The sequence below is a fragment of the Tursiops truncatus genome, chromosome 18 (genome assembly GCF_011762595.2).
Source record: "Tursiops truncatus isolate mTurTru1 chromosome 18, mTurTru1.mat.Y, whole genome shotgun sequence".
Taxonomy (NCBI): Eukaryota; Metazoa; Chordata; class Mammalia; order Artiodactyla; family Delphinidae; genus Tursiops; species Tursiops truncatus.
The window spans coordinates 70,906,765-70,978,853 of NC_047051.1; the positions used below are offsets into that span (position 1 = coordinate 70,906,765).

Genomic DNA, 72,089 nt, shown 5'->3' on the forward strand with positions numbered 1-72,089 from the left:
AAACCACATGTAAAAATAGTACAAGGCACTCTGACAACATACACCAGGGAGTAAGGAGAAGTGAACAGAAATGATCAGGTTTCAGAGACATTTGGGGGAAAAAAAATGAAAAGTTTGGTGCCTGACTAATTATGGCGTGTGATGGATAGGAGGGCATTGTGGATGATTTTAAATTTATTTCTTACATGAGTAACTGTGTAATAATGTTGTTTAGTAAAATAGGACACCCTTGAAGTGCCTTTGGTGTATGGGTCTAGAACTTCGAGGTGAGCTCTGGATAGAAATTTACATTTGGACTTGGTGGCCATCCAGAAGTGAGTAGTAGCATTAGTGTGCATGAAAACAGTGGGAAAGAATGTAGGACAGGCCTGCAAACTGAGATGTTTGTGGTTAATATAAACTCTTGAAGGGGCCAAGAAATAAAATTAGACACTTTAAAGTTTGCATAGAGACCGGTCTTGTTACATTGGTTTTTTTTTTTGTTTTTTGTTTTTTTTGCAGTATACGGGCCCCTCACTGTTGTGGCCTCTCCTGTTGCGGAGCACAGGCTCCGGACGCACAGGCTCAGTGGCCATGGCTCACGGGCCCAGCCGCTCCGCGGCATGTGGGATCTTCCCGGACCGGGGCACGAACCTGTGTCTCCTGCATAGGCAGGCGGACTCTCAACCACTGCGCCACCAGGGAAGCCCATTACATTGGTTTTTAAAACACAGTGGGCCTAAGCTACACTGAATGTATCTGTGGACTTTATATAGCCTGGAGAAGAACCTTTTTGTGAACTATGCTTAGAAAAGAGTTTAAAACTCAACCTTGATGAATTTGGGCAATAGGTAAATGGCGGAATATATTTTATTCCAAATACTGAAAATTTTATACTGATTAAAAATCACTTTAAAATACATTCAAACATATAATTTAGATAACTTCTCAAGATAGTCGGCCAGCAGTTAGGCTTAATAATGTCAGGTGGCTACTGGTATTTCTTCTGTCTTACCTGGAAATGTATAAAATACTAACCAGTATCTCAAACCACAAGGCAGGCAGTTGATTTTTTGTGTGTATAATTTTCTACCACCTCTGCAGCTACTTTTTGCCTTTGCTCTTCAATTTCTCAAACTACATTTTAAGATATGAAAATAGACTTGGTGTGTGCTTATGCATTATTGAAGCACCCAATCACTTAAATGTAAAACTGATTGTTTGCTATTGAGCAAATGAAACATTTAGATGGTAAATTTATCTAATATTTTGATGCCGTCTAAATATAACCATAACCCTAGAGAGGTGTATAGACTTAGAGCGTAGCTATCCGTGTATGGAAATGTGACTGAAAATTCTATGTGTGAGAAGGAATTTCAAATCCACATGGCATGACGCTTAAGCGAGTAAGTTTGGTAGTCTCATGGACCTGGCTTAAAATTTTCTACCATTTTTCAATTCCATAGGTAAATTGAGCCTCACTGGCCTTCATGCTCTACAGCTACAAAATGGGGAAAATACTATTTACCTAAGAAAGACTGGCGTAATTGAGTGAAAAAACTTGTACAAATGCCTGTCATACTCTGGTACTTGGTAGAGACAGAACTTATCTTGTTTACCTAGTTTTCTTAGTGTAAAACAATAGGATAAGGTGTCAATAGATTTTGTGGAAACTGTGAAACGTTGAATGTTTAAGCCAGGATAAATCCTCCTGCATTGAGACTGGAAAAAAAAATTTTTTTTAAATACTTGCATTGGCAGAACCTAACCTAGTAAAATGATGGCAGTGAATATAAAATGGAAACATAATTACACATAAGTTATAAAGAATCCAAGTGTGTTAGACAAGACAGACCATTAGAACAATTGATGCTCCCCGGTGGGTTTCAGTCTTTTAAGCTGTTCTATCAATATTGACATATACAATAGGCAGGGACAGATCAAGTTTTATGAGAGCTGAAACTTTTATAATTTTATATTTTTTTATGATTTGCAAAGGCCTCCTATAGAAATGAATAAAATTTATAAATCCAAAATTAGGTAAGAAATTGAGTGTTTAAATTGAGAAAAAACTGGCAAATATCACAAACATAAAATCTAGAAAGAAAAAAAAAGCAAGCTATCTTGATTAATTAACTGCCTGACACATTTGTATATTTCTTTCAGTTACTGGTTTGATTAATATTTCTCAAAAAATACACAAAAGTAAACTGAAATTAAGGCATACACAAGATCAATTCAAACACATTTTAAATCTCTGCTGTGTACATTGAGTTACATTATTATGTAATCAAATTAGTCTCATCTTACACTGATCTCTTGATTAATACGTGTAGGTGCTCTGTTACCATTGTACTTGTTTCTTCATTCTATTTGCTGAATTGGTAGAAATTTTGAGCGCTATTTTGTATGGCACGGCCAGTTTTCATCAGGAAAAATGCATCAGATACACTAAGACATAATTTGGTAGGTTGGAACATATAGAACCTGTAACTGCCCACACAGGTACTCCAGAGCTTTGCAGTGCCCCGTAGATACAGGAATGCGCATCAATTCTATCCCAAGCAATTCCCATCAAAAAAGAAATAAAATCTATGTTCCCTGTATGGTTACTATGATATGTGTGTGTATATAAATATATATTATATATATATACATACACATATATATGCATAAACATACACACACAGACACACACACACATATTTGTGTGTATCCCTAGCAGGAGGTGTTGAATTTCCATTTTGATTAAGTGTCAAAGAAAAATGAATCTTCCTCTCTCAATTCGCATTTACAGTGAAAGCAAAACTAGTCCTCGCCTATCCCATGCCTTTTGTGGCCACTACACTTCTCTCATCAGGGCTGATGTGAGGGCTTTGATGTCAAGGTTATGGTACCTGTTTATCATGCGACACGACTTCTGGCCCTGTATCAGAATCTTCAGACTGGACAGGTCAGCATGAAGGACAGTGGATGTTTTCCTGAAAGTCCTTCCTGTTCTGTGGGTGGGCCCGCAAAACCTTACCATGGGAGTGATGACAAAGGATAAAATAAACCTGAATCACCAAATCCAAATGAAAATAATTCCCAAGACAACTTACCTAATCACAAGAGCATCTTAATGGTCAACTAAAATAAGGAGTGTTGTAACAGAGGGAAAATCGGGGCAGAAAGAGACAGTGATCTTCAAGAATCATAGTCAAAATAATTTAATTTTTCAAATTTTAAAAATACATAAAACCATGTGAACACTTTACTAACTCCCTTCCCAGGACTTTGAGGTAGTTCATTATAAATCTGCCCATGTAAAGAAGCCATTGTCCTGACATACATGACTGTGGGTTACCAGTCCTTTAGCGTTTCCCTTTACCACTCAATTTGAAATGTACAACCATCATATCTGTTATAGAGAAAGATGTCTGAAGTAGAATCCACTTTGAGGATGGGTTCCAGCCAGAGGTCCTCAAGCCTGCTAGTTATTCCCTTTAACACTATCAGCAATGCCCTCAAGAAAGTCCAAAATTTGTACCTGAGCCCAAATTAGGTAATCACAGAAAGTTAAGTAACATGGATCACAAGATCATATAATATTATAGAAACTTAGAGCTCACTGCTTTCCAAGGCCGGGTTTTCAGACAAGCAGCTTAGGGCCAATGACACCTAGTGGTTTTGTCTCTCCGTTATCTCCTAGAAGAATTAGGTACATACACCTCACCTTTTTGACTACTAAGTTGTTTTTTTTTTTTTTTTTGCTGTACGCGGGCCTCTCACTGTTGTGGCCTCTCCCGTTGCGGAGCACAGGCTCCGGACGCGCAGGCTCAGCGGCCATGGCCCACGGGCCCAGCCGCTCCACGGCATGTGGGATCTTCCCGGACCGGGGCATGAACCCGTGTCCCCTGCATCGGCAGGCAGACCCTCAACCACTGCGCCACCAGGGAAGCCCTACTACTAAGTTTTTAAATTGCTTTGACAAGACTCTCCTGTATATTCAACACTATACTCACTACACATTGAGAAAGGAAATAATAATACGTACAATATTTTATGTAGTACATATAGGACATTAATATTTTATGTAGTATAGGCTTTTTTCTACACTGCAATTTTACATTATCTAATAGGCAATATATGTTCTACTAAATCAGTTGATTTTTCTTAATGTATAATGGTTTTGAAATAAATAGTTTGGAACTAATGTACCTTCAAGTGTATGCATTTTCTGCAAACTCCAAATGGGAGAGCAATGGCTTTAATTTATGTCAAACAATCTGTTTGGGAAGCAGATTTTATATTAAATCTGGGTTTAATCAATATTCAATACTTCATGTTGTATTTTTCACAACACAAAGTAAAATTATTTTTGAAAAGAGCCAGAGGGTATTTGAATTGAATCATCTCCCTTTCCTTACTGTCAGTTATTTGTACAGTCTTCAAAAATTTTTCGTAGAGTTTGCTTTTTTTTTTTTAATTAATCATTATGTTTTGTGGTAAGGCTACTTAGAGATCATAGGGTATTACATATAACTTGTTTGATCTTTGGCTGCAGAAAATTTTATTATGTACAAAAGCAAATTAAATAATGAAAGATAGTGTTGGAATAATATAACTAAATGAAACTCTTGGTTCCCATATTTTAAAAAATTTAACTACATTATTTTTCAGCCAAAATCACGTGGGCAGTTACCTCAGTTCTGTGGATCAATTTTATGTCTTGAGATACACAATAAGAAGATTGTCATCTTTTCAAACCTTTGTTGAAGAACACAAACTGTATAGCAGAAATGGTGGTTTCCAATATTCTGAATGTGGCTGAAGCTACAAGCATCCTTAATAAAAATGATGATTTCCACTAGAAAGCAAAATCTTGGAAATCACTAATAAAAATTTAAGGTGGACTTATAGGTTAAACTGATTCATAAATTATATTTTTAAACACCAAAGACATATAATTTTTCTAAATTTTATATTATTAGTGTACTTTTTCTCAAATCTGTTTTTCCAATAGATGAATTCTACTTGCAAATAAATTAAAATAATTCAGTAAAATAATAGTTAATTTTACTGAGAATTTTAAAGACCATTCTACCCTGAATGTAGCCTTTCTTTGCCACTTCCAGTGTGTTTACTTTTTGATGCTTCTTAGATGCTAGAACAATTTAAGGACAATTGGTATCACCTTTACGAGAGACAGGAAGTATCTGATTTGTTTTCTAATCTTTCTGACAAAGTGGCATGCGGTTGTTCAAAATCAAAGAATATTCAGTAGAGTATGAGTTATATTATAGTTAAACTTCAAAATAGCATATTTAGCTTTCATTAATTAATTAACAACAAATCTCTTGTTTATTTTAAAATATTTTCCTAAAACTTCTGGAATGAGAATGTGGGGTTAGATTTCACCTCAACAACCCATTGATGATCTAGGCCCATATGGGTCAAATTACGTAAAATGTTGCCATTATTGAAAAAAAAGTAGTTATTTGATTTTGAATGGTTTAGTTTTTTAGTTTGAAGCCATTGTTTTCCTGTTGATGTTGGATGTCCAAGTTGGATGCTGATAGAATGATTGCCCTATTTGACTTTAGAAAATGTGGTCAATGGAATAAAACTATGACACTTGTCTAAACAAAGCAACTGTCAACTCACATCACAGACTCCTTCTAAATAAAGGACTCAAGTACATTAAATTTGTTTTTCTTTAATGAAACTAAGCCTTTTCACTGTCATTACTCATTCCTTCTAAAAACAGTGGAAAATGCAATACGTTACTCAACTGAGACCATTTGTCTTGAGGTGCATATTTTATTGATGTAAATAAATGAGATTTTGGCCCACTCAACTACCAATGTTTTGATTTTATAGAAATTCTGTATATATATCGAAAGTTGTCATTTTTGAAATTACTCCATCCCCTTCCCAGAAACTCTAGTTATGATGTGCAGGAGGCTTAGGGTAAGACTGTTTGAAAATTATTATCAAAAAAGCTTGCTATGTGAGAAATACATGTTGATTAAGATTCTTGACTCCTATGTATAATAGATCTACATAATCAAGAACCATAATATTATAATATCCCAGCTGTTTGCCAGCCTCCATGTATTAAACACATTGTTCAATTTACTGCTATTGCTTTTTGTTCAATTCTCTTTTCCTTTGTGACTATTTCCAGGTTAGAGTCCAGCCTTCTCAATACAATTATATAATTATTGCTGATAAACAGTGTTTCTGACTTATGGCATTTCCACTAGCAGCTACAATTAATTGGATCTTTATGATAGAATCATGTGTTCAAAAATTTCCCTGCCTGCAGTTCAAGGCTTTTGACATTTAAACTTCCAAAATATTGCGCACTATTGAAATCTTCCATCTCTTGGTATAGAGAGCGAATAAGCCACGTACTAAACTTTTTGCAGAGGGTTTCTTTATTGCAATGGCCTGTCTGCCTTGGAGATGCAATGGGCTGCTTCTCTTTGGTGGCAAAGAAATCACATGTCTAGAGTACGGCACAACCCTTAAATGAATGCATAGGTTTAGAGGGAAAACTTCGTGGCAGAATGAGTGTCTTTGAGTGTTAAAAACTTCTCTCTTCTTAAATACTTGGTGGATACTTTCCCATAGGTGTGATATTGATATAAGTCTTCTGTAAACTATCCTGCATATAATTTATCTCTCCAGTGAAAAAGCCAATGAAGTAGTCCATCAGTCAGTTCATAAAAAAAAAAAAAAGACTAAGTAGAATTTTGCTTCTTATAGTTAAAACAAATTGCCAGACAACTTTTAGTTAAAGCAAAGTTCCCCTTAAAATACTTGACATTACTAAAGCTAAAAAAATTAAAATAGACTTTTATAATATCTCATTAGAAAAAATACTGTTCTTTTCTTTGAAACTTAAAGTGACATTTTCCTTCTTTTGATTTTCTGGTATAACAATTTAGTAAAGTTAATGCACATGAAAATTAGATTTCCTTTGCCATTGCCTTTAAGTGGTGAGGCATTATTATGTCACCAACATAAATTCTATTTTTAAGGTTATTGATTTAATGGAATACTATAGATGTTCATTCTTTTATTCAGGAAAATAAATTAGCTTCTATTAGGTATTCATTAGTACAAATTGCACAGGACTGAAAACAGAGTAGTTAATCATATGAGAGAAAACTCATAAAAAATATTGATTTAATATTTGCTTCTGAGAAAAGAAAAATCATGCCAGTTTGAAATGAGCAATCTTAAATAAAAATATCAGGAGAAAATGAGAACTTAGAATCATCAATTCCTCTTATTATTTGCCACTTACATGAACAAAATAAGGACTATACTATAGCATTTATTCAATGTGTATAAATATACAACCCATCCACCTTTTCTCTGCATCATGAAATTGTTATATGCAAATCAAGATTTACATTCACACTTGCAAAACATGCTCTTTCCATTATGAAATGAGATAATCCTTACTTAGGACAGAAATTGAATTTTAACCTTTTGAAGTTATTGTATTTCTACCAAGGGTTGATTTTCCTACGTGGTTATTAACTTCATTTCTCTGAATATGACAAGATACTTGAAATAAAGGAAAATAAGTGAAGGATTAAATTTCAAAATTAACGTTTTAGTGCTCAAATGTATCATATTTTAAATTAACTTTAGCCTAATTGATTTAGAAGAATCATAAATGTTCCTGTAGAATCTCTCTATTGAAAGACAGTATTAATACACACATGTAATAGTTTGCCATTTTATTTCAGCCTTCAAATTTGTGTTTATTAAAAATAGATTGCATTTGGAATATGCGGTTTAATATTTTTGTCCACTCATGTATAATACTGGGTAGTGTTATTAAAGGTAAGAAGAATTACGTTGATTCACAAAATTAAATAAAATTTCTGAGTTTTAATTTAAATTTAAAGTAACTGTAATATGTCCATATCTTCTTCCAGAAGGATAATTATGTAATTATTTTGTTTTAATTGAGCTAAGTTTTGTGAAGAGTAAGGGTAGAGTAGAAAACGGAACATATTTATGAATGAAGGTTAGTTGAGTAATTTTCTTGTCATTGAAGCTTCTTGTTTCGAGAATGGATGCATGTAATCTGTAAATCTTTATTTTAGTGCAGTCACCTGGCACTTAGTTTGGCCCATATTTCTATAATAAAGTTTGCAATACTTATATTCCTGTCATGTTGATTATCATGTGGTATTTCTTTCACAAATGTATAAAAATTCACCATTTAAAGAATTTTAACAGGCAAGAATTGGGCAGGATGTTGTAGTTACTGTTTAAATATTGCTTATTTATTCAAGCAGATTGAAGTAATAATTAGATATGGCCATGGTATAAGACAAGATGTTTCTCAGTTGCTTTTTTAGGAAAATAGGAAATCACCGCTAATCCTAAACAGCTGTATAAAATACATGCAACATACAGGTGATTCCTGATGTTTTTCAGTTTTGTAAAAAACTATAAAGTTTATAGCTAAATTAAAGTCTGCATGGAAAAATAAGTGGAAAATATGTATAACTTGTAGTACTGTATTTTTTCTCTTAAGTCATGGTGAAAAATGATGATTTCATAAAGAGAAATTCTTAATAGCTAGAATATGATGATATTCCCAAAGCAAGGCATTTTAATGTAGCTAATTTGATATTGCCTCTCAGGAGTGGGCACACTTTTTTCTATAAAGTGGCGGATAGTAAACATTTTTGGCTTTGAGAGCCTTGGGGTCTCCATCAAATTAGTCAACAGTGTCATAATGCGAAAGCAGGCAATATGTAATCAAGTGAAGGTGGCTGTGTACCAGTAAAACTAATTTGTGGGCACTGAGATTTGAATTCTATATGATTTCACATGTCAGGAAATAGAATTCTTTTCTCAATTTTCCAACCTCTTAAATAGGTAAAAATCATTCTTAGCTCGCTGCTCATACAAAAACAAGGGTGAGCCCTAGATTGCTGACTTCTAAGGTAAACATTTTGATAGAGCAGGGCCAGAACTTATGCACCAACTTGTAACAGCACAGAGTCCCATGACCCTCTACTTTACCCTATACCTTTGCTTTAGGACAAAGGATAAGTTGTTCCTCAGTGATGGGATGGGACACGAATCTGAGATCACTGATGGGGTGACAGGTAGGCACTCAGTACCTCAAGTCTGAAGTAAAGATGTCTATGGCATGCATTACTTGGTAATAATTAACCAACATGGAAAATTTATCCTTATTATGTTTCAAAACAGCTGCTCTTCAGAATTGCATTGTCAAAATGGTCTTGTCAAATTAGGATCTGTTCATACACATTACTTATTTATTCAGCCCCTGTGCAGGAAAGTTGAAATCAAATATTTAAAAGCAACTCCATTAGGGCTTTAACAGTAGGGCTATCATTCCTTCATCTAACTCACCAGATATTGGCATACTTTTCAAATAGCCTGCTCGTCTGATGGGCTGTGGTGGATGGCAAAATCGGGTCTGGGGAAACTTGCCTTAGGAGTTGCTGAGGATGACAAGGGGAACTCTCCCCCTTAACAAAATCGTTTCACTTTCGTTAGTGGTCCATTTGGTTTTCCAACAAGAATCATTTAAAGAATTGGTACGCTTTGCTGGTATAGATTTTTGAAAATCAGTGCGCTAGAGCTTTAGCACCTTTGTTAGAACAACGTTTCAACTGAAATGAACAAACTCAAACTTCATTATTGTTTACTCGTCAACCGAAATCTTCTCTCACCTACATGACAAGGTCATCCAGAATCTACTATCATTTTGCTTTCCAAAATTTCCCAATATCCTCCCATATTGGGCTGTACTCCTCATATGTATCTGAAAACCTGAATTTTGTATGACCTTCTGTCTATGTGAATTTCCACCTATTTTAAACTCTCTTCTCATTTTTTCTACCCAATCTCAAAAAGCCAGCTTTTGTTTCCGGACTGGTATAATTTGGTTATATTTCCTAATTGTTACTTGTATAATTATTTTATTTTCCACAGATACAATTAAATTTTTGAGTGTAATTTTTTTCACTTATTATTTTTAAAAAGTATGTTCTAGATAGTTTTGAATAAAAGCCTGTATTCGATGAATATTTTCTTACGATTGCATATCATTTTTGTCATTAGAAAAATGTTGAATGTTATTAAATATGTCAAAGAAACTTCTAGAAAAGCTGGCACAACCCTCAGTGATGCTTATATATGCTGTTATATAGAATCTCTTAATTTAAGGTAACCTCTGTATTATTATTATTATTAGTTTATATCTGGTCTTTCAAAACTAGCAAAAGCAAACCAACCAAAATATTTACTTTTCTTTTGAGTTTCACAAACTTTAGGGGAAGTAGGTTATTGCAACAAGCTATTTAAATTATTTCAGAACACCAAAGACAATATTTGATTTCTTCATGAAGTGCTGTATTAGTGTATTTAGATCTCAACATCTAAAAAGTGTGACATCTCCATTTTTTTTTCTTCTTCTTGGTATAGAGTAGTAAAAACTTCATGGAGAAAATAATGTCAAGCCCATTTGCAGTAAGAACAATGAAATGAAAGCCTGGAGAGCAGTGGTATTCTGGATATCAGCAAGAGATACCAGTTACCCTTGAGTCATTCCAAAGGGCACAATTAATTCTCGAGTTCTGTGTGCTGTTTACATTACTTATTCAATAACATCATGGCTTGAGATTTATCTAATTAGTTTACATCCGTTTCATCAATGAGAGTTGCTTAGTATGCAACAAAATGTGTGAGCTGTCTGAAGCAGAGGGTCACTTTGCCAGGCCAGATCTGGAAGTTGGAACCTGAGAGAGCTCCTCTATGACATTTCTCCTCACCAACATCCACTGTACCAGCTTCCTGTGCTCCATCAGGTAGACCACTGAACCCTTTCTTTCTACCACACCCTGGTGACTGCATGGGCTCCCTCCACATCTGGAATCAGGCAGTTCATGGTTTTCTCAAGCCTCCTCACTGTAAAAGAGCGGTTGCCTTCTTCAAAGAGCCCTGAATCAGCTCATATGTCCACTCCCACTGAAACCCAAAGCCCCTACAAAGCGGGGCACAGCTAATTGTGAAAATGCAACCAAGGGGAAGAGGGGGGGAGGGGTAAACTGGGAGATTGGGATTGACATATACACACTACAATATATAAAACAGATAACTGCTAAGAACCTACTGTATAGCACAGGGAGCTCTACTCAGTACTCTGTAATGACCTATACAGGAAAAGAATCTAAAAAAGAGTGGATATATGTATATGGATAACTGATTCACCTTACTGCACAGCAGAAACTAACACAACATTGTAAATCAGCTGTACTCTACTCAGTGCTCTGTGGTGACCTAAATGAGAAGGACATACAAAAAAGAGGGGATATATGTATACGTAGAGCTGGTTCACTTTGTTGTGCAGCATAAACTAACACAATATTGTAAATCAACTGTACTCCAATAAAAATTAATATAAGGGCTTCCCTTGTGGCGCAGTGGTTGAGAGTCCGCCTGCCGATGCAGGGGAAACGGGTTCGCGCCCCGGTCCGGGAAGATCCCACATGCCGTGGAGCGGCTGGGCCCGTGAGCCATGGCCGCTGAGCCTGCGCGTCCGGAGCCTGTGCTCCGCAACGGGAGAGGCCACAACAGTGAGAGGCCCGCGTACCGCAAAAAAAAAAAAAAAAGAAAATTAATATAAAATGCAATGGAAAGATTAACTGTTTAACGACTTAATCACTAAATCCCTGCACTTTTGCCGTACTCTAAAAGCAAATCACAGGGTCCTTGCATTACAGAAAGGGAAGAGAGTATAGGTTGTGAACAGCAAGGAAGTGAAACCCGTGGGGCCACCCTGGGTATACCACACATTAATATTAGAGTATTAATATATCTATATGTGTGACAATCAGTGTCAAATGCTATTCATAAGTCAATACATATTTGTATATTTTATTCTATACTGTTTCTTTCCTCTCTCTTAGTTTTTAAATAAAATTTCAGATACAAAATCAGACCAAAAGTGATTTTTAGCGATTTCATTGTTGGCTCAGTTTTAATCCTTTCTCAACTGTGAAGAATAAGAAGTTCCCTCTCGACACTGAAAGATGAAAACTTTAGGAAACTGGCTGATATCGCAAGTATTCTGAGCACTGAGACCATAAAAAAAATATCAGAAATAGAACAACATTGCTTTTTAAATCATAAGCTAATGTCATCAACTGCATAAACTAACATTTTCTCAGAGCAGTATACATAGAAAACACATCCGACAAAGATACATTGAAAATGTAGAAACGGTCATTGTAAGAGGTTACTGCTACTGTATGTTTCTGTAACAAACTGTAAATGATTGAAAACATTAATGCAAATCATTGTCCCATGTGTATTAACTATATGTGTGTGATGATTAACATTGATCTCATTGCATACTAACTGTGCATGTGTGGGGGGGAGGGGAGGTTGTATGAGAGAAACAGAGAGAGAGAGAGAGAGAGAGAGGATAGTTATTAAAGATAGCCAGATGACAGTCGAGTGGAGAGGATGGATCTTCTGAAGATAAATGAGCGTGGAAGCCGCTGACCTTCACAAGATCGTGACTGGAACTAGATGTGTGGCTTCTGTTCGGAACTAATTTCTTTGTTTAGAGCATTTATTTGGCATGTGCAAAGCAACTTGCCTACATTCTATTTTATCTATCACCAAAGGGTCCTGTGGTCACTACTAATATAATATCTATTTTTCTCAAAAGAAGACAGAGGCTTAGAGAAACTAAGAAACTTGATAAAATCATACTGCTAGTAAATGAGTGGATCCAGAGTTAGAATAAGGTATTTAACGTCAGAATCTGCACTTACGTTACTAATTCAGGCTTGTCGATTTCAAAGGCGTAATTGGGTCTAGGAAGGAGAAAATAAGAGACCCTTGGAGGTGAATTAATTTCAACTGCATTGATTCATTCCCATTATGGCACACTTATTGCCCAAATAGTCAGTGTATTTTCACTTTTTTCAATGAGAAGCTGCTTTTTTGATCTATTAGAACTTTTAATAAATAGTCTCTATATCTGTATGGAAACAGCATGAGCCCTATCTAAATATATCTTGCCTCTAGGTTTCTTTTCACTGTTTAATAACTTCTCACTATCATGTTCTCGCATGTGGTTTTTTCTTCCTTTTACACCTACATACTCTCACTTCTTTTTGTTTATCCATGTTTATTATGAAAAAGTGAGACAAAACTTTTCTGTTAAGGGAAACAACATAAACATGAATGCATTCATGTAAAAGAGACAAATTCAAAGAACCCCCTGAAGTTTTGGAAGAGTGTGGAGTTGCTCTTGACTTTGGGTATGAACCCTGTAAGAAGAGCCACCTGCTATGGCTCTACTGTGAAGTAGAGGCAGGAGTAAACTGCCTGCCTCCTGATCCAGTTCCTGACTAACGCGACGTGATGTGTCCTGACACTAACAGTCACACGTTAGGCTGCAAGCTGTGTGCTTGTGTATGTCTTCTCTTTTTCTCTCCTATATTCACAGCACTGGAATTCATCATCTCAACTGAGGTTTTGATGATCAGAATTTCCATAGATTTGGTGGAACCCACCAACCGTCTACAATCCATTGAAGGATATATGCTCCTTAGATGGTTCTCTTAGAGACAAGTTTATTTACCTGAATGGATGACCCCCAATCTCACTTCACTGAAACCTGGGAAGCTCAGGTGAGGGGAATAATTCCGCGAGATCTTTGGACCCCAGAAGCATTTGGACCAGGAAGCATTTCTACACTGTGGCTAATGCCTTCGTTGCTTTTTTCTTACTACTTATCTTGAGCAGCGTTCTAGTCTGGGTATGACCTCAGTAGAGCTTCCTTAGATCTATCAGCACAAATGATTGGATGATGACAGGACCAGAGAGGTTAAGTGACTCAGATACCTCTGGGAGGTATATTAGTGATGGCTATTATCTCAAGGGTGCTGAAAACTCTACCTCGGGGGACTCGAGGGAGACGTTACCTATTACCAACATATTGTAGATAAAGTAAACCATGGCTAACCACGTTGTGTCCAGTCCAGTGCTGGACTCAGTAGCCCTTTAATTGCTGGTTGGGAAGAACTACTTGGGAGGAACGTAAACCCCAGAAGACCTCTTGATTCTTCTCACCACGTCTTCATCTCCCTTTAGCCTTTCCCTTTAGCTATTGGCAGCACTGAGCTTCAAGCTAGGAGTGAGCTGTGTAGGCAGGGAAGAGCATCCAGACTTACTGAGGGTCTGATGGGCTAGTCCCTGTAAGTAAAATGGTGAATAAGAAGTAAACTCCATTTTGCACCTTGGAGTCTGAAGGGTTGACAGAAATAAAAAGAGAAATATATTTGCAATGCAATGGAGCAAGCAAATGACAAAGCCTGTACCGCTATGATGGTGGTGGGAAGCAAAGCATGCTTAACTGTCTGTGGGGCTTCAAGAGAAGTCTTGAATGAGTACATGACACTTCAATCTTTTAATATGGTTGGGAATTCAAAGCTCTTGCTGATAAAAATCTATCCTACCTTTATGAATAACAGAAAAGAAGCACTTCCATCTTTGAATCTCTTTTTCTCTTTCTTGTAGAGTCATTTGACATTAATGTCCCAAATTATAAAATTTACCAAACTGTAGAGGCAGGCTTGCCCAACAGTACTTGCTTAAGTGTACGTAATATCTGCTCGGCCTCATGACTACCATCGCAAAATGCAGATACACATCAACAGTGCAGATCTAATTTAGACTGAAGGGGATAACTCTGGAAAACTCTGACATTCTGTACAATTAAATGAACACTCCATGGGTTTTGTTGTTTTTAAATGAAACTTCTTATGCTTGTCCCCGAGACCATAAAATGTGGAACAGTGCTGGAGGTCCCTGCTATTTTTATCTGAAGTGCGCGGAAAGTATGACTCTTTTTGTTAAAGGAAATGTCATTTTGGTGACGTGTTGCCAGCTGCTATCACATGCACAAGGTGACTTTTAGAACAGTGCTTTAAAGTGCCCAAAGTCAGAAACTCAGAATTTTCAGCACCCTGAAAGAATCTTAATGATTAAGACAATATTTCTTCAGATGCTAGACCACACAGCATTGTTTTTCACGCACAGCTGTACAATTCTAATAAATGCTCAGCAGAGCCAGCTGAGTATCTATCTGTAAGTGTGTATCAATGAAACAGGGTGTATAAATTCTGAACAAGGCATGAAATGACTTAGGATCCCAAAATCTAAACGTAGAAGCATAGGAAACGCTGATGTCAGTTGGGGGAAAAGATCGATCACTTCAGGGTAGTATAGGTTCAGCTCTATCTGTGTCAGAAAATCAAACTCAGATTATTTTTATGTTTGGAAATAGGTGGGCTATTTTAGCATGGTAATTCTACTTTTAAGAGTTGAAATATTAGTAAACAGGCCTTGCCAAAATTGATAAAATGTTCTTGTTTTGTTTTCTTTTAAATTCAACCTTACCTATAATGTTTGTGTGATCAATAACCTTCAAATGCAGACATTCAAATGGAATTTTGCAATAAGAAGATTAGAATGTACCTCCTCAGATAAAGGGTTATGTATGGATTTCAAAGTCAGGGTTAGCAAAAATATGGAACCTAGAAGGGCCTCCTCGCAATACACGTAGACATCCAAATTGTGACCCATAAACTGAACCTCAAAAAATGTGATTCATCAGAAAAACATAAATCATGGAAGTGTCTCATTCTGGCATTTCTAGGTGATTTTAAAGTTGAAAAAATCCCCAGGTATTTGATACCTTAATATGTATAAGCTTATATTACTTTGTAATCCACTGCTTAATATCTGTAACCTCAAGAATGCCATCTAATACTTTTTAGTGATTTCTCCACGTAAAATATAAATAAAATCTCAAAATATTTGGGGGTTAAAAAGAATATAACATATAAAATCGCTAGAGGTTTCGTCTAGCTCTGGTGTCTATGATTCTATTGGTTTTTAGAACAATGGCATATAAATAATGCCGAACCTCAAACTCTCCAGTGAAATAATTTTTGTTTTATAATATAAAAAGATTATAAAAATAATACTTATATAATTATAAAAAAGTATTTCAGACCTCTAAGATTATCCTGAGCTTTCAAGATTGTCTGATTGACAACAAACCTCATGTTTCTAATATGTGACCCACTTCTTTTTCTTCCTCCCCTTTGTGCTGCCCTGTTACTTCTTCCCTACTTACCTGAAATTCCAACAATGGTTATTCTTAATCTTCTTGTCAGAGGCTACATAAATAACGCTAGTGCCTGTCTGGGTTGAATGTGCCCTCTGGGGTCAATGGAGAAATTTTTTTCATGTGAAAATTTGAACTTTCTCTTGGATAAAGGCCTGTATTATTTTCATAATTCACCCGCAATTATGTCATCAGTGCTTTCTTTTTCAGGACTGCTAGGCATAGAGTAATTGATAACAGAACAGCTATACCGTAGAGTGACTTATCTTTATGAAAATAAACCACAGTTATAGTTTGAAACTTACATGAAAGAAAAATTAATGGGTTAGAGGAGAAAGCATTCTATAAATCACCCCAACTCACTTATCCATTACCAATTGCAGTGATTGGTGAGTGATTCTAGATATTTTATGCTTTCAGTGATCATTAAAGGAGAGTATATTGGATGTATGGAACTAGTTTATTAGTTGTCTTGGTCAGTTTATTCAAGGTTCTGTACATCTTACTTCATATTAGGAGACAAAATGAAAAGTGAAGAAGGCTGCCGCAGCTCCCTGACTCATTTTGATCTGCCCAAATCTCTATAACTCTCAGTGCAACCATTTCAACAGCTGAAACATGGGAATTATGATCCTGGGAGATGATGTAAGATTATTTGAAAAGTGCATTGTACTATTCAGATGCACATTGTTACATAAGTAGAAAATATTTTAAGTAATGCTACATAAATGACTCTGAATTTCTTAGCAAAGGGAGATATTATTTTGAAGATGAATTTGAGAATTAAGCCCTTGATGAGGAGTCACCTTATGAATATAAATTGGTTCTTGGGATCCGGGCATCAGCTTGAAGTTTAAGCAAAATGGAAAAGCTGTGAACAGGAGTTTATTGTTAAGAAGCAACTTGAACAGCTCCTTTAATTCAATGTGTCATTTGAGTTGTTGTTAAATAGCCTTAGCTTATTTTGAAATACAAATTAATTATCTATTACAAGCATGCCATTGCTTATCGCCTTCAAACTCTCATTAGTATGCAAATGACTCTAATTAGGTCACTGTCAGACAATATTAGTGCAGAGTCACTTTCCATGGTTTAGAATGAAAGGTTTTGGCTCCTAAATATTTATAAAACTGTTTCTGAAATCAGCTTTACTTAATTGGGATTATTCTGGAAGTCTTATTGGTTCAGAGGAAATAATCTCAGACAACAGAGGAAACAAAATCATCCTTTAAAAAGCACCAAGTTTTAATTGACGCACATACAATTAGAATATTAAAGAAGAATATTCGTGTCTGTAATATAACTGTTCTTTTAAACACTTAAATCACTACATATGTTTCTATATATTTTTATCATCTGTTTTTTATATATCAGCATGAAAACAGAAGATTAATATGACTGTAACATGAACTTTAAAGAAAGTTTGGTTTATTAGGAATATTTTTAACAGTAGAATTATTAACAGATATTAATTAATAAAACAGGGCAACCCATAGCTCATTACTGTGAGTTCCATACAGTGGATTTTTTTTTTTTTTTTTTTTTGTGGTACGCGGGCCTCTCACTGCCGTGGCCTCTCCCATTGCGGAGCACAGGCTCCGGACGCGCAGGCTCAGCGGCCGTGGCTCACGGGCCCAGCGGCTCCGCGGCATGTGGGATCTTCCCGGACCCGGGCACGAACCCGTGTCCCCTGCATCGGCAGGCGGACTCTCAACCACTGCGCCACCAGGGAAGCCCCATACAGTGGATTTTGATTAAGCATAAAAGGATCTCTTTTCATGTGCTCCCCATCTTTGTGATCTACTCAGATCACAGTAGTTTTCTTTATTTGAACACCCACAGTAAAACATGTCATTTAGTCTTCCCTTGATGCAAATAAATCATTCATGTGCTGTGTCAACATGATTTATGTCTGATTAGCCCATAACATTAAACATAACATTATGTGTTGCAATGATGGACAATGAAATTTTGAGATAGAATTAGATAAGTATGATCACCCATTTCATCAGAATATGCTTATATCCTGTTTTTCATAGATCATCATCAAAGTATAAAGCACATATTTAAATATTTGTATTTCTACACTGTGGCATGCTAGATATCCTAAAGACTCTACACTGAAAAGTCTCTAGAACTTCCCTGTAAATTATTTAGTGAGCTTCTGAGAGAATGTGGAGGTCAGAGAGCCTGCAAGGAGCATGAAACTGGCATTGTAGACAGTCACTGAAGCGTCGTGTTCTGGGCGTGCGTGCCACATGTGCTCACCCCAGTGCTTGCAGGAAAATACCAGTATGGGAGGCAAGAGGCAGGAGTCTATGCTCCTGCAGTTGAATCCCTCCCCCCGCCACACACAAAAGTCTGGAACACTCACGGTACTATACCCTTGGTAAAAAGGAGCAGTAGGAAAAAAATAGGTTTTCTATTAAAAGGGGAATTTTTATCTGTAGAAGCCTAGGATCTCAAAATGGGAAACCTCTCTACAGATACTTAGAGTGCTTTAATTTCTTTCCGATAGGTTCAGGATTTGTATCTGTATTATTTATACTATGGTCACCGTCCAGGAGATGCTAGAGTTGAGAAATTAAGATGACAGATCCCAAGTTGATAGCTCCGAGCTGGGCCTGGCAGAAGCAAGTGCAGGTCTCTGCTGGAGAGATTTGGTTTCTGCCAGGCATCTCAGCGGCCCTATTCCATGTCCAGTGTCTTTTGATCACTCAGTTTATATTATACCGTCTATTTTGCTGTGTTCTGTGTCATTTCTATGTCTTTACCTCTCCCTCAAGCTGTGCCTAATCCATCTATTGAATTTTAAACTTACAAGATTTTTTTTTTCATCCCCAGAAGTTCCTTTTGTTTTTCTCTCTCTTTGATAATCTTTTCTGCCTCCACTTTATTTGGGTACCCAGAAAGCGTGGAAAAGTGTGTCTGGGGAAATACCAACGAGAATTCATGAAACATTTCATATATAGTTATTGTGTGTTTTATCTGATTATTGCAGTCTAAGTTACTTGGCTATCTGAATTAGTTATTTTATTATTGCTATTCCTCACTCATGGTGACTTGTTTCCTTGTGTGTGAATATTAAAGTTCTAATTTATAAAACTGTCCCCTTAGAAGAATTTATATTTGCTTTATAATGTGCTGCTGGGAAGTAGCAACCTAGAACATGCATTTAATTTCTTGCCTTTTGGGTTTCTATAACCAGGAAATATTAATTTTAACTCAAGAAAGGTAAGAACAGCCTTATTATAAATTCTCAGGTGGCCAGGGCTTCTTTAATGAAATTTTCTAAACTAAAAACTTCCTCACGTACTTAAATTTGTTCACTCAAATAAGGAAAAATACAAGTGTTGCACACCTGAAACTCATACAGTGATGAATATCAATTATGTCTCAATAAAACTGACAAAAATAAATTGAACAAATAAGCTTGTGTCACTTACTACAAATATATAGTAGAAAAAAATTAGGTTATTGCTTCAAATTGGGACATGAAAATAATAATTAATATCTATTATTGCTTATACCCAAAGAATCTACAAGTCTTTAAGATGAGTAGCTAGATATTATACATATTTTAAAAATCAATTATATTCCTATATGCTAGTCACAGATTGATTTTTTAGAAGTAATTAAAAGGAAGTTACTAATTATAATAGCAATAACGGGGGGTTCATGGGATGAATTGGAGACTGGGATTGACATATATACACTAATATATATAAAATAGATAACTAATAAGAACCTGCTGTATAAAAATAAATAAAATAAAATTCAAAGATAAAAACAAAAACAAACAAAACAAAATAGCAATAACAAAAAATATTCAGGTACAAATCTAACAAATGATAAAGTCTTTTGTGTGGAGACACATAAACTTTATTAAGAGATATTAAGGATATATCACATTTGTAGGTTAAGTCTCACTAATATAAAGGTATCATTTCCCCAAAATTACTGTATGAATTTAATTTAATGTTTTCTACATAATTCACTAGAAAACTTGACTATCTTAAATTGTATTTAAAAGAGAGAGTTGCCAAGAATAGCTAGGACTATTAAAGATTAATGTGGGGAAATTTTTCCGACCGGATCTAAGGCCTATAAGCTATAGTTACTGATGCAGAGATAATTAAACATATTTATTTATGCAATAGCAAACAGAGTCCTGAAAAAGAACTTCACATAAGAAAATGTGCAAAATATCATAAAGTCGGCATTGGTCTTTAGTGCACCTATGGTATCAATAGGAATCATTAGTAATACGTTCAGAAAAAGTAAAATGTATTTATTTTTTATTGAAGTACAGTTGATTTAGAATGTTGTGCTAATCACTGCTGTACAGCAAAGTGATTCAGTTATATATATATACTCTTTTTTTGTATTCTTTTCCATTATGGTCTATCACAGGATGCTAAATACAGTTCTCTGCGCTCTACAGGAGGACCCTGCTCTCCATCCACTCCATACATAAAACCTCACATATGCCAACCCTAACCTCCCATGCCCTCACCCCCCTTCCCTTGGCAACCACCAGCCTGCTCTCCATGTCCGTGACTCCGTTTCTACTTCATAGATAGGTTCACCTGCGTCACATTTTAGATTCCACATATAAGTGATATCTTATGGTATTTGTTCTTCTCCTTCTGACCCACTTCACTCTGAATGACAGTCTCTAGCTATATCCATGTTGCTACAAATGGTATTATTCCATTCTTTTTTATGGCTGAGTAGTATTCTATTGTATATATGTACCACATACGTACAATATGTACCACATTTTCTTTATCTTCTTTATTCATCTGTTGATGGGCATCTGTCTAGGTTGCTTCCATGTCCTGGCCACCGTAAACAGTGCTGCGATGAACACTGGGGTGCATGCATCCCCTTGAATTAGAGTTTATCCAGGATATATGCCCAGGAGTGGGACTGCTAGATCGTATGGCAGCTCTACTTTTAGTTTAGAAAAAGTAAGATTGGCTCTCTACACCAAACACAGAAATTAATTCCAGGCAATTTAAGAGATTTACACGTGGAGGGAAAATAACTGTAAAAATTTAGAAGATTATATGGACGTGTGCAGGTTATTTGTCAAATTTCTCCCTACTGTGTTCCAACCTTCTATGGTTTTTCTCTGTAAGGCAGAGAGCTAGAAGTCTGAAAACGGTATTTCCCAGATTTCATTACCTGCTAGTTTCCATTTTTCCTTTATCGTGTTTCTTTCTTCCATGGCAGTAGCCAAAATTCAGTAGCTGCATAGCAGCTCGCGTCCCTGGCCTGTTTCTCCGAGGGAAGTATCGTCGTCAGGAGACTCCAACCTCCTGGGCTCCTCCTAAGACGCAGGCAGGGATACAGGCTTTGCACATCAGCCGTTCTTACAAGAGCCGGGCAGCAGCTTCCACGTTAAAGCGTTAAAGCTCTCGTGACTCTGGGTTAAGAGTTGTTGTCTGTTTTTACTTCCTCATCTTTCCAATATTTTGTAAATAATGCCCTGCATTACTTTCACTCCATTTGAAATACTTAAAGGAGTTCTGTTTTCCTGACACACTGTTAACTGATGAAAGGGAAATACACTTATATTCTTAGATCTGCTTGGGAAAAATGTGAAATACGGAGCAATTGTAGAACCATAAACGTATGATAGCGATGGTATCTAGGATGAGGAAGAAGAAATTGTGGTAATTGAGGTGAGACAGGGCAATCTTTAAAGCCAGTTCCAGCTATGTCGGCTATTTTGTTTGTTTGTTTGTTTTTGCGGTACGCGGGCCACTCATTGCTGTGGCCTCTCCCGTTGTGGAGCCCAGGCTCTGGACGCGCAGGCCCAGCGGCCATGGCTCACGGGCCCAGCCGCTCCGTGGCATGTGGGATCTTCCCGGACCGGGGCACGAACCCGTGTCCCCTGCATTAGCAGGCGGACTCCCAACCACTGCGCCACCAGGGAAGCCCTATGTCAGCTATTCTTGATTACCTAACCTAATTTGTAGGGGCGTGGGTAATTTTTACAGACTATTTTATACAATGTTGCATATCTGAAATTAACACAATAACATATTATTATTACTTAGGATATATAAAAATACATAATGTAGAGTTCTTCAGAATACATCTTCAAGCAACAAAAGATTGATGTTTTCTGACTTAAGAATCATATGGAAAACAATTTGAATCAGCCCTACTTCTGGCCTTGCTTCCTGTAGAGGCTCCTTGACACAGCGATTGGAGGAATCCTGTTAATGTTCAAGTGAAACCCTCCAATGGCTTCTATCTCATTCCCAGCAAAAGCCAAAACCCCTCCTATGCCCTCTCAGACTCAACAGAGGCTGGCTTCTCATTACTGCCTGACATCTAGTATCCCTTTCTTTGTTCTCTTTGGTCCGCCACACAGAGCTCTGGTGTGTTTCTTGAATACATCAGGCAGGCCCTCATCCAAGCAACAGGAAATTCCTTCTGCTAGTATCGACTAACTTGCTCCCTCAACACTTTATTCAAAATCCACCCTCTCTGAGGGCCTTCCCATGGATAGCCCTCCCTCAGGCATTTCCAATCTCACTAAGCAACATGTTTTTTTCCTTTCTCGTACTTAGCATTTAACATGCTATTTTTCTTATTTTTGTTACTACTCGCTTCTCCACTAGATCATGAAGTACATACAAGGGAAAGATTTTTTGCAGGAAACCTTGCTTGGCATTATAAAGCATTTAACACGTATTTGTTGAAGGAATAAATAAACAAATGAATATCATATCTTTCCACTGCAGACGGGTTATATTGCAGTCAAATTTTTCTGCATCCTTTGTCAATATTCTTTAAAGATATGGAGTATTTTAAAAAGGATGGATGGAGGATTTGAAAAACTAATTGTAGAAAGACACTTTTTTGAAACAAACTATTATATGAAAGGTTAGGAACTGAATGTGAATTATCTTTGTACTTAGCACTGATTTGAATGATTCTCTTTTTATTTTTAAAATCAGTGTGATTAGTAACGTTACTTTTGTGTATTCATAGACTTAACCTCCATTAAACTAAATTTTTGGTGAGTTCTTTTATTCTTGTAGCTCAATTGCTTATAGCACATAAAAAAATTAGGACAAAATCTACCTCTTGGAACTTTTATGAGTGTTTTATAACTATAGAAATAGATTCTCATGTATATGAGTATCTCTAGGATGGTTTATTAGAACATACCAGGACCATTGCATTTCTGAGATATTATTTTTAACTGAGTGCTTGATGGAAAATTTCACATATCTCATAACCAAATGCTTCTAGTGGAGGTGATTTGCAGCCAAGCAGTTTCCTGATGACAAAAATTAGAATATTATCATGTCATCTATTAATAAAGTGCTATTTTTGCAAATTTTGACACATTGAAGTAGGCTATCTGTGTGCATTATTCTGGTAATCACTCATGTGTTCAGTATTTATAATCAGAACATTCATCCTAAATGAGACCCTTCACAGAATCTTACTATTCATTTTTAGTTTTTTTTCATATTAAGTATTATAAACCGAAACTACCATAACTACCGAAACAAAGATATTATCATGTTTTTCTCAGCTGAATGCACAGACATTTTAATGCTATTTTTCTGAATATAGAGGGATTTTCCTCACACTTCATACATAGAGACATTTATTTTGTTGTTATTGGTGATGATAATGACTATTAGTAATACATATTTAAAATCCCCCACTAAAGTTTTATACTATATAGGAAGCATTTTTCTGGGTTATAAACAGATATTATTAAAGAAACTATGTATGGTAATTTCACTTTCTTTTTCCTTTCAGTGATTTTAACAAATTGTAACTATCACGTTCTCGGTAATGAGACATTCATGTGCTGTTCCTGTTTTCTATTGTTTGTCCCAGGGTCCATCTAGAAGATGAGATAATTAAATTACTAAATTTGAAAATGCAGCATTACTTAAATCCCAGGGATAAAAATGAACTAAAGCCCTGGCATTGCAGTCACAAGTCCCAAGGTCAAGTACTACCTACTCATAAATTAGGGTCTTGAGCAAATTTTTTTTTTTTTTAATTTCCGTTTTCTTTCCTGTAAAATTCTTCCCTGAACGCTCATGGTTCTGCAGAAGTGTCTCAGAGAAGTCAGGCCCAAATTATACGAGGAACAAACCATCTCCATTTCATCTGGAGAAGCTCTGCTTTTCACATACTTTATATCTATAGTTCCTAAGATTTCCCCATGTTATGTTTCTATTACGTTTATACTCATATTTCATGATCGTCAGTCAGTCAACATATACTATGAATCTGATAGTTGCTAAACACATTTTTACGATTGATTTATAAGTTTTGTTTGAGTATTTTTTTGTTTGATGATTTGCTTATTCTTGTGATTGTGTTCCAACAATCATTTAAGAACGTAGCTCAATGATATGGAATTTTCTGTTTAAAAATGTTGACTTCAATAAAGTCAATATAACATTAAAACTGGTCACACAGAGTTTGAGATTTCCACATATAGCCCACATAAAACCTGCAAAAAAAGCAAGTTCATTTCACTAAATCAATAAATTCCAAACACCTTTCTGTCGCAATACCTTTGAGTGATAGGCTACATTTTCATCAGTAAGAGTGGCACTTTGTAATATTGTTTCTGATGTAAGAAATGGTCAGATTTGCGATTCCTAATTGGTTGGATTAGTCTTCAAGACCTGCTTAACGCTAAGGTACAGAGACGTGTGCAGTAGTCAACCTATGGCACATAATTCCTGGCCATGGAAAGATCTATTTTCATAATTAGAAATTTTTATTTATGAAATTATAACACTGAATTTGATGTTAAAATGACTATATTTCTACATAATCATGAGTACTGAAGAAATGGAAGAGAAATGAAATACTTTGTCTCTTAATTCCAAGCGATATCACTCTTTTTTCCAACTATAGAGATTTGATCATCTCAGAGCATTTTTTTCTAAATCTTCAAGGAGCAAAATAGTTATACTAGTCATGCAAAATTTTACGGAGGCATCTAAGAACAGATATTTATAAAGAAGAGTGTTTGAGAGTACTGGATAGGAACCACCAGATATCTCTTTTCTTAAGTTTTTTTTTTTTTTGCGGTACGTGGGCCTCTCACTGTTGTGGCCTCTCCCGCGCAGGCTCAGTGGCCATGGCTCACGGGCCCAGCTGCTTCGCGGCATGTGGGATCTTCCCGGACCGGGGCACGAACCCGTGTTCCCTGCCTCGGCAGGCGGACTCTCAACCACTGCGCCACCAGGGAAGCCCCTTAAGTATTTTTAATACCTCAAAAACTAACTGATAACTTATTTGGATAATAGATTACACATTTCTCTATGCTTTACAGTGAAAATGTGTGCCAAAAATAATCAGAAAACAGACTGTGAGATGCTAAAATGTAAATTTATTGGTAGGATCACATAGTATTTCCAGCATCTTCTCCATCTGATTGGAAGTGGTAAAGTCCTTGATTCAACACAGTATTGCATAATCGGTTATTCAGTCTGTGTTGTTTGAATTAGGATGTTTTAAAAATATTGGATATGTTGTTTTTTAAAGTTAAAAGGGGAGCAGACATCGTCTAGTCCCATTCTAGGCACAGAGAATGAGCTCAGTTCTTATTTCTTGATACAAGAGTTTATGAATAATTGGATACGTGAATTAATGAATGAGTATTTGAGGCTGTCTAGTGCCTTAAGTCTAAAGACCAAGGACTCTGGAATGAGATCACATGTGTGACTATCCCTCAGGTTCTGAGTTCCTAAAATGGAAAGTATCTGCTTAATTTATTTTCCCAAAGAGGTAGGAGCCCAGAATATTAATGGCAGGAATTCGTATAACAGCACTTGGCAGGAGAGGGGAGCCAAGACTTTTGCAGGGGGCTGTTGTGCCTAAATCAAGGAAGGCAGCGACCTGTAGCCAAACTGAGTGAAAACTTGGGCATTTAGACAAAGTAAATGTCATTCTCCAGTGGCTAGGGGGAGAGCAAGCTCCTCTGGAGAGTCCAATGGATGACGTGACAGAAGGCCACAGGACAACTGCAGATCTTTTTGAGCAAATTAGTTCTCATACTATCCCAAGGAAAAACTCTTCAATATTAAAAAAAAAAAAAAAGGGTTGCATGGTTACATGAAAAAACACCCTTTTGAGTCCAGACCAAAAAGATGAAGCTATTGATATAAAAGCTCTGTGTAGCCAGGAAGGCATGGCTTGTAAAAGAAAATAGAAACTCATTTTTTCCACCTCTAAGATATTTTACAGTAAATGAATTAGTTTTAAAGTACCTTGAAAGTGTAAAAAAAAAAAGTGTAGCTAAAAAAGAATCATCATTTCTACCACATGGGGAAGAATTCTGACTGAATTTAAAATGTTTCGCTGGCACTTATGCATGCATACAATGGAAGAGGCCCACGCACAGTAAAAACCATGATGTTCATTTCTCTGTTGTTTGGAGTGTAGCCATCAATGAAACTGGGAAAAAATGAATCAAAGGAAAAAGGATCATGTTATTTTGTTCATTTAATTATTGATTGATTGATTCATTCATTCATTCATTCATTAGTGTTGCTTATGTATAACTTATATATATTTGAAATGAGGTTTTGTTGCTTTGATTTGTTCCTGTTTTTGTTTTGTCTTAGAGAAAAATTGTCAGAGATAAATGTTCTGAAATGTTTCTTCCTTATTTCCTTCCCCCTTTTTTCTTCCCTCTACCCCTTCCTCCCTTTTTTCCTTCTTCCCTTCCTTTCTAGAAACATCTTCTTGTTTACTTCTTCCTTATAGAAATATGTTTTTTACTACAAGCAAATAACATTAAAACAAAACCTTTGGGATTTTATTTTTATTTGGAATTTTTTCCCCCATTGGATTGCTTACTGTGATACTTCCTTAAACATGTAAACAAATGATTTATTTTCTTATTCTTATCCCTTCTCCATCATCTATAAACAGTAATTTGCATCTTTGTGTGTGTGTGTGTGTGTGTGTGTGTGTGTGTGTGTGTGGTGGCAAGTGAAAGTAGTCGTCACTGAATCCAACTGGGCTTTGGTTTCTTAAATTCCATATCTATTCCTCAGTGATATCAATAGATCCTTGAATATTACGTTTTAAATCATGTTTGCATGTTTAATCATATTGTTTACGATAATTGTGGATTTGTATAGTTGGTTCTCAAAAATTAATAAACCTAACAAAACTATTTTTATTATTCTTACTTCCACATATTAAAATTTTTCAGGGACTTCCCTGGTGGTCCAGTGGTTAAGACTCCACACTCCCAATGCAGGGGGCCCGGGTTCCATCTCTGGTCGCGGAACTAGATCCCACATACCGCAACTAAGACCTGGCACAGCCAAAAATAAATAAATAAATATTTTTAAAAATAAATAAAAATAAAATAAAATTTGTCAGCACCTATGGATTTTGTTTTTTGCATTTGCCACCCAAATCTACATATAATTTTATACTCTGAATTTAAAAATATTTTAATATATTTTTTTAGAGCAGATTCACATCAAAATTGAGCAGAAGCTACATTCAGCATATATAGCATTTTTTAATATAACCATATAATTAATTTTAATTTGGGATAATTCAGTAGATAGAGCAGTCTTTTTAAGTGCTTCTCAATTTTTATCTCTTTAATAATTCATTCAGAGAAACAATATTCCAAATGTTACCTTGTTTAAATTAAAAAAAATTACTGAAAAACCAAGCAAATAAGCTATACCATCAGAGATTTTAAAAGTAATTAAATTCTGTGCATACATAAGTGAGTCTGCTATACTCTTAAATAATACAGACTATTTGTACAACATATAAGTTTAAATATCAGATGAACGCCAATGTGGAAATTGTAGTAAAGATAAAAGAGAACTAAACATATGATGCAGGATTAACTGTGGTCTACTGAAGAGAGAAAGGAACCTTGATCTCAATAAAAGATTTATGTTTACTAAAAGATTCAATGTAGTTACTAAAATATTGATAATTAATTCAATCTTGCACACTTTTTCATGACTTTTCCTTCACATTTGCCTGCTTTCCTGAATCTCTGGGTCACTTTATATTTGCTCTATCTTTGTGTACATCCTGATTTTCCCCACGTGGATTTTCACTAAGTGGCCTCCCAATTAACGTAGAAATAGTACCGTCAAGCTTAAGAAAAAATAAATCCAAAGCCTTATTTTCAACTATGTAAGAAATGCTTCCGACTAGGAAGCTCTTTTATGATGAGTCAATGACACAAAAACAGCTGCATAATCGTATAATTTCTTGAAGCATTATTTATAAATTTTGCAGTGATAATTATAGTGGTAATTGAGAAAAAAAAGAGTACAGCACCGGCAATGAAAGTGACAAAGGTAACGTCAGAAAAAATGGAATTGATAATCCTTAATAATTTCAGAAAAGAAAACTATTGAATTTATTTATTAGTATATATTTATTTATTAGTATATATTATAAAATTGAATGGGATCTTAAAGTATTTTCCCGGAGGTTTGTTTTCTTCCCAAAAGAACATTGATTCTAGAAGTCTGTTTAATTATCCAGACTTTATGTAAGATAAGAAATAACTTAAATTTTAATTATCAAAATATATGTTTTTCTTGACTTTTGATAATAAATACTGACATTGATTTTCGTTGCCAATATGTTACAAAATTATCAAAACAAATCTTAAACAACAAAGCCCGTCTCACAACAGGACTCAACACACCAATTAAGAGAAGACTAAACTAAAATCGATTCTTCTTGAACCTGCTCTGAGGTTCACTGAATTAATATTTTGGTGGAGTCAGGGAAAGAGAGAATTATGAGACTCATGGAATTTTGGGTTAATGAATTTCTTTTACCATCCTGGGTTTTGCACTTGGCATCATTATCCAAAATGATTCGGTTAATGTCAGGAGTTAAGGGGCAAGAGAAAAAGATCATGGACGGGTGATTTAATACGGGGTTACATGCTTATATTATTTGTCAAACTCTTAAGTAAGTAAATATAGAACATAGGCATGAATAATGTCTAATATCTTACTGTATCACTTTATTCTAAAGTATCAGATATGTTTATTTTTTCTCCTAATTATATGCTCAAGCTTGATAGATTATGATGTAACTACTGTTTCAAATTTTCAAAGAAACAGTCCAGGCTAACTGCTTAAGCACAAACCTAATTTGTGTGTAAAATTTTATCTTTTTCAGGGAGCCCTATAATCTACCTTGGACATTACACAACTACAGAGAGGATTGTTTAAGACAAGACAAGCATATCCAGGGATGAGATGGCAGAGAGAAGCAGATGATCAAGGACCATATCCTGGAAAGCACACATGGTTAAGAAACAGAGAAGGTAAAAGGAATGTAAGATAAATGAGTTAGAAAATTATATAGAAAAGGGAAAGAAATATAATTATTTATTCTAGTGAAGATAGAGGTAAAGAGCAGGAAAATCAGTGTACGATGCTCTTTAAGAATTGAAAGCGTTATCTAACAGAGGATGATGACTTGATATATAAGAATAAAAAGGCTCTTAGCCCTCTGAGGGCATGATTGCTAGACCCACAGGATCAGGGCCACAAAGTAAGTTTCAGTGGTTATGTCACAAGGTGGAGTTTAAAAAGGTAGAAGGAAGTAAACAAGTCTACAGTCTTTATGGCTAAAGGCTACCAGAAACAAGACTGAATGCAGAAATGTGGAGAAATTTCAAATAGGTATAAATAAGATGGCCAACTCTATTTATTATTCTTTGTCTTCTTCCCTGTTATAAATACACATTGCAGACTCATCTTTACAGAAGATGAATTAATTGCACGACTGTTTCAGATTTAAACATATCTGGGAAAATCAAAATTATCTGTAAAAAGCTTTTATAATTAATTGATATAGTATGAATTAAAAAGAAAGTCAACATTATTTTTTTTCTACTCCTTTGATGGAGAGAGGAAAAAAATGGAAGAAGGCTTTGACAAAGAAATGCTTTTACTGTTCAAAGGGAACTTGTTTAGGAAAGGGAACACATTAGCATCTGATGCTAGAGCTTTCCTTTCAAAGTGAAATTAAGCTGAGTAATAATAACCTCCTCCCTTCTGCCTTCTTAAAATAAATACATTCGAACATAAAACCTTGCATTGTGGCATGAGGCTTACAGCTTCTTTTACCTTTAATGACACCAGGCAAACCACGGGTTAAGAATGATATGTTAATGAGAGAAGGGAGTAGAGGCAGCGCCAGGATGTAAAGAACTTTTATTCTTCATGATTGTGCGGAGAGTTTCCTTCACTTGTTAGCCTCCATGCATTTTTGTAACACATAAAAGACCATATGGACTTCCAATTGTAAAGGCACTTTGACTTGGGTGTTTATATTGCTTTGCCAAGAATTTACATTTCCTTAATGGTAGATTCAGCCTTCAGGGACTACTTCCTCCTTCCTCAGCCTACAAACCCAAAGACATTCTTTGATCATCTCCTATCCCTCTGACCCCTGAGCTCCTCTGCACACCCCTCTTTCTTGTTCCCTAAAAACTCTTGTTTATCCCCCTAGTTTAATTGAGAAATTGACCACTTAGATTTAACTATTCTTCTCCAACCCATGTTCTGCTTTATTCCAATCTCTCAAACTACATATCACCTATTATAGTTACATAGAACTAGTGTTCATTTATATTTACCCATATAGTTAAATCACACTTTTAACCAGTGTTTTTATGCGTCAAATCTACACTCTAAAATCGTTTTCCTCGTTCCTGAAACGTGTCTTTCACAATTTACTTAGTGAAAGTATGTTGGTGATAAAAACTTCTGAGTTTTAGATGTCAAAACTTGTAAGATTTCATTCTCGATTGGAATTTTGAACTTAAGTTCTATTTTCGCTTAGAACATGAGTTATTGTCTCACTGCTTCCTGGCTTTCTATCATTGTTGCCATCACTTAGTCAACGGTCAGCCTAGCGGCTCTTCGCACTTGTGTTTTCTCCCTGAATGGTTTAAATTTATTTTTTCTTCAAAGTCCCTTCCCTTCAGTGTGAAATGTCTAGGTGTGGATTACCTTTTGCTTGTAATTTCTATGCTTCCTGGATCTGAAGTTTACTGTCTACTAGCTGGAAAACTTTCAGACACTATTTCTTTGAATAGTGCCTCTTAAAGTCGGTTTCCCCTTCTTTCCTTTTGGAAAATTAACTAAATGTATATTAAAATGTTTCTATTTTCTACACAGTTTTTAACATTTCTTTCATTGTTCCATGTCTTTTTCTCTCTGGACTGTATTCTGATATGTCTTTTTCTCTCTGGACTGTATTCTGATAGCTTTGAGGATATCTCTCCATCTATGTCTAATCCATTGAGTTGCAATTTTTCAATTGCAGTTTTCATTTCCAGGTATTCTTTTCATTATTTTTAAAACCTGTTGGTTTATTTCTTAAATGTTGCTCATGTTTTCATAATTGCCTTCCTAAAAGCATATGAAACATACTTGTTCTATATTTTGTGAGTGATAACTCCAAAACCTGAAGTCTCTGTGTTGTGTGTGTCAGTACTCATTCATGGTACCAAGCTGCCCTGGGTATTTTACGATCTGTCACTGTGAGTCCCAAATTCTTTGAGGCCTAGGTTGAAGTTTGTTTGTTTTTCTTTAAAGGTTTGCGTTTCCTTCTGAAAATGCCTGAGGATAATAACAATCTTAGTCAACTATAAATTACATACTTTTCTTGAGGATTTTGGGGAGATATAGGTTTAACGAATATATACATCAAAACCACATGAGGCATGATTTGTAACTGAATTTTCAGGGAAAATTTTCCCCTTCTATCTAGAACTGAGGTTTAAAAGAATCAGGAATATTTTTTGACTCTTTACTTAGTGGAATATTTGTACACTTTTTACCTTTAAATATGGGTATAGCTTATAGGATCTCAGTTTCATGCAACAAAATTCATTGTCTTTTTCCCTATAAATTCCATCACCATTTCCCCCTAGTTAGGAATCTTCACTGCCCTTGACCCCTGTAATTCCCTCACTTTCCCACATCTATTGATGGTGATATGGCTTGCATTTTAGTCCCTGGACGTAGGGTTCTATCTCAATTTACCAAATGCAGACGAGCCCATAACACTGCTGATTTTCTTCTAGATGATCTGGTCCTGTGCGTATGCTTATTTTAAAAATCTGTGTTATACACAAAATGTTCTCAATACTTATTTTGAAATGAATAGATAAATGAATAGTGCAGTCCAATAAACAAAAGGTTTTCAAAGTCTACAACAAACAACAGTGGCTTGTTCATGATAAAATATAAGATTGTATCCTGTGCCAAATATAATATAAACTAATTATATGGTCACTGAAGGAATAAGTGCCCCATCATCATTTCTAAAGCTTTTATTATCGTTATGGTTTACTTGTCATTAGGATAAAAGTTACGTTGCAATTATGCAACCATTACGCTATTAAGTTATTCCCTCTCCCTCCTAGCTTTCGCTATCTCAAACCATAAAACCATCTGGGAATCTCTTCTGGCACAAAACATACATTTGGGAAGAGCATGCAATTTTATTTTTGCTCATAAGCCATATAAATTCTATTCAGAGCATCTTCTGTAACATCTCTACAGTTAGATTTCAACCTAAAAATAAATTCTTAAGTATTAAATAGATCCGGTTGTTACTGTTTCTTAATGAATTAGTAACCAAACCCCCCTTTTATGACCAAAGGCACTATAATATCCTTGGGTTTTTAGGGTCAGATTCAAATACACTGCAACATATTTTGTTTAGATCGACAGTGCACGTTGTTTGATACAATTAAACCCTGGAGTCGGCCGCCCTCTCTGCTCTCAGGTGGAGTGTCCCTCTCTGTATTCTTTGGATCCTAAGTGTTTGAAGAGCACCTTATCTCTGAGAACATGGGTTTCAGGAATACATTGCCTGGATCTCCCACCCATTAGTTTTGCCCCATTATGATTCACCACCTGCAACATGGGATGATAAAGAAACGTATCACATAAGGTAATTATCATTTTTAACTGAATCGATACACATAAGGTGCTTAGAAGTGTGTCTAGCGCTGAACAAATTCCTTAATGTATGACTCGTAGTAGCAGCAGCAGTAATGTCTTAATTCCCGTGGATTTTAATACAGTTAGGGGCTCAATGTTTCAAGTCTAAATAGTTCCACAAGCTTCAAAATGTACAACTTTCCTCTGATTCTTCTACTGTTAGAAGAATGACACACCAACTTGATATTACTTGTGCAATCTTTTTCTCTGCTGAACACTGATGTTATCCTTTGTCTATCATCTCAAATTCACATTTTGTTATTAATCTATTGCTGCTGTGTAATGTGTGGCATAAAATGACACATCTTTAATATCTCACGGTTTCAAAGGGTCAGGGTTCTGGACACAGCTTAGCTGGGTCCCCTGCTCCAGAATCTCTCACAAGGTTGCAAACAAGGTGTTTTTTTGTACCTTATTGAAGTATCGTTGATTTACAATGGTGTGTTACTTTCAAGTGTATAGCAAAGTGATTCAGTTATATATAGAGAGATATACATTCTTTTTCAGATTCTTTTCCCTTATAGGTTATTACAAGATATTGAGTATAGTTCCTTGTGCTATAGGTCCTTGTTGGTTATCTCTTTTATATAAAGTAGTGTGTGTATTTTAATCCCAAACTCCTAATTTATCCCTCCCCCTTTTCCCTTTGGCAATGATAAGTTTGTTTTCTGTCTGTGAGTCTGTTTCTGTTTTGTAAATAAGTTCATTTGTATCATATTTTAGATTCCACATAAAAGCCATATTACATGATATTTGTCTTTGTCTGACTTACTTCACTTAGTATGATCACCTCTAGGTCCATCCATGTTGCTGCAAATGGCATTATTTTATTCTTTTTAATGGCTGAGTAATATTCCATTGTATATGTACCACATCTTCTTCGTCCATTCATCTGCTGATGGACAGCTCTGTTGCTTCCATGTCTTGGCTATTGTAAATAGTGCTGCAATGAATATTGGGGTGCATGTATCCTTTCAAATTATGGTTTTCTCTGGATACATGCCCAGTAGTGTGATTGCAAGATCATATGGTAGCTCTATTTTTAGTTTTTTAAGGAACTTCCATACCGTTTTGACCAGGACTGGAGTCTGATTTGAAATCCTGCCTGGAGAATTGTGTCTTCTCACTGTTCAACAACACATAGCATTTGTTTCAATTGGACATGCTTCATAGCCCTCTCAGAAATGAATTCCCATTTCAGTATCCCTTTATTCAGTAATCAATTCCCAAATACCTACTCTGTTCTTGTATGAGATGTTACGAAGTCATTCTGCCAGCTTGACTTGGAAAGCATCTTGCCACTTCTGGAACATGACCCTACCCGCCAAGTCTTAGCCATTCCTCCACCCCTCACAGAACGTCTTGTCTTCATTCTCCAGACAACAGTACTTGTTCCTTCTTCTTACCTCTCATTTTACATTTAGAACCACACATTTTGGCAGTGAGATTTTCTCCGATTTGTTCATATTGGTCATATGGAAATAGGTATTAATGGAATAACAAATAACTTGAATGTGAAATCCATGCCTTATTTTTGACTTGCACAACCCCCAGCACAGATCTTGGAAATTTGGTACAAATAATAATAACTATTATTAGTAAGTGATTATCTAATTGAATCATTTTTCAACATGGAGATCTTGTTATTTAGTATTAGAAAAGTAATGCTGTGTTCTGGTAGGATCTTGGAAAACACCGATAGGATTTGTATTTTAAATTGTGGTTTCCTGAATGCACCTTTAGAACAAGTGCCTTTTTTATTCTTTATTCTGGAAGAAATACTACCAATTATAAGTTATCACTGCAATTACAGATTCAAGGCTTGAGTTTACAAATAACACTGAGCAAAAATATTTCCTTCTAAAATACTTTAAGGACAGGTTTTATTTAGCATTGTGTATATGTTACAAAATGGTGTGATGAAGTTTTAGCAAATTTAACTAGTTTGGTTAAACAATAATACACATGGTCAGGAAAAGGAAACAAAATCTCTAGTTCCTCAATGTGGCCAAAGCCCGTTTTAACATACTGCACAGTGTATTTAAAGCTTCAGTCGACAGTCATACATAAGAAAGATTTATGATACTATACCATGGAATGTTCACTTAGAAGAAGTGCTCACTGAGGTTCCACGATTCTACAACAGAAACGCAGAAGACTTTATTCAGTGTAATGTTAGACACTTTATGTCTCCATTCACTCATGTTTTTCCTCCTAGAGTTTTATCATTTTTCCTTTGGATCTTCATGTTTGTATGCCTCACTGTTTCCTTTAGTCTAATCGCAGGCAAGCTAGATCGCTGTCTGTAAACACAACCATGTGGATGAAGATGATAAACAAGGTATTCTAACACATACACTGCTGTGGAGTCAACATAGTGAAGATAAACTGCAAGTTCAAAACAGCAAACAGGACCCTCTACAGGAGGATAATAGGTATAGCCCCAGCACCAAAAGTTTCTGGTTAGATAAACTTTCAGTGGTGGTCTGGTCCAGAAAGATGGAAAATTTCTTTTCCAATGGGGTCTTTAGAATCCCTGCTTCTACATTCGTGATTTCCATGTGTCTCCCCAGGGCTGTCTGCCATGGAAGAACTGTGTGTACATCTGTCTGTCTTGGCTGCATCAACACATTTCAACACTCCTTTGCTTGGTACATCTCCTGCTTCTTCACTCATGTAGCCCTACCTTATATAGGGCTTAAGTCTCCTCCCTAAGTGTATGGGTTCTTCAGGGTTAGTCTGCCAAAAGCCATCTCAGGTTCTCTTGTATGACACAAGCATCGTCACCTGATGTCAAGAACCAATCAGTATCTTCCAGACAAAGCTCAGGAATGCACTGAGAAGCTTTCATTTTTTCCCAGTAGAATTGGTCCCTGCCTTCTTTGGTGTTTAATCCCACAGTAAGGAAGTCTTTATTTCCGTCTGAACTCATGAACAACACTTTAGTCCAATGCCGGGCCCAAGTAGATTTGACATGTTTGGTTCTTTTCTTTAGATTTTTGAAGCCAGGTCATCATAACCCAGCAAAGATTTTTAACCCTCCAACAAGAGTTGTTCAGCTCTGTCTGCGTTCTCACCTCTACGCCAGCTGGCACCTGTGTTAAAGCCCATCTCTCTTTCTAGATGCTTGCGCCCCTTATCATGAAGCTCATTGTGAAGAGTAGGCTGTGGGTCACCCCACTCTCCCGAAATAATATTAAATAGCTGAGAATATAAGGGAAAGCTGACTGCTGACCCACAGAGGAAGGAGAAGACACTTAGCCAAGACCTGGAGGCCATTCCCAAAGGCGTGTCTCCTAAAATCTGCAAAGGAAGTCAAGGGACCATGAAAATACACCGTGCTTATCCTTTATCCCATCTCCTCCGGATAGGGCCCCCTCCTGAAAAGCGGGCGCAGGAGACGGGCAGGAGGCTGGAAGCACTCGGTTCACCTGCTCCCTGGAAACTGACAGCACAGGGCCCTATCTTGCCCTCTGGGGGCGACATTGCCCTCCCAGTGTCACTCCTCCTGGCAACGGAGAAGGAGGTGGAGGTTGACTCAGGGATGCCTGGTCACTTGTGGCCTGTTTCAGCTTCAGCAGCAACTCTCCAAGGGCTTCGCCATCCACGCGCTCGGATGGACAGGTGCGTGGTCCACAGAGCTCCCTCCCCAGCATCCTCGCAGTGAGCTCCCCACCCCGTGCCCATCGCGCCCAGCCAGGCCACAGAGCAGCCGCCCCGGGTAGGGACTCTAATGAGAAATCTCGACACCGATTCTGGTAACATGTTCCTTGGATGTATAGTGCATTTGGAACAGAGGATGAATACATACCTCTCTTTTTTTGCTCCCTCTTGAAACTGCTCGAAAGCTACAGTGAAGAGATATTTTTAAAGAAATAAACAGAATGATTAAGAAAAAAAAATGTTAGAAGAGAAAAGAGTAACACCGTTTTCGAAGATGTAAGGCAAATAGTGAAAAGTTTTCTTAATAGACCCAAGATGACAAAATACTGTTGGGGGTGGAGGTGGGGAGTGGAGTGGCAGTGGGTTGAGAGCCAAAATGAGATAGAATGAAACATTTCCAGCAGGTTTTCGAATTTCCAAGACTACTAGTATTAGCTGGTCACTCCACAGGTAAGAGAGAAGGGTGATTATGTAGAATGAGATCGAAAGGGGAGAAATAAAACTAAAGTTGTGAAGGAAACATTCTGATGTCCTAAATCTCTTCTCCCACTGAACTCCCAGACACTTATCCTCCATGCAGGATATCAGAGGAATGTTTTTTGCAAAAGAAAACGACTCTAAGAGAAGACTCCTGAGGATACTGATTGTCAGTTCCCCATCAAATGGCCTGGCTGAATCACCACTTGGAGAAGATGGTAGGGGACATACACTTGGAACCTCTAAACAGCTTCTTACTTTGCCTCCTTACAAGGAGCAGAATCAACGGAGTCAACCAGAGTCTCTCAAACAAGAGGTTTGAAGTAAAGGGAAAACAAAACAAAGAAAGAAAAAAGAAAGAAAGAAAGAGAGAGAGAGAGAGAAAGGAAGGAAGAAAGAGAGAAAGAAAGAAAAAGAAAGAAAGAAAAAGAGAGAAATCGAGGAAGAATTTAGAGGAAATAGGGACTCACCAGGGAGTAGAAAACTTCAAAAATACTAAAACACTACCCTGGATATCCTCAGACAGATAAGAAAATATATTGAAAGCTTGAAGTAAGAAAAATATACTAGAAAAAAAGAGCAATCTGAAAGCTACACACACACATTCATACATCACACACACACACACACACACACACACACACACACACACACTAAATATCTTGGGGAAATTAACTCAAGAGAGCAGAAGTAAAACTCAGTAGAAGTTTTGGAAGATAAAGTTGAAAAAAAAAATCTCCAGTAAGTAGGGCAGAAAGACAAAGATGGAAAACACGAGTAAATATTAAAATAAAAATTATTCTAATTTAAGTTCTAGAAATTCACAAAGAGTAACAGAGAGAACAGACATGAGAGCACCATGAATTAGATAATTCATGGAAACTTGCTAAAGAGAAAGGGCATGAGTCTAGATTAGAATGGCTTTCTAAGTGCCCTGTGTACTGACTGGAGGGTACGTGCCTCCTAGGTCCTGGGAACAGTCAGCCAGTGTTCCCTGAGTGCCATGTGCAAGGAAGACCATGTTCAAAGTTGAACACAGAGAGGAAAGAGTCAAATCTTTCAGTAATTGATAGGCATCAGTGATGGCTCAGGCTTTTACTGGGGTAGATGGGAAACGACTGCTGTGTTTTGAGTAGAGAAATGACATCGTCTGTTAGTTTAACTTGATCAATCCGAGAACAACAGAAAAGAAGGCAAAGACAGAGCAAACCTATCCATTTGTAGCACTTGTGATAAGGTAGAGATGAGGAAAGGAAGGGGTTTTGACCTGGGTGGTAGCAGCAAAGGTGAAGAGAGTGGTGGGAACCTGTATTTAAATTTAATATTTAAATATAATTTGGAGGTAAAGCTAATAGGATTTGCTGCTAGATTGAAAGCAAGGTAACCCTACGACAAAATTTTTACTAGTGGTAGAAACAGAGTTGGTTTTTCTTTCCTTTCTTTTCTCTTTTTTTTTGAGTGGGGGTGGGGGTGAGGGTGTTGTTTTCAACATGGTGAGCTCGAAATGTAGATTAGACATCCGGGAAGAAACGTTCAACAGGCAGTTGAATCTAACACTCTGGGATTCAGAGGAAGAACTCAGACAGTAGATATAAACGGGAAGCATGCGATGAGGTGACATCATGAGGGGTTTGAGTGCGAATAGAAGACAGCCCTGGGCTTACCAGCATTTAGAGGTCAGAGAGAGGAGTCAAGTTCATGAAAGCAGACTGAGAAAAAAAAGGCTAGAACACCAGGTGTTTCCTGGAATCCAAGCGAAGAAAATGTTTCAGGGTGCAATTATGTCAAATGTTGATATTCAAGTCAGATGGAGAACAGGAATTAGTCTTCTTGTTAATGGCTTGCAAGCAGGGTGAGAATGCAGTCCTGATTGAGGAGGGTTCAGGAGAAAACGTGAAGAGTTCAGTTGAAGAGAGTGAGTCTGTTCAGACAATACTTGGTGTAGATTTGCCTTAATGGTGGGTTGGGGGGGAGGGAAGGGGGGAGGAGTAGAGAATTGCAGAAGAAATGTGGGAACGGATGCTAAATGTATTAAGAGAGGGATTTTTCTTTTTGAAAATGATAGAAAAAGTGTTTGATGCTAATACTGATTCAGTAGAAATGCAGGGAAGGGAGAAGAGCTACAGCAAATGCCAAGTGTGGGCCAGAAGGATGTGTCAGCAGGAGGAAAGCAGGAAGTACCAGGAGCCCAGGTGGCACATCTGTCTTTACAGGAGACGAGGTGGAGGCATGGCAGACGTGGGGTCGATGTGTCATATCTGAGAGCTGGGGGAAGGCCTCTCTCCTACTTGCGCCAATTTTCTCAGGAAAATAGAAGCAAGGTGGGGAGAAGATGTTAGAAGCTTGGAGCAGGGGAACATTTGAAATGGTGGTTGCATGGGCGTGGGAAAGTGAGTGGGCCAAGTCACCTTGACCTGAGTTTTGGGTAGAATGTAGAGTAATAGAGACACCAGCACTGAGTACTGATCAGACCCACAGTAGACTCTAAGCTCATCAGGAGAAAACGTTGAAGAGGAAGGTCCATGTGTGTGAGAGAAGGCAAGGAGAGAAAACAGAGCTAAGTAGAAAAGAACCATAGCAGAAGGTTAATAGATACTAACGCACATGCAATTTGTATAAAAAGAGGTGAATTCTCAACGAACCAGATTCAAGAGCTAAGTGGTTTCCTGTTAAAAGGGCTGCATTTTATTTCTAGAGCTGGTGGAACTACTTAATTCTTTATATGCATGAATAGCTTTCATATAAATCACATTTGAAAATATTTACTATTTGAAATATTGAAGAAGGAATAGGAAAAGGGAGAAAAAAAGTACATGCCCATTTGTGTGTGTGTATGTATATATGTATAGATAAGCTGTACAGTTAGCTGCTTGGATAAATAACGCATGTATTTATTTGTTTACACTTCATGGCCTTCTTAATGCCAAAAAGGATCTGAGATATAAACAGATTTGCCATCTCTATAATGAAGCATCGTCACAATTAATAGTGTGTAGCTGTGCATTTCAGGGAACAGTAGTTTCAGCTAGACTAACACACTTAATTATTAAAACATGGCATTAAAACTAAGATTTTTTTCCTTGTGAAAGTCATCTGACAACTCATGAATCAAATAGTTAGAGCTGAAAAACAGCAGTGACAAATGCAGAGAACAACGCAGTTTTCTCGTCTCTCATTTACGAAATCTTACATGTTGTCAACAAATTTCCCCTGATTAACATATCAAGGCCTTAGTTATTATCATCTTTTAACAAGAAGGTTATACACGTGAAGTTGTATGAATTAAACCCCACCTCCCAACCCCCATCAAACCATTGTTCATGCCCAAGAAAGTAAAATTTGAAAACCAGTACGTTTGTTGGAAAATGGTTATCGAATGTGCCATGATCTTTGGGAGAACAGAGGTCTGCACTTATAAATCAAGCTTCAGCCCTGACTTTGACTTTGGTATCCTGGTCAGGTCCAGCCTTGGGGTGGACTCCCCAGGTCTCCAATGTTCCTACAGACATGGGTTCCTGGGACCATCACCTCATGCTTAGGACTGGGGAGAATGTCCAGCGTTTCTGCACATGCCTAGAACACGATTAAGAGTAGATTGCTAAATATTGTCATGGGCCACAACTGTTTTTACTTTGCAAGCATTCTGAGAGTACGAAAAAAGAGCTGATTTAATCTTCATAGCATTCACTGTGGTTTATTGTCTATCCGGAGCCTTAGTTATAACTTCAAACCAAGAACAAGGTCCTCGTGCACGTGACATCCAATGAGCCGTGAAAGGAACGAAGTACATTCACTGCCCTGGAGAGATTCCAGCAGCTTCTCCACATGAGATCCGTATATAACAGATGGGACCAGGGTGACTGATTTAATTAGAATATTTTAATAGCAGGATGGTGAACATTGTACAGCTCTATCACTTAGGAGAAGGGCCATTAAATTCACCGAAGTAATTGTTTCATTGGGAGGATATGTCAAATAAAAAAATATCTACATGTAATATATATATTTAATTTGAAGGGAATTTCAGATGATTATGAAAATGAAGTCATTATATAACATATGATGGTTATCTAAATCTTTATGAGAAGTGAACCTTTAAAGCTGCTCAAATATTTATCTTGTCTTATTAATTGAAGTATCCTGCTGCTTTAAGGTCCTTTTGACCTCGTTACTGTTGTCTTACAGACTTTACCATGATACATGAGAAGGGGAAGTAGCCTTTTCAGTGTGTTCAGAAAATAGACAGTTTTGAGACATAAAAGGCCGTTTACACAGTATACAGCATTTGTCTAAAGTTAGTGAACTCTCTAAAGGAATTAGTAACACAAAAACACAATTCTTAGAGGAAGATAGCATCCTGAACTATGCTCTGAATGAATTCTACAGAAGCAGAAAACAAATCAATCTCTTTTAATTGCTGTTAGTTAAACATAAAATTTTTGAAGGTTTTTATTGAAAAAAATTACTATTAGTCTAAATTTATATTTACATCACTAAGGATTTGCACATTCAAAAAATTTTTGTCTTCTAAACCTGTTGGATAATGTATTACATATTAACTCCCAGATAGTATCTATCATTCTATTTTGAACAAATCCTGTATTTCATTTAATATAATATAACAAGTCTTCCTGTGGTAATGAGTGGTTGGTGTAACACAAGGCTTAGCACCATGGCGCTTAATGAAAATTGAATTAAAGTGATAATAGAACTGATGTCAGTTAGCCTTAGTAGAATCTATTGTTCAGTTTCTGTTCAAGCAGCAATGAGAAAAATGCCCCTTTTTATTTAAAAGGTCTCAGTCTTATGTACACCTGATAGAATTTTTAAAATTTTGTTTGCAAATCAAAATAATCAATTAGGTTTAAGGGGAAGATAAAATGAGATATCTACTATGCCTATATGTTTGTCTATCTATGCATCTCAATATTTATGTAGCAAAGAACAGTTTTCTTTTGATAAAAAGAGGAATAGCATATTTATTTGCATAGTAATAATGTTTCATACTTTATCTTCTTGAAATAATCTATTTAATTCATGCATTTATTTTTTAAATAACTGGTATATTCATCCATCACTCTTTTATTTAAGACATAATGGTAAATGCTTAGTATTAAATACCAGAGACAAGTGAGAATGAAACAGTTAAAGAGAAGACTCCTAGACACTTTGCCTGCAGTAGCCAGGAGAGATATTTGCTGCTAGGATCCAGAAAGTATCATAGCGTCAAAGATGCTGTGGGATGACTTGATCAGGATGTAAACCTGGCACTCGTTTTCTTCAGACCCCAAACTCAAGTGAACTATAAAATCTCTCTTACTGCCCCAGCCCAAATCAGATTTCAGTCGAGGAAACAAAACTTAGGGAGCTATGACAGTGGTACATTTCTCAGTTAAAGAAGCAGGCAACTGTGCCATGAATTCATAGGAAGCCTATCGAAGGAGCATACATGCTCCTATGTCATTGTATCGCACAGACCAGTGCAGTAGCTAGTAGTAACAGGCTTAGCTAGCCTTATGTAAAAAACTGAAAAATAGGCTCATCCTTTTTGAACTTTGAACCTTAGCAGATAGTATAAATCGAGCCCTCTGCAGTTTGTATTGATATCAATCTTTATAAAGCTAACAATTTGGGATATGGACGGTGTGCACACAAGAGAGTATGAGAAAATAAAAGAAAGCAGGGTGTGTGAAGGAGCGGATCGCATACTGGCTGGTCATGATACACTAAGAACTGCATCCATTTCCAAGTGAGAAGGACCAAAGATGAATCAGAATCGCTTTATATGTTACCTGTGTTTTGATGTATAAATAATTCTGATTCTGTTAATCATTTAATAAACTGCATGTAGTTCTAATATCATGTTTTAGTCATTCCCAAGGAAAGCTTTTGTTGCTGTTTTAAGACCTCAGTCCTGGCTTGAAGAACCCTTTCCAGTTTTATCAAAGGGTGCAATTGACAACCGTAGTCTAACCTTCTGTTAACAAGAATGATCAGAAAAGATAGGTGTCACCTATACAGCATGCGACTTTCTTCACACCCATTCCTGCAGGAGTCCACTCTGCACCACACCCACACGACACCAAGGAATGGCTCTTCACTTTTCACTTCTTCCTCCATCAGTGGCTTCCCTACCTCTAAAAATGTTTCCCCAGATGTGCGTGTAGCAGCCCAGAATCTGAACAAAAGCCCCATCTTTATTTTTCCCCTCATTACAAATGCAGAGATATAGAGAAAAATTTTATAAGGCCTGTCAAAGATAGGAAAACAATTGGATCATTTCTAAATTCCCTTCTTAAAACTGATTCTGTGCTGATGCAGTAATAGACCACTAAAAAGAAACGTGTCTATGTTAAAATCACTTTTCCATTTTCCCCTTTATAAAATATGGCAAATAGAATAGTTATTTATATTGCCAACAACTGAAACAGTGTCAGATGTTTGAGATCTTCTGGAAATGTTTATTGAATGAGTGAAAGAATTAAGTCAACCAAATATTCTGTACCTTGTGAGAACGCTGCTAATATCTGGTTGACAAGAAAGTCGACGCTTCAGGCTACAATTATTGAGGAACAGATATTAGTTTCATCATGATATATCTTGTCTCTCCTTCTGCCTCTTATGGAACGGATACATTGTATTCTGGCTTGTACTGTGTAGGAAATTAACTAGAACATATGAAAATTAAGCCTGCTAACATAGACTCAATAATACATTAAAGCAATCTGATAAAAATAAATGTCTGGGGAGCTAGTACCTAACATGTGCAGAGTTGATATGTGCAGTTAAAACTGTATACTCTAGATGGGAGAAAAGACATATAATTTTGAAAAAGAAAAGTAAATTAAAAAGTGTCATTAGATGACAAAATAATATTCAAATGAGGAGATGTATTAAACGGATGCCATGAATCTGGAGAAATGCGAGGTTATAGTGGTCCACCGTTGTGTTCAAAGGCTATAAAGAGGCAAGTACTTGAGTGGATTATATTTGGCTACTAAATTGTTTAGCTAATTATATACTTGCAGCATACTTTGTAATTGCCAGGTGATGTCTTATTGATTCTATGTCAAGACTGTAGAAGCTTAGGGGATCGTTCAAGAAACAATTGATTGCCATTTCTGATAGAATCGGAAGTGGCTTCTTAATGAACATTCCACATTCTTATCCTGGAAATTGTTATCTATTGCCCTGGTTACTGGATATTTACCCACCCTATTCAGAAATCACAATGTTAGCATGACATTGAGATTTTCGTTTCTAAGGGAGAAAAATATCTATTCAACACAGTTATGACATGATGAATGCTTGGCTCCAATAAGTGAACTTCTTCTTAGATTGAATATAGAGGTCAATGGATAGAACCTGATGTAAAGGGCCTCATCCTTTCGTTGGTTTCAGATTCTCACCATCCAACTCAGAAGCCTAAATGTGATCTTAATTTTGCCAAGGGAATCCCAAAAGCATCCAAACAACTCACTTTTCTGGAAAAATATTTTTCATATCCTGCATTGTTGAAACAAAACTATTGAAATGGCCGAACAATTTGCTCTAGTGGGCAGTGTGTGGCATTGGTGTAATCAACAGGGCTGTAAGTGGCCAGGTGGGGCACCAGGCAGGCCATCGACCCAATACAGCAGGACAGGTGGACACCAATGGCCATTGCAGTGTCTCAACAACTACCGGGGTAATGAAAGAGCTTTTTCTTGGACACTTAATGTAGTTTAGCGGGAATAATAGTGGTGATCATAATAATAACAGTAATAACTAATGTTTTCAGAGTGAATACTATGTGCTAAGTACTGTTCTTAGCATTTTATGTATGTTTAATTTAATTTATTTTATTATTTCCACTAATCTTATGAAGTAGTATTAGTAACTCTAATTTCAAGAAAACTGTGGTACAGAGGAAGTAGTTAGTTTTCAAAGTCCCAGAATTAGAAAAGCCAAGGGTCTTGAGGTAGGCAGTGTGACGTCTGTTACACACACACACACACATACATACGTCCTGCACATTATCAGAGTATCTCTCTTTTCATGTCTGTTCTCCTTGTGCCATTTTAAAATCTAGATATAGCAGTAACCAGAAAAGATCATATAGCAACTATTAAGAAATCATTGATATTCCAAAGCGAATGTGATGAGTAGTGCATTTTATTAAAACAAACTATCAGTATCATGTAGGAAGAGTTTTAAACATGAGATATTTAGTGATTTTTAAGGTTTTGCTGATATTTCATAACATTTTAGTGTAAATGCCTAATAAAGTACTGGAAAAAATACAAGTCCTCAACTCTCTTCCCAAGGGTCTTTGTGAAGGTGGGAGGTTAGAGTTCTGTGTGAGAACTGTACGTCTACACATGGTGATTCAATATGTATTTACTTGGTTCAATACTATGGCTCATACGGCAAGCAGAGGGAGGAAAACGTGTAAAAATTGGATGTAAAAAAAATAGATAGTTGACGTATTAGTTTCCTATAGTACTGAAAAAAATTACAACAAATCAAGCGGGTTAAATCAACACATATTCAGTTTGTAGGTAGACACCCTAAAACCAAGGAGTCAGCAGAGTCATGTTCCCTCTGGAGGCTCTAGGGGAGAACTGGCTTCCTTGCCTTTTCCAGCTTCTGTAGGCCACCTGTATCCCTTGTCTCTTGGCCTCTCCTCCAACTTAAGCGGTAGCATAGCATCTTCAAATCTCAATCTCTCTCTCTCTTCCCCCAACACCTCTGTTCCCTTTGTCACATGTCCATCTGTGACTCACCTTCCAGCCTCCCTCTTATAAAAGGACTTCTGTGATCACATTGAGGCTCTTGGATAATCCAGGATAATCTGTCCATCTCAAGATACACCTCTAATTTAATCACCTCTGCAAAACCCCTCTTGCCATGTAAGGTAACATATTCACAGATCCCAGGGATCAGTACTTGGATGTCTTGAGGGGTGGGAGACGCATCATTCTGTGTACCGCACGCAGGGAGATAACAGCAAGTTCAAATTAACCTAGACCTTAAAATCCCCTCACATCTACCCTCTACCATCCGAGCACTCTGAGTTTTAGCTTCTAGCCTAGAATGTCTCTTGTTTGTGTCACACTCTTTATCCCTATTGCCTTACCATGGAAATAAGTTGGAATTTGGAGGAATTCTCTTGCTTGGGACCCCAGTGTAGATGTTTTCAAATAATAGTTTTAACTGGCAGGAACCTGCTTTAAAAAGCTGAAAGTGATGTGCTCTATCCTATTAGTCTGACAAGTCACCCTTATCGAATTATTTTGTAGGTATGAGACAAGAGGCCCAACTGCTGTGCTCTGGAAGGGACCACAGGTGGCTTACAGATGTGCTGAGGTGAGGATCACCACTGGGCAGGACTGAGGCAGGGGTGAGGGTGCAATGATTATATACTGCAGCATTTCTGAAGTAAGCAATTTAGAGAGATATTGGTAGTTTTACTTTTCTGTAACATGCAAACATTTTGTAGCCCAATGTGCATAGTACTTTCAATAACAAGCGTTCATTTGAAAGCAATAATTGGGATTTCATATACATGGGACAGGCATTTCTGCTTCAAGTGTATTAGAGTCTGGGCATGAAGTCACCTTATTTAGTGCTTTCAATGTGCCTTATAGAAATATTATGTTATCTTATTTGATCCTCATAGCTCTATAATGAGCCAGGTCTCAATTTTCTTTCTTTTTTCTTTTAAAGAATTTTTTTTTCTGATGTGGCCCATTTTTAACGCCTTTATTGAATTTGCTACAATATTGCTTTTGTTTTATGTTTATGGTTTTGGTTTTTGGCATGTGGGATCTTAGCTCCCTGACCAGGGATCAAACCTGCACACCCTACTTTGGAGGGCGACGTCTCAGCCCCTCAGTCTTAACCTGAGTCCCAGGTCTCAACTCTCTTAAATCAAATTTTATTCAATAATATTACAGTAGGCATTTTAACTAATGTTTAACTTCTTCAAAACATTCTCTTTCCACTAAAGTCCACCGAAAGGATCATTTCGCTTAACCCATTTATTTTACACAAGAGAAAACCGAGGAGCTGAATGTTTAAGTAACTTGCCCTTTCCTCTGTAATTGGCAGAGCTAAACTTACACAGAAAATTAACCAGAGAAGAAACTTCACTTGGAGGACCAGTAGAAAAAGAATATATGATTAAACACAGATGGTATCTTGCTGTCCTGATATGTCTACACATTTTCTTCACTTGTGTTTAACTCTAATCAAAAATGGAATCACCCTAAGCTTAATATGACACATTTTCCAAAATCCTTTTGAAGTCTTCTGCATACAACATTTTATCTCTTGAGACCAAGCCAGGCTATGGTTGCTGGCTTACTCCTGGTGAATACAGGTAGAACTTTTTGTTCTTTCTGTTCTTTTGTTTTGATTTTGGACTTTAGCTGGAACTTTATGGTAAACAACCTTTCTTGACATTAATAAGAAACCTGTAGCAATTCGTTCCACGGTAGCGTAAAGTTGTAGCCTAATCTTAACTCAGGTGTTCCTAAGCTCGGCTGCACTGAACCCTAAGGGATTTGTGGATAGACTTTGGGGGGTTCATGGACTTGGATGAGATGTTAACTTTGTCACCAATAGAAATCAAAAACTTTCATTTTACATTCAAGTTATTTGAATATATCAAAAAAACACTGTGTACACTCACCACTACTTTGAAATTATGGAAGTTATTAATATGTTAACTACATTTCAATAATGTGTTTTCCTTTGTTATCCTATTTGGTTATTTTACACGTATAAAAATCTTAGAAGTCTGTGAGCTCCACTGGGTTGTCAAAGGGATCCATGGCTCGAAAAACTACTAAAATGAAATATTTGGAATTCTCCATGCATGTTTATTTCTTTCTAGACTTACTAAAAATGAACCCAAAGTGTGATCAGTGCCCTGAACTTGACCAAATATTCTTTCAAAGTTGGATAGGAAACAGAAATGTGAACTGCTATCTCTCGCTCTTCTTTTCTCTAAGAACTGAACTCAAGCAATCATTAATAATTCATTCATCACAAAATAGAGAAGGTGTGTATTAACTACTTGAATAGCTAATATTGAGTCTTTACCTACATTTTTCTGATAAGCCACTGACCTGAACTTCCATCGTATTGTCTACAAAGCGATAAATGCTACCATACCTGCTCAGAATGTGTATGCTTCCTCCAAAGGTCCAGGTTCTTTAGACTTCTACGTAGCTGATGGTTTTGTACACCATCAGGTTAAGTCTCCCACTTGTTTTTCTTTCACTGGTCGCACAACTCCAGTCTGAGAAACACTGATGCCACAGAAACCGAAACCCCAAATCCCACACTTTTGATTACACAAATGTGAAGTTTTATAAATTTTAGTCAAGAAAGCTCCCCTGATAATATTTTATTATCTGATTGTGTAAGTTCTATTGAGCTTCTTAGAACATGTGGCTGTGGATTCATCTCCCATTCAGGCCAGTTAACTCCATTCTGGAATGAGGCCACAGATGCATCTCAATTAAGGCCATTTATCTTACAAAATGTACCACAAGCCTCCAAAAGTATTCATGAGAGGAGTCTGATTAGTTGGGTGTCGGCCAATTATCACTGGCAGAAACTTAGAGCATGTCATTATGAACAATACTTAATGTTCGTAAGATCCCTCTTTGAAAATTTATATTAGAGAGGTCTTTAGACCTCTAGACACGTCTAAAGGATAGAATGCATCATTGAAACTGGAAACAGAAACTATGAATTGTACAGTTAAAATCAGTTAAAAAAATCAATTTTATGTTACTTTTATTTTACTACAGTTAATCCAAACTAAACTAAAAAAAGTGAAATCAGAAAGAGCTGGTAATTTCTGTTCAAAGTAACTCCATGATGACATGAAGGTTTGGTTTCAATCTGCCAACTTTCACAAGTTTCCAGTTGAAATTTAAAACTTTGCAAAGGGATATGTGATAATATATATATCATCTGCTCAGAGCAATGTCCGTTTCTACAAGCATGTCTGAAGAAATAGTTAGCCATCACTTTGGACATTTTATAAAGTTAATATTCAAGATAGGTAAAATGGGACTTGATTTCTCTTTGACTAAATTTAAAATAATCCAGAAGTGGCAGAGGAAATCTAAATCATCCCGATTCAGATACGTGATTTAAATGTTGGGTGTTTGAGGATGAAGCTTGGCCAATTCATGATTCTTCCCATGTCACAATTTCCTTTCATTCTTCCGTGGTTTCTCTAAGTTCCTAGGAAACTGTGCTAGTGTCATGGCATTCCAGGAAGAGGTGTCCGTTCCATTGCAAGCTTTTGTCTCTGACGACACTTACTGAGATGTCATTTAATTTAGCCAAGCCTTGGGGCACCTGACATGGAATCTGGTCCTGATGCCGAGGAACTGTGCCACGGCTTCTGGGCGTGGGGCCTCGGCCCTCGGACACTACGCTTAGTTCTCCTAAGAGCAGATGCTTCTACTCCACGGGCCCCCTTAGATCTACTCCTCGTTTCCCCTCCCCACCGTTGCAGTTATCTAGCCTTCATGACAAACCACATTTAGTGGCGTAACAACTATTTTATCAGATTCTTGGATTCTGAGGAGAAGGAATCCAGGAAAGGCCCAGTGGGGACAGCTTGTTTCTACGCTGAGCTATTTTGGGCTTCATCTGGAACACAGGACGTCTGGAGACATCTGAGTCATCTAAAGGCATGTTTCCTTCACTCGCGTGTCGGAAGGGTGGTGCTGGCTGTTGGTTGCAACCTCAGCTGGGCCCTGTTGGCCCAAAACCTACGTGCAGCTTCTCTCGGCTGCTTGGGCTTCTTCATAGCATGGATGGCTGGGTTCCAAGAAGAAAAGAAAATCCAACAGAAACAGGCACTGGAGTCACGTCATGTCACTTCTACTGTTTGTAAGCCCACCGGATTCAGGGAGAAACACAAACCCACCTCTTGATGGTAGGACTGTCAAAGTCATATAGTAAAAATAGCACACGGAATAAGAGTAATTGTTGCAGTTGTCTTTTGAAAGTACCACCTGTCACACCCACCTTGTGGGGAACTTTATTCCTTATCTGCCCCAGGCCAAGATTATCAGAATTTTCTGAAGCTGCCTTCAAGCCCACAGCCTGTATCTCTTTTACTGGTTCAGCACCATGATATGTTCTACAAGGTCTGAACATCCATGGGCTACACGTGGGAATAGAGAAGGCTTCTCCTCTACTCTCAGATTTCCCTTAAACTTAAATGGGGACTAGCTCTTTCCCCTGGACAGAGCAGAGGGGTGACTGTGTTGGACTCCTTCTCAGGTTCCAACAGCCTCTAAAGACCAGTAACTTCTCTAGCTTTCCTCTACCTGCTTAACTATTGAGACCTTTATTCATCTGTTTGGGAAAATGACTAATGTATCTGCATATTGCCTTTCTTACTCTAATACTCCTTAGTTACCTTTTTTCTGTGTTGTAAATGTTTACTTTTTGGATCGTTGGAATCTTTAAGTCATTTTGCTTTCCTCCGAATCTACACTTATGTAAATCAAGAGTACCTGCGAGGCTTATCTAGCTTTGGATTTTTAAGGCTTATTTTGGAAGTCGAAGCCAATTATTTGACTACTTCTTCATATTCTATTCTGTGTGTCTTCCCTTTCCAGGGCAATAACTCGGTATTATTATTATTATTATATTTTTTTTTTTGTGGTACACGGGCCTCTCACTGTTGCGGCCTCTCCCGTTGCGGAGCACAGGCTCCGGACGCGCAGGCCCAGCGGCCATGGCTCACGGGCCCAGCCGCTCCGTGGCATGTGGGATCCTCCCGGACTGGGGCACGAACCCGTGTCCCCTGCATCGGCAGGCAGACTCTCAACCACCACGCCACCAGGGAAGCCCAACTCGGTATTATTTTAATGATAGAGGTAACTCAGAGTAAAACAGAACTAAGAAAGGGAAAAAAAATCAGCTGGATAGTATTTCAAAATACCATTCTGCTACATTTGCAAAGACCATAATCTAGATTGACCATTATATTTCCAATCCTATTTGGTAATGGGTAAGCTTCCTAATGTAATATTCATTATGAGTAAGTCATTCTAAAATATATTAATCTAATCCTGAGACATGTAAGATTTCCAATTATCCTTTATATTTTTAATTGTTTATTATGTAATAAAATAATCTCTAACTTGTGTAAATATAGGTTGTGCCAGATTCCAAGGAAACCCAAAAATATTTCGTAAGGTTTGCTTTTTGCCTTAACTCAACTTTTTACACTCTAATTTGATGCAACTTCTTTTTGTTTTGTTTTTTTGCGGTACGCGGGCCTCTCACTGCTGTGGCCTCTCCCGTTGCGGAGCACAGGCTCCGGACACACAGGCTCAGTGGCCATGGCTCACGGGCCCAGCCGCTCCGCGGCATGTGGGATCCTCCCGGACTGGGGCACGAACCCGTGTCCCCTGCATCGGCAGGCGGACTCTCAAACCCTGTGCCACCAGGGAAGCCCGCAACTTCTATTTGTTGTGTTACTATATGTTATGGCATTTTCTAACTATGTGAAAATGTAATGTTTAAATCCAACTAATAGATATAATGTATGCCTTGCCAATTGGATGTGTTTATACTAAAAAATAAATGTCAATTCGTTGTCAAGTTCTCATAGTGGAAAATGATGAGACTTATCCTGGCTTTGTTAATTGATTATTTTGCCCCTCTCTAAAATAATGGCATAAAAATGATTAGATGATGTGCATGCATGAAGTTTCTGTAATAATTTTAAGTAGATAATTAAACACAGGGAAGATAGTTATAGCTATAGACTTTGAGAGTGTTGTTTAGTATAATCAGAAACTGAGAAGTTTTTAGAAGATTTTTCTCTAAAGCAGAGGAGAAACATACTCAAAAATATTCTATTAAAGACTTCAGGTTTCCAGTTCCACATGTAAGGAGATTGAAATTCACTATTCCTTCCTAACCACATATAAAAAGATGAACAGATTGAAACATCAACAACTTTTTTTGAATCTGTAAAAAAAAGAATGACACAGGACAAACCACTATCTCCAAGACTGTAGAGACAGGTGAATAAAGAGAGTCACAGCTTCTTGGAGCCTCAAAAGAGAGCCCATAATATAAGCTACGGACTTTGGTTGATGATGTTATGCAGTGTAAGTTCATTGCTTGTAACGCATGTACTATTTGATGGGGGATGTTGAGAATGGGCTGCTTTACATGTGTGGGGAGAACCTTCACCTCAGTTGCGCTGTGAATCTAAAACTGCTCTAAAATATGAAGTCTTAACACAGATTTAAAAAAAAACTACTCTACTGAGCTTCCCTGGTGGCACAGTGGTTGAGAGTCCGCCTGCCGATGCAGGGGACATGGGTTCGTGCCCCGGTCCGGGAAGATCCCACATGCCGCGGAGCGGCTGGGCCCATGAGCCATGGCCGCTGAGCCTGCGTGTCCAGAGCCTGTGCTCCGCAACGGGAGAGACCACAACAGTGAGAGGCCCGCGTACCACACACACACACAAAAACAAACAAACCTACTCTACTGATCTAAAGTAAAAACAAACAAAAAAAACTATTGAAAAAGACAAGGAATTTCTGAAAATAGTCTGCAATAAGAAAATGAAGTATTTCTTCAATTTGTAATTAGACTCTAAATAGTCACTGGTAGAACTCCCATATGCGTGTGTACACGTGCGAATGTGCACACACGTACACACACAGAGGGAAAGGATGAAAACAGAGAGGTTAAAATAAACATAAAAAACAAACAAACAGAAAACTAGATTAGTAATTGAAGGAAGGAAGAAACCACAGCCTTTACTTCATTTTTGAAAGTAGCAGTTGAAAATCTAGTTTTCAGACTCTTGCGGTCCCCTAGATACATTCATTGTAATAGTCAAACTATTTTCATAATAGTACTGCGATGTTATTTGTCTTTCTTATGATGTTGACATATGCACTAACCTTGTAAACCAGTTTGGGTAAAACTGCTGGTTTCTTGGCACAAATCAAGGGAGTGGCCCCAAACCACAGGTAACCATGGATTTAGCCAGGACCTTGGGAAGGAAAAGAAAAAAACAAAATGTATACAACACTTTCCTAGGTGAACCATAAATATTGCTACTTTTGTTAAATCTTAACTCTCCAGTAATGCTGTTTTAATTTACTGAGTGATGAAATGGAAGCATTTATAAAGCATTCCCACTGCATATCAAAGTACAGTGATTGCTCCCTAGCTTGTGTAATTGTCTGAATTGCAAGCCAAACTAGTTCATTTTTTTCCAGAAAGCACCATTTTTATTTTACTTGAGAGACTGACAAAAAAGCTGTGTTTATTTAGAGCTGAGTATTTGGTGGACATTTCTTTGACAGTGAACAAAGACATTGAACCTGCCTCTTTAAGAAAAACATCTGATAGCATTTGTTGCCACTGATGAAATTTGAGCTTTCAAATGAAAATTAGAAATTTGGAAAACTTGTATTAACCATTGTAACACTGACACTACTTAATTCTTAAATGCTTTTCTAGTGGACTGCTGATGAAATTAATGTGACAATATTATAAAATAAGATGTGTCAATATTTGAAAGATTAGCATAAGTTAGTAAAACAATACTTTCCAAATGATCTGTGCATGCATGATGTCACATAATCGTGTATGATTAAAAGACCCATTTAGAATGCAAGACAGGCCAATCAATTTGAATGTAAAAGGGCAAAAAAATGATGTTTTCTGATTTCAATTTATATTTTAAAATTACCACTTGTCAAATTTTGGTATAGTATTAAAGAAGAATATCCCCAATTATCTGAAAAAGGTAATTCATACCATCGCCCCTTTTACCAACTACACATGTTTTTGAGAAGAATTTTGTCCATAGGCTTTAGTCTAAACAATCTATGGCAAAACAAAGAATACAGAACCAGGTATAAAAATTAACCTCTCTAAAGGCAGACATTACATAGATTTGCAAAAATATAAAACAATGTTCTTATTATTGTTTAGTTTTAGAAAATTTAGTAATTTTAGTAATTTTTTTCATAAAACAAGTAATTGTTATTTCAAAAGACTTAATTCATAAATATTTAAAATTTTTCTCACACTCAATTAAAAATATTTTTTATTATATATGTTATATATTTCTTCCCAATTTGTTCCTTATATATATATACATTTCTTGTTGTTTCTTTATCTTTTGCGCACGCCGTGCGGCATGTGGGATCTTACTTCCCAGATCAGGGATCAAACCCACACCCCCGGCATTGGCAGTGCAGAGTCTTAACCACTGGACCACCAGGGAAGTTCCTCACACTCACCTTTTAATACAGTAGTAACTATTGATGGATGTAAGTCATGTAAGCAAAAGCTCTTAGATCATCAAATCTATTTAATGGTATAAAACCATATTGAGACAAAAACATCTGCACACCACTGCTTCAAACAATTCTCTGTTGTATATTTGTAGGGAAGATTGTGGACATATCTGACCTGTATGTCACTGTTCCCTCCTGTATATTCTTTTCATCCTTATCTCTCATTACATTTTTTTCTTCTGACTTTTCCCCCGTTCGTCTCATTACTCCTTTCTAGTCTCTTCCAAATATTTTTAAATATTGGTGTTTCTTACAGTTTGCTCCTAGGCATTTATTTTTCCTCCATAACTTCTCCCTGGGTGACTGTTGAGAAAGAGGCATCTGCCGTGGATTGCACTGTGTATTCTTACTAAGTATGTCAGGAGTGTAAAGCTATGACCACTCTTTCCCCAGGGAATTTCCTTGGGTTGTGTTTTCAGTGAGAGACTCTGAAGGATGAAGGAAATATTCCCCCAAACAATGGGCCAACTGACTTCTCGTTTGATAAAAGCAGTCGATTCCTCAAGCTCAGTGTTGCTCTTCTCAATGCAACCTGCTGCTGCGTGTACCAGCATCCATCATGGACTGCCTGTATCACCCCCTAGGATCTGAGTGACATGGAAAGCTGACAGAAACAGACAGGAACCTCTGGCTTTGCTGTTTGCCTCGTAATCAGGTGCCAGGTGTCTTCTGCCAGCACCTAAGAAATGGTGGCAGGCAAACTTGTTAACTTTCGAATAGAATAAAATCTTTGATCTTGCACAGTTCTTGAGTGTGACTTTTTCTCACCTGTGGTTCCCCCTAAAATTCAGAAAGAGCAATGACTTTAACGTACATAACTTTACCCTGGATTATGGTCCCAGCTCCAGACTGTCTACTAGAACAGTATGAAAAAGACACAGTTCATGCCCTAATTGCTCAAAGTTTAATTTTGTAAGGTAATTCATTTCCTCAATGGGTATAAAATCCTTGAAGTAGGGATCATACCCTATAGATCTTCTGTATTCTTTGCAGCCCTAAATTTTATATTAGGTCATAGTTACACTTCAGTAAGGTCCTCATTTAAAGTTAGTTATCAGTGATAATATTTCCTTCTTTGATGCTCTAGTATCAGCTAAGAATTCCCAAGAAATAATTCAAAAGTAAATGACTTCCCCAGATCTCACACTTTGTTGCTGTTTTTTCTTTCCTTCCATAATTTCCAGGAGTATAATTAATTTAGCCTGAGAGGTTTTTCACAAGTTGCAGCCCTAGCCCATGGCCTTTCAAACAGTGTACCTCTGAGAGTGTCTGGAAACTTAGCTGAGTAGGGAGCTATAGCCAAGCCTTTTGTTCAGATATACCAAATACAACATGTTGGCTCCAAGAGGGCAGTGTCCATTCACGGCTGGTGGGACCATGGCCCAAAGCCAATCCTTGATGTGGACACAGTACCTCTTAGAGAGGAAGAAAAAATATCCCTGATAATTACATTTTAGTTATGGTTTCAGAATCCAAATTACCAACAAATTTTTCCTTAGTGAGAAATAAAACAATGTAAGCTTTAATATCATAATTAAGGCTAGGGTAGTGTTTCAGGAGGGCTTCAACAGGACATTTGCACAGAGGAGAGGAAACTCCCAGAGGTGGCTGCAAAAAACTAAAGGTTGTTTTGAATGATGACCAAATATTATCAGTGAGGGGTTCTTCCAGGTCAATGAGGTCACGTGATTTCTTACTAAATTTTTGCAGAATCAAGTTTTAGGTCCTTCACAGCAGGATTCTTGTAGCCCTCATGATATCTACAGATTGTTTGAGCAGTTTCCATGAATATACATTCTGTTTTCTACCTCTGCCAACTGTGACTAGTGAATAACCATCTTCAGGATGAGGCATATTCTAGAATTTAAAAACAACCCTTGATTTTGTTATGACACTGATAGAGAGTCCTTTAAAATTGGCCACCAGATAAACAGATTCACCTATTATTCCAACTTCAAGCTTTGTTTGAAATAAAACAGACAGAAAAGAACATATCATACATACATATATACCTAAAATACAAATACAGGCATACCTCAGAGATCTTGCATGTTCTGTTCCATACTACTGCAATAGTGAAAATATCACAATAAAGGAAGTCACATAAATTTCTGGTTTCCCAGTGCATATAAAAGTTATGTTTACACTACATTATAGTCTATTAAATGTGCCACAGCATATGTCTAAAAATAACTTACATACCTTTAATTTACAAAATTTTTATTCCTAAAAATTGCTAACCATCATCTGAGCCTTTAGTGACTCATAATCTTTTTGCTGAGGGTAAGTCTTGTCTCAGTGTTGATGGCTGCTGACTGCACAGGGTGGTGTTTGTTGAAGACTGGGGTGGCTAAGGCCATTTCTTAAAATAAGACAACACTGAAGTTTGCCACATGGATTAAATCTTCCTTTCATGTACAGTTCCTCTGTAGAATGCAATGCAGTTTGATAGCATTTTCCCACAGTGAAATGTCGTTCAAAATTTGAGTCAACCTTCTCAAAACTTGCCTTTGCTGTATCAATCAAGTTTATGTAATATTCTAAATCCTCTGTTGTCATTTCAACAATCTTCCCAGCATCATCAGTGGTAGATTCCATCTCCAGAAACCACTTTCTGTGCTCAAGCATAAGAAATGACTCCTGACCCGTGAAAGTTTGATCATGAGATTGCAGCAATTCAGTCACATCTTCAGGCTCCATTTCTAATTCTAATTCTTTCTATTTCCACCACATCTGCTGTTACTTCCTCCACTGAAGTCTTAAAAACTTCAAAGTCATCCATGAGGGCTGGAATCAACTTCTTCTAAACTCCTGTTAATATTGATATTTTTACCTCTTCCCATGAATCATGAATGTTGTAAATGGTATCTAGAGTGGTGAATTCTTTCTAGAAGGTTTTCAATTTATTTTGCCCAGTTCCCTCAGGGGAATACTATCTATGGCAGCTATAGCCTTATGAAATGCATTTCTTAAGTAGTGAGACTTGAAAGTTGAAATTACTTCTTGACCCATGGACTGCAGAATGGATGCTGTGTTAACAGGCATGAAAACAACATTAATCTCATTGTACATCTCCATCAGAGCTCTTGGGTGACAAGGTGTGTTGCCAAAGAGCACCGATATTTTGGAAGGAATTTTTTTTCTGAGCAGTAGTTCTCAACACTGGGCTTAAAATATATTCGCAAACCATGTTGTAAATAGATGTGCTGTCATCCAGGGTTTGTTATTCCGTTTATAGAGCACAGGCAGAGTAGATTTAGCATAATTCTTAAGGGCTCTTGGTTTTTTGGAATGGTAAATGAACATTGGCTTCAACTTTAAATCACCAACTGCATTAGCCCCTAACAAAAGAGTCATCCTGTCCTTTGAAGCTTTGAAGCCAGGCATTGACTTCTCCTCTCTAGCTATGAAATTCCTAGCTGGTATCTTCTCCAATATAAGGCTGTTTCTTCTACACTGAAAATATGTTGTTTAATGTAGCCATCTTCATTAATTATCTTAGCTAAATGTTCTGGGTAACTTGTTGCATTTTCTACATCAGCACTCAGTCCTTTACCTTGCACTTTTATGTTATGGAGGGCGGCTTCTTTCCTTAAACCTCATGAACCAACTTCTGCTAGGTTCGAACTCTTCCCCTGCAGCTTTCTTACCTCTCTCAGGCTCAACAGATTAAAGGAGTTAGGGCTTTGCTCTGGATTAGGCTTTGATTTAAGGGAACGTTGTGGCTGATTTGATCTTCTATCCAGGCTACTAAAATGTTCTCCATATCAGTAAGAAGTCTGTTTTGCTTTCTTATCATTTGTGTGTTCACTGGAGTAACACTCTTAATTTCCTTCAAGAACTCTTCCTTTGCATTCACAACTTGGCTCTTTGTTACAAGGGACCTAGTTTTCTTGGAAGCAAACAAGATGTCCTTCAGTAGGTCAATGGATAAATAAACTGTGGCACATCCAGACAAGGGAATATTATTCAGGGTTATCAAGCCATGAAAAAACATGGAGGAACCTTAAATGCATATTACTGAGGGAAAGAAGCCAATCGGACAAGTCTACAAACTATACGACAAACTACAGTATGATATGTTTTTGAAGCAAATTTCATGAGTTCTAGATAGAGCGAATCATCATGAGCACTAGATAAGCCACAATATTATAAATAATGTGGCTGCACAAATAGCACATTTATACGGGTGCTTTCCTGTCTCTGCTGTATTGAATTCTCCAACTTGGCTTGACTCTAACTTTAGAGAAATATAGTGCAGTGACAATCCATGTGGAACAGCTGTATATAAAGTATCAACAGAGATACAAAGTTTTAGGAAAGATGGGCTCTTTCAGAACCCTTTGCACCTGTTGAAAATGGACCAGTTCTCCTTTGCCCCTCTCCACCGTGGATGCCTAGTGCCTGCTGCAAAGCTTCTTCCTACCCTCTGGGCCTCGTTGTCTTGCCAAGTGCAGAAGCTGACATTTTTCCTCTTGTTTTCATGAGCATTTAGAAAAGGTTCTTGAACGGGCACCTGAGGGAAAGGCAGCACAGCAGATCCAGTGAGAGAAAGAAGGGAAAAAAAGCCACAAAGACAGAAAGAACACTCCCCCCAACCAAAACCACAAAGTTAACAAAAAAATAATAAATGGAAAATTATAAGAGGGATGAAGCTTTTGGAAGCAATCGAAATAGCTTTGTCACATTGATTTAAGAGAATTATTTTAAGTAAAGGGTTTGCAATAGAACTGAGAGCTATACCTTGAAGAAAGCTGGAGTTTGGAAAGGTTATTGAATATCTCTCTTTGTCTGGTTCTTAAAATAAAATAGACCAGCAGGCTAAAAAACTTTTGAAATAGGTACTGGATAATTTTCATTACAATCTATATTTACAAACCACTGACAAATAATATAGGGCATGTGAATGGCCTTAATACGTATGCACATATAAAATAAACACATAAGATACACATATAAACATATGCATTATTATATAAATAATACTTATACTATTACTATTAATTAATGCAATGATTATATACATGTAGACACCATCTATGTATATAGACCCACATAATTTTTAATTGAACATTTGTGTTCCATTTGGTGTTAATTTTTATTTATAAAATTGCATTTTAAATTAAATGTGCCGCTGTTTTAGAAATACTTAAAATGTACTATTTTTGTAATACAGGTAACTGATATTAGAGGACTGAACTTGAAATTTTTGAATTACTATTATACAGTGTGTTTTCAGCAATACATTAGAAGGTTAGAAAATCCCATGATATTTTGACGACCTGGAGTTGTGCTCTAGTGGGAGTGCTGGCTTCAGGTGGATCTTTGCCCTCTTTTCTCCCAGATAAATTATCAGACCTATATCACCATCTTGCAAATTACTCCTCTAAGTAAAGAAATTCTTTTTAAAGAGATCTTATTAAAAGACACATTTCTCCTCTGCTTAGGATGACCACGTGAGCTCAATCTACAATAAATAGTTCCAGTTTACAAGTATTTGTTTCTTGTATTCCGGAGAAGGCAGGGCTGTACCAGCTCATTGTCAATTTGGTTCTTTGTGATGCCGTTGCGTGACAGGGCAGAAATCCACTAGCTTGATTCAAGAGAGTGGAATCATTCCAAGTGGGGATACTCACAGCAGGAGAAAGAAACGGATACAGAGTCAGCTTTAAAAACTGATGAAAGGAAAACACGTGAATGGAGAAGAAAACTGAGCTGCTACAATAAAAAAAAGTAGAAATAGTAGCTCGTATTAGATCATCTAGGAAGAAGGACAGTGACTTCAGTTGCCTGGAGCCGGCTGTGATCTTTCGTCAGTCTTGCCAGAGATAGCGATCTGCCCCAATTAGGGACAGGGCACAAGGCCATCGTCTTTTTTTTTTGTTATTTTTTTTTTTACATCTTTATTGGAGTATAATTGCTTTACAATGGTGTGTTAGTTTCTGCTTTATAACGAAGTGAATCAGTTATACATATACATATGTTCCCATATCTCTTCCCTCTTGCGTCTCCCTCCCTCCCATCCTCCCTATCCCACCCCTGAGGATACGGGGAGGGGGAAGGGGAAGCTGTGACAAAGCGGGAGAGAGGCATGGACATATATACACTACCAGACGTAAGGTAGATAGCTAGTGGGAAGCAGCCGCATAGCACAGGGAGATCAGCTCGGCCATCGTCCTTTAGGAAGAGCACTCAGTGCCAGATGAAAGACATTGCCAGTGGGGAGAGAGTCCAAACAGGGCGTGTCCCTTGCAATGGTTATGCCTCGCTCTGGGTCTGATAAACAATTTAGCAAAGAAACATCACTGCCTTGTGGTAATAACACAGAGGATGCCACAATGAGAAGTTATTTCAATTAGCTTGAAGGCTGAATGCTACATACTTAACTATGGTCAGCCTCTGTCTTCTCATTTCCTAAATGGGTACATTACAGTTACATCTGCAGCATTAGAACAGCATATAACTCTCGCCTATTTTTAATGTTATTTTTTTTACTGCTATTGATAGAAACATCCCCATACTGCCGCCTTCTGAGCTGGGCATGTGGCCTCACTGCATAAGGAGTGCTTTGAAGGGAACTATAGAAAGATATTGATTTCAGGAATCAACATCTGTATCTTTGAGAAGTGGCAGCAGATATAATCAGAGGAGGATGAATTGAAGCTTCTGCATTAGGAGGACCCAGATGCTTTATCTTACTACTTCTTTATACAATGTTGACTTATTTGATAAGCAGAGAGAAGGATCCTAAGGAGAGGAAAATAGCTCAGATAAATTTTAATATGGTAAACAGGAAATATGTGGAAATAAGGAAGGTATGAAATACAGGATCAGGTGAAGTGGGCCAGGACAGACTTTGGACAGTGGGAGGGAGGGCATGGGCTGATCTGGTTTAGGGAACAGTGTTTATTTCAAAGCACGTGTGGGATATTTGAAGGAAGGCAGTCTTAAAAATGCCAAATGCATACTTCATGATTTTTCAAAGGCTGGCAGTTGAAGCAGATGTAAGAAACATCTGTTTAAAGTTTACAAATAGCTTTAACTCAAGGATACAATGGGCTGATACAATGTATTTGAGTCTGGAATGCTAGTATCCATGGGCAGCATGAATCAGAACCACCCTAAGTTCTGTGCATTTCTGAGAATGCATCAAAGGCAGTTTAAGATTTTCTACAGTTTTAAAATATTGTTCTAAATGTGATGTGGTATCCTAGATTGGATCCTGAAACAAACAAAATACATTAGTGGAAAAACTGGTGAATTCTGAGTAAAATCTAGAGTTTAGTTGATGGTATTGTTCTAATAGTGCTGTAGGTACTGTACTAATTAGTACAGTAGCATTATGTCAATATTAATTTCTTAGGTGGGACCAATGCATCATGACTTTTTACAGCGTTAACCTTAGGAAAAATGGGGTTAAGTGTATGTGAGACCTCTCTGTGCTATGTTTGCAACTTTTTGTATATCTACAGTTACTCCACAATATGGGCAGTTTTAACAGCTGGGATTTTTGAAGTCTCTGAAAAAGTGAATAAAAACATAAAACCATTGTTTTTCGATGTGCCAGAGAGGTACATTTCAATCTTTATTTTTTTTACTAATTTTTTCTTGTTGTTCTGTATTTTAAGCTACTGAGTATTGAATAATGAAATAGCACAAGAAAAGAATCTCAAAATTTATATGAATGTCTGCTTTGGGGTCATGTCCACCTTTGGATCTTTTGTGTCAATGGTAAGGAATCTTACACAGAGTTTTTAAATTCACTTTTCATTAAATCTGTCTGAACCTAATTTTTCCCCCAAAAATAGTTTATGGTGAAAAGTTATAACTTATACATGCAAAGAAAACTTGAACTTTTGAGAGATTTTACTTTAGTTAGAAAAATTTAGCCTAAGGGAAGCAGCTTATAAGAATGCTGATGAAACTGAACACTCAACACCAGAAAATAAGTGGATTCTTCTAAGCAGTGAAAAAAGTCTGCCCTTTAACTTCTATCACATTGTCCCAAGTTAAGTTATTCTTGTGGATCCTGGCGTTATTTTTCTTGCAAGATATCTTGTCCAGCTTGACATCAAGAACAATTTTTAAAGTGTTAAAGCTGTAGCTTTGGAAGTATGATATGTATTCTAATCTCTAATTTTTTAACGAGTCTTTGCAAATCTATTCTCAGTTTTCTTTAATGGTGCTTGTATCTTTAATGGTGCTTGTATCTTCATTGGTAGATTGTAATATAATCATTACAACCATAAACCATTTTGCAGTTTAGTGATCTCACATCAAAATGCCTTATTTAATTCTTACAGCAGCAAAAATTTATAACCCCCATACAATACATTAGACATTAGGTGACTTCTTAAACGAGAACCAGCTAACTCAAGGTCCTAACTAACTCATATTATGATTTCAAACCTAGTGATTTAGTTTCTGTTTTACTATTTGTGAGAGCTAACATTTTGATTTAGTGATATATTTGATATTATTTTATTTTGTTTGTTGGAAGGTTGGGGAGTTTTTCAGTTTGGCATACAAGTGTTGTATTTTGATGTAGTCTCTTAATTTGCTAAACTATTTCAGGTTAAAATTGGACATAAGTATATTTAAAAGAGGTCTTTTGAAAGGTGGTGGGATTTTCCCTGGATTATGTAATTTGCCTCACAAGAAGATATAGTAGCTCTAATAAAAAAGTACACACACACACTCACACACATACACACATACACATACATACACATTTTACTTGCTGCCTTTTGGCTGTAGCTGTTCTATTTTTCAAAACATACTTTCATTTTGGTGGGTTTGCTATGGAAATTCATACAACTTTGAACAAAATAATTAAATCATATGTGAGAAATTTATGCCAAAAGTAGTATTCATAATGCTTTATTCATGTTTAGGGCTGTATGATATTTTAAAGAAATAATGATTAAAATACTACCCCCAAATACCCTCCATGTTTCAAAAGGTTCCAGGGGTTTGGGGGTTCAGTGACAAATTAGTGTGTGGCCTTCACATTTGCCCAGAATAAAAGGAGAGAAATATATTAATTTGAGTTTATAACTTATCTTGTATAAATTTTAACTCTTTTTAGAAAAATATAGAAATAAGTTTTATATTTTTGATAAATTCATTATGAAGTAATACACAAAGAACTTGCACAATTTTCTTTTTTTCTTCATTTTCCTTTATGGCTGTCCCCTACAGCCATGGCCTTTTCTCTGACATTCTCTTAATAAGGCTGGGAAACCACCACATTTTTTCCATTACATTTTTTTTTTTAACAAATTCTTTCTACACACAACTGAGGAGTTTAAGTTTAATTTGGTTTCTTTTCTTGCTTTCTCCTCTGATTGATAGATTTATTGACTGATTTTTGTGGTAATATCACTTACTGTGAGTTCTACCCTCTTTAACAAAATTTTAAGTGTACAATACCACGTCGTTACCTATAGGCACAGTGTTGTGCAGCAGATCTTTAGAACTTAATCATCTTGCATCACTGAAACTTTATAGCCCTTGGACAGCTCTTCATCTGTCCTTCCCATGAGCCCCTGGCCACAGCCGTTCTACTCTGTGTTTATATGTTTTTGACTATTTTCGATTCTTCATGTAAATGGAATCAGGCAGTAATTGTCCTGCAGCAAAGTGGGTGGATATTGAGAATATCATCCTCTGGTTTCTCTCTAACGATGCTCGTAGGGTAGATATTATTGCTTTGCGGTACCCATAAGTAACAGCGCTGCGATGGGGTTGTTTCCTCCGTGTCCACACACAGAGTGCAGGATCTTCTACTTTTCCCTCCATGAACAAGATTTCATCATCCCTGCTGTACTGGTTTTCTATTTCTGCTGCCACAAATAACCACAAACTAGTGGTTTAACACAACAGAAATGTATTATCTTACTATTCCAGGGTAAGAAGTCTAAAATGAGTTGTCAGGGATGCTTTCTGAAGGCTCTAGAGGGAAAAGCATCTCCTTTTCTTCTCCAGCTTCTAGAGGCGGCCCTCATCCCTTAGCTCATGGTCCTGCATCATTCTGGCCTCTACTTCCATCATTACATCTCCTTCTCTGACTTCTCCTTTCCCTCTTATAAGGACTCTTGTGATTACATTGGTCCCATCCAGAAAATCCAGGGAAATTCCCCTATTACTGTATCCTTAACTTAATCCCATCTGCAAAATCTCTTTTGTCATATAATGTCACATATTCACAGGTTCTGGGATTAGCAGGTGAGCACCTTTGGGAGACCATTATTCTGCCTACCACACTGGTCCACAGGAAGAAGTCCAGATTTGATAGAATAATACCCAAGACCCTTTTATTATCAAACTCGAATCTACTTTATCCATCTCTGTCATCCCCGAATTCGTTACCGGCGTTTTAGAACAAAGCCACGCCAAATTGTTGGCAGTTCTCCGAAGCCATCTTCGCCTTTTAGAGTTTTTTAATTCCTTTGCTTCCTTCAGCCTGCAATGCATTTTCAGTCCTTTTCTACCAGACTAACTCCTACTCATCCGTGTTTATTTTAATTACAAACCACTTTAAACATATGGAAAGAAAGGGAAAATAACAGAACAGACCCCTGTACTCCAACTCCCAAGATTAACCAGATGTCAACATTGCGCTGTATTTGTTTTTAGTTTCTCTTTTCATTTTTTAGAGAAATGAAACATTACAGACCCTACTAGAGCGCCATCGTCTTCTATCTCTGCCAGCATCCCCAGATGAGCACCTAAGTTGATATTTATTCTTTATAAACTGTATAGATCATAGCTTTTATCTCTCTTAGTATAAAATAGAGATTAAGATACAGATTCATTTACAATTTGATTTTTTCACTCAACATTGTGTTGTTGTTAGATCCTATGCATATTGACACATATCATTTTTTAATTTAACTCCTCTGGAATCTTCTAGATCATTAAAAAAATTCATTTACCCAAAATCTATTTAGAATTAGTTAAGGAATTTCTGCGTTTTTGGTTATTATAAGGGATGCTGCAATAAACAACAGTGTGAAACTCTCCCCTTGCTGACAGGCAGTTTCCCTAGCAGAGACACCTGTAAGTAGAATGTTTTATGCTACTTAATACCGTCAAACTGTTTTCCAGTGTGGTTGGGCTAATTCATACTCCTGTATTCTCTCACAATTTGGTATTATTTGAGTATTTAAAAGAAATCATCTGATTACTATGGAAAACTATGGCTTTGATATTTGTTTATCATATTTGTCTCCCAGTGAGTTTAAAAAGATTTTCATATGTCAAGTTACCATTCAGTTTCCTTGGTCTATAAATTGAAATCAATGTGGGCGGGGTTTTTTTGTTTTTTGTTTTATGTTGTTTGTGCATAGCCAAATTGAGCTGAAAATAACGGAGTTCCCGCATGCCCCCTGGACCGACACTCATAGACTTCAGCACTGTCAACATCCTCCGCCAAAGTAGTGCATTTGTTACAAAGGATGAGCCTATATTGACATATCATTGTCACCCGAAGTCCTTAGTTTATGCTAGGATTCACTCTTGGAGTTGTACATTCTATGGGTATTGACTAATGTTTAGGGACATGTCTCCACCATTGCAGTATCATACAGAAAATGTCACTACCCTAAAAATCCTCTGTGCTTTACCTATTCATCCCTCTTTCTCCAGACCTCCTGGAAACCGCTGATCTGTCCACACAGTTTTGTCTTTTCCAGACGTTTATATATTTGGAGTCATAAAGCAGATAGCCTTTTTAGATTGGCTTCTTTCACTTAGTAATATGCATTTAAGTTTTCTTCATGGCTTGATAGCTCAATTCCTTTTAGTGCTTGATAGAATTTCATTGTCTGGATGGACCAGTTTATCTATTCACCTACTGAAGGACATTTTGGCTGCTTCCAAACTTGGCAATAATGAAAAAAAAGCTGCTGTAAACATCCATGTACAGGTTTTTTTATGGACATAAATCTTCCAATCATTTGAAGTGATGTCGTTGGATGGTAAGAGTATGTTTAGTTTTGTAAGAACCTGCCAGACTGTCTTCCAAAGCGGCTGTAGCATTCTGCGTCCCCGGCGATGCATGAAAGTTCCAGTTGTTCTGTATTCTTGCCAGGATTTGGTGTTGTCAGTGTTTTAGATTTTGGCTGCTCTGATAGTTGTATCGTGGTCTCTCATTGTTTTCATTTGCAATTCCCTAATGACGTATGATGCTGAGTAACTTTTTCACTTATTCTTTTTCATTCACTTTCAGAATTCTCTGTGCTATTCTTGGCCCTTTACTTGAACTTTTGAATGTGCCGTATTGAATTTTCTAATTAGCCTTTAATTTTTCATTTCTACAAATTCCGCTTCTTTTTCGTATATGCCTATTCATTTTTTCCATAGCATCTCTTCTGTTCTTATACATGTGATTCTTTCTTTTACATTTTCAATTATTTTCAATATCTATATTTTATAATTTTTTCAGATTGTCTATTATTTAAGAATGTGGATTCACATTCTTGTAGTAGTTGTACCTGTTAAATATTTCTCAAATTCAACGTAGATCAAGATAGATCATAAATATTTCTCAGATTCAACCTATTTCCTCTACGGGAGTGGCTTTGTGAATTTCTAGCTTGCATTCCTTATTTGGGAGTTTTTGAACCATGCAAGTAATATAACTTTAAACTCCAAAACAAAAAGGTGATAGTAACCCAAATTTTAAATTTATCATAGGAGATTTTTTTCCCCACCTGGGTTTCAATCGGTACCAATTAGTCTTTTGATTTTCTTACTTGTGAGGTTATTTTTTTCTGGCCTATTATTTCTAGAAAGGTGTGACATTTAAGGGCCAGTATTTATTTGGAGATTTCTGCAACTCACCATCTCATGTAACTTCAAGGTCTTAATTTCTGTTCATTTATTCCTGTTAAAACCCAAGCCCTTCATTGCTGAGACTTACCCACATCACTAACTACAGCCACAGACACATGCGCTCACACACATACACACACATCTAGGGCAACCACAGTATATACTCACATGCACCCTTTTTCAGCTAAGATACTTCTGCTTTTGTGGCACTTTGGATTTCCTTTATTCCTTCGGTATTTTTTTTATTCTCCACGAGTATCTCTTGTTAGACATACAACTATTTCAGTTTATGTATTTTATCACATTACCAGAATAAAGAGAGATCTCATTTATAGTTTATGATTTATTTCACATATTTCATTTTTGAATCCATATTTATTTTAAAAATTAGGGTATGACCAACTGTCAAAATTCCCTACTTGGATAGGCATCATATTGGATTATGAAACTGGTTAGTTTGAACAACGTAAGGCACCGTTTTACCAAAGCATTCATGTGACATGGTTAGGAGTCTATCTTTTCCTTTGTTCTTTTGTCTCTTCTCTCTGAGTTGGTGTCTTAGTATGGTTTTTCCCTATTTGCTGTCAACTTTTCACAAGTGACACTATACACCCATTTTCTTTATAAATAATGATCACAGATATAAACAATTAAAACAAAATCACATCGTTCCGCGTGCTCTTGGCTAACGTTCTAGGTCAGGTTCTGACGACTTTTGGATGAGATGAGGTTGTTGAAGATTGACCAGGCTTGGATTATGTGCCCACCCTGGGTTGGGGTGTGGGAGATGTGGTCGACCTCACCTGAACTAAATGAGGTAAGGACTGAACATCCCACACGAAAGACATATTTGTTACAAGAAGAGAAAAGGAAGTGGTTACATTTTGGACTGGGAAAAACCACAGTAATTATCACAGTTCTCTAGAGCTCCTCTGATTCTGTAGACAGACTTTATAATGTAATGATTCCCTGAGCTCCCACAGCACTTTACCAGACTGAAGACTGTAGTACTGGTAACGTTGCTTTATTAAATTGTCTATTTGGATGTCACTTTTACTCTTCTGTAAGCCCTTTAAGATCAGAAGGCGTTTTCTTTTATACTTGAAATCTCGGCTCATAGCCCTTTGTAATTGCATCAAAAATGGCTACAGAAGAGCAGCAGCAGTGCGGCGGCGGTGGCGCCACCAAGCCAGCAGTCTCGGGCAAGCAGGGCAATGTGCTGCCGCTGTGGGGCAACGAAAAGACTATGAATCTCAACCCCATGATCTTGACCAATATCCTGTCGTCGCCTTACTTCAAAGTGCAGCTCTACGAGCTCAAAACCTACCACGAGGTGGTGGACGAGATCTACTTTAAGGATTGACTCAGTCTTGCAGCGAGGCTCGGAGCAGCCCAGGGTTGCAGGTAGAGGTCACACATGTTGAACCATGGGAGAAAGGAAGCAGGAAAACAGCTGGCCAAACAGGGATGTGCGGAGGGGTTCGAGGTGTTGGGACAGGAGGAATTGTTTCTACAGCTTTTTGCCTGTTATACAAATTATTTACTCTGAAGTTAACTCGCAAGCAAGTGATGGGTCTTATAACACACACAGACTCTCCATATATTAGAGCCCTTGGATTTATGTATATAAGGTACACACAGCCCCCTACAGATCTATGGGATTGGTTTGAATCCTTCCTTGATGATGAAGAGGTTTGGGACTGACAATAGCTGACTAACATGTCCTGAGCTGTGAGAGGGCATAGCAAGAAGGCCTTCATGCGGACCTAGATGTGAAGGCTGGTGGAGGCTGCGTAATGACCATTGGAGAAATGCTGCGGTCTTTTCTCACAAAACTGGAGTGGTTTTCCACTTTGTTTCCAAGAATTCCGGTTCCAGGTCAGAAGAATATCGATCAACAGATTAAAACCCGACCAAGAAAAATCAAGAAAGATGGAAAGGAAAGCGCTGAGGAAATAGACAGACATGTTGAACGCAGGCGTTCAAGGTCTCCAAGGAGATCACTGAGTCCACGGAGGTCCCCAAGAAGATCCAGAAGTAGAAGCCATCATCGGGAGGGCCATGGGTCTTCTAGTTTTGACCGAGAATTAGAAAGAGAGAAAGAACGCCAGCGACTAGAGCGTGAAGCCAAAGAAAGGGAAAAAGAAAGGCGAAGATCGCGAAGTATTGATCGGGGACTAGAACGCAGGCATAGCAGGAGTAGGGAAAGACATAGAAGCCGTAGTCGAAGTCGTGATAGGAAAGGGGATAGAAGGGACAGGGATCGGGAAAGAGAGAAAGAAAATGAGAGAGGTAGAAGACGAGATCGTGACTATGATAAGGAAAGAGGTAATGACCGAGAAAAGGAGAGGTCAAGAGAACGGTCCAAGGAACGGAGAAGTAGGGGTGAGGTAGAAGAAAAGAAATATAAAGAAGACAAAGATGATAGGCGGCATAGAGATGACAAAAAAGATTCCAAGAAAGAGAAAAAACATAGTAGAAGTAGAAGCAGAGAAAGAAAACATAGAAGTAGGAGTAGAAGTAGAAATGCAGGGAAACGAAGTAGAAGTAGGAGCAAAGAGAAATCAAGTAAACATAAAAATGAAAGTAAAGAAAAATCAAATAAACGGAGTAGAAGTGGCAGTCAAGGAAGAACTGACAGTGTTGAAAAATCAAGAAAACGGGAACATAGCCCCAGCAAAGAAAAATCTAGGAAGCGTAGCAGAAGCAAAGAACGTTCCCACAAACGAGATCACAGTGATAGTAAGGACCAGTCTGACAAACATGATCGCCGAAGGAGCCAAAGCATAGAACCAGAGAGCCAAGAAAAACAACATAAAAACAAAGAGGAGACTGTGTGAAAATTTTTTGTAAAAGTGGATCACATTGAATCCTATAAATGTTGGGTTAAATCTGCTTTTTTTTTTCCTCCCAAGTTGAGATTGTGCAGTAGTTACACACTCTTCAAGCTCCCTGTAGGCTGCATTTTCATTTCCTCTTTTGTGTAGGGAAGTGCCTTTGTAATCCCATTTATTGCATTGATGTTTTCACCCAACTGTTGAGTTTGATACATGATGCACAGATTGTTCTTGCATTTTATTGTTTGTTTTTGAGATGTACAGTCTGTACATATGTCCTGAAAATGTTTTAATTCCGTTGGCATGGTTGCCATGTTGGTTAAATTTGTATAAGGCAATAAAATGCCACTAATTCTATTTTTGTTTTGTAGGTGTGGGATTATGGTTTGTGTACTGAAGTTAGCATGACTGTGCTTTTCGTAATAGAATGCTAAAAACTATGAAAATGGATCTTGGATGTCTATCATAGGAGAATTTCATGCTTTCAGTGTACATGAAGGCAGCAGTTGTAGGATTAACATTCTTGTCCACTGTATATTATCTTGGAAGGCTCTTGTTAATATGTTAAACCTAATATTCTCCACAATTAACTTTAGAGAGAATTTAGGAGAAGTTAGTTTCTGATGCAGAGGTTTCAATTAGGCTGTGATTTGATCAAAAGTCCTTTTAGCATTCTACCTCAAAGGGACACTATTAGTATGCCTAAAATTTATTCACTTAGTTTTCCTTTTTTATTTGAAAAAATACATGACATGTAATCTTTTTCTTGAATTTTTCAGAGTTTAAAGTACTATATAAAAGGAGAAATTAATGTCTAAAGCCTAGCATTCTTGCAGCAACCCTATACTAACGTGAAATTGGGAGAGGGTGGGGCAGATGAGTAGAGAAATAGATGTAAGCCTCAAGCTTCCAAAGCATTTTTATAAATGGAAAATACTTAAATTATGAAACAGCTTGATATAGTGTCCTTTTTTTAAATTCAAAACTTTTTTTTATTGATAATGAAGATTGCTGTTTGAGTTTTTAAACTTAATCTAGAACAGAGAAGTATTAAAAGTAATGCTATGCTGCATTATTTAAGATAATCAGCAAATTATTTGATAGATTGTTCTTATGACTTGTATTCTGATTACAGAGAAGGATCATGAGTGTGGAATAAATACTGGATTAAATCCTTTAAAAAAAAAATGGCTACAGAAGAAAGAAAAGAAAGGAAAAGGACAGGAAGAAGTAGGGAGAAAAGAAACCTATGCCAAAAAAAAAGGTTAAATAAATTTCTAGCATTGCCACAAATTCATGATAGAGGTGGAAGTAGAACCCAATTTCTATAAACACAGTCAACTGAACATTTTTGTTATGTGTGTATCCCTGAGTGACATCATAGGACAATGTATAATGCTGGTGAAGAAAAAAACAAAGAATCTGATAACACTGAAAAATGAAAAAAAAGAATTTACTGTCTCTTTTATTTAAATAGTTCATGGAGAGTATTCATTTTACTTTTCTTTTCAGAACTTCCAGTTATATCATTTGGATGTATATCATTTATCATGATATATATATCATGATATATCATTTCCAGTTTTGCAGTCTTCTATTTTTGCCTTTGTATGGTTCAAGGCCATCTTCAGGTTTTCCTCCTCAAAGGAGCCACATGGGTGTGCAAATCCCGGATCTCAGGTGTTCC

The 72,089-nt window shown here is 37.0% G+C and overlaps 1 protein-coding gene, 1 long non-coding RNA gene and 1 pseudogene across 2 annotated transcripts; 2 read left to right on the forward strand and 1 right to left on the reverse strand.

Annotated features, from left to right (window-relative positions):
- Positions 1-29,472: 29,472 nt before the first annotated feature.
- On the forward strand, positions 29,473-47,490 carry LOC141276972 (uncharacterized). The gene is made up of 3 exons (XR_012327459.1): positions 29,473-29,525; positions 46,647-46,713; positions 47,458-47,490. It is a non-coding gene; the product is annotated as an uncharacterized lncRNA (long non-coding RNA).
- LOC101335162 (glycoprotein-N-acetylgalactosamine 3-beta-galactosyltransferase 1 pseudogene) lies at positions 35,451-36,504 on the reverse strand (annotated as a pseudogene).
- A 21,483-nt stretch (positions 47,491-68,973) lies between the features above and the next one.
- LOC101330845 (uncharacterized) lies at positions 68,974-71,014 on the forward strand. The gene is made up of 2 exons (XM_033843546.2): positions 68,974-69,257; positions 69,311-71,014. Exons 1-2 carry the CDS (start codon positions 69,033-69,035, stop codon positions 70,403-70,405), a joined length of 1,320 nt encoding a protein of 439 aa, XP_033699437.2. The 5' UTR covers positions 68,974-69,032; the 3' UTR covers positions 70,406-71,014.
- Positions 71,015-72,089: the final 1,075 nt, after the last annotated feature.

Coding starts and splice junctions, on each gene's coding strand:
- LOC101330845 (XM_033843546.2), top strand. CDS start 69,033: ATGTGCGGAGGGGTTCGAGGTGTTGGGACAGGAGGAATTGTTTCTACA. Junction 69,258..69,310: donor CCTTCCTTGATGATGAAGAG/GTTTGGGACTGA, acceptor GAGAGGGCATAG/CAAGAAGGCCTTCATGCGGA.